Here is a 72,089-nt window from a genome sequence, read left to right as displayed (position 1 = left end):
GAGAGGGAGAGGGAGAGGGAGAGAGAGAGAGAGAGAGAGAGAGGAGGGAGAGGGAGAGGGAGAGGGAGAGGGAGAGGGAGAGAGAGAGAGGCTAAGAAAGACAGAAGGGTCAGAGATCTGATTAGCAGAGAGCTGAGTCTCGACTTGAACTGTCTCATCAACGTCTTCTACCTGTGATCTAATCTTCAGTACAGGAGCCAGCAAGCCAGCCAACCAGCTTCATGCCATGCACACAGACAAGCCTCCACCTCTGTAGGAGTGTGTTTTATGTTCATTATTAATTCATATAATATCACCTTTTAATATTTCAATATGATTCTGTTAGTATAGCTCTCCAAAATAATAATATGATGTTATCCAGATTTGAGTGATATCTGTCACTGTCACCATAGTTCATTGCTATTTCTGCAGCCTTGTTCATGAACTTCACTGCTATAACTTGCGACTGATATAGCTAAATATCAGACAGGGAGGCCTGGTCTAACCAGTGTGTGTGTGTGTGTGTGTGTGTGTGTGTGTGCATGTCTGTGTGCATGTGTGTGTGCATGTGTGTGCGCGTGCGTGCGTGTGACCCGTGCGTGCGACCTGTGCGTGCGTGCGTGCGTGCGTGCGTACGTGCGTGCGTGCGTGTGCAAGGCTGCAAGCTATCCCGAAGGGGTTAGTGGTTTATAATAAGTAAGGCATGATGGAACTTTAAAAACAACTAAAAATACAAAAGGTACAAAGGGGCAAAAGTTCATTTTCAAATGTCTGAGTGGGGGGACAAAAATCATAATTCATTGCTTATTATCATGAATGAAGGGAACAGAGATGGTGCAGAGGTAAACACTAAACACCCTGCTGTATGTGTCCGGAAACACATGTATAGTTACCCCTTTACTGATGGCTACAAGTCAAATGTCAAATCTCATCAGAGCTTTTCTCTCTTGTGTTTCCATCCTGGTGTTTCCTCCCCGATTTCCTAATGTAGTCTGTCTGAATGAAAAAGATGAACACTGACTGAGGGGAGCAGTCTACCTTTTAGGGACAAACTAATCAAAACTATGGCTAAAATTTAGACGCTGCCCATGACACTTTACAGTTTACACCCACAAGTTCAACCCAATTAGTAGAAAAGCTCAAATAATATATAAAATAGAAAAGTAGCTATTCAAGACAATCTTTTTCACAAAATTGTGTCTACATTAGTTGTTGCAGCAGGTTCCAGGGCCAGAGCAACAGCCTATTGCCATAACGTTTAGTATAATGTTATACATTAATAACTGTAATTGCCATTACCCTTCCAGTATCTTTGACCAGAGTTACCGTATTGCAATTGTGACCCAAATAATGTGGCCCAAATAATACATTCATCCAACTTTCTATGCAGATATTTGATGAAAAAAAATAACTTAATAGCTTAAAGGGCATTGGATTTTGAAAAGGAATTATAAACTTCTAAAAAGGTTTTATGAAAAGCCGCCCCCTCATTTTGACCACTTCACCTTATGTTTTTTTACATCCAGAATATATGATGGAAAAACTAAAAGCTCCTAGATTTTGAAAACGGATTATAAAAGTAGCGATTATAAAAGTAGCAAAAGTATAAAAATCTTTGTGAAAAGCACCCATTCTAAATTTGAACAACACAGACCCTGACGTTGTGGCCTATACCGATCGTTCCCACTGAGTGGGAAATCGACCAAGTTGTTTTGCTCACAGACAGACGGACACACTCCCACATGAAAAGTATTTAACAAGCAGTGATTAATGATTATAAAACCCTGTCACGCATTGCTGCAGGCAGGGTAAATATAACTTTTAAAGTTAACTCTTCATAAATATTTAAATAACTATATATATATATATATATATATATATATATATCTTTCTAAATCCCTCACTCCCTGTGTCCTCCCTCGCTTTTCCGATTCCCTCTTTTCTCTTCTCTCACGCTTCAACATAAATATTGACATATCTACCTTTGACTTTGCTTTTCTCTGGTCCCTTTCTCCCTCTCTCTCTCTCTCTCCTTTCGCCTCTCCTCATCCATAAATATTGACATATGTCTACTTATCTCAATTTTCCACTTCCTCTCTCCCTCGGGTCTTCCCTCCAGGAATCAGCCGTTTCAAAACTATGGATGGTGAGCTTTGACCTCTGTTGTAAGCAACTACTCAGTCGCTTGGTTTGGAGCTCTACAGGTTGTTTTAACCACTTCAAACTCTAAATATTTGATTGACCGGGGTGCCCTAGGCTAGGGGCTTGCCAAATCTCTTCGCCGAAAATAGCCAATCTACAAGCTTGCAGCACGTTGAGATGAAATCACTTGTTCATCAATGCTTAAACCTTTTAGGATTCAGTGTTTTTAGATCATGTTAAACGCTCAGATTTAAAACCTGCATTAAGAAGCGTCTCATATGTGTCCATAGGTGTCAGAGTAGAGATTTTAATTGATTGCCATTTTTATAAAGATTTGAAACGGGGAGAGAGAGATGGGAGTTACACGCAGCAACGGCCGTCGGGATCGGGACTCAAACCCACAACGCGCTGCCAGGCTACATTGAGCCTTCATTGACAATTGTATTGACAAAATGCCTATGCATAAACATAACAGTCTTTGCCGGCAGAAACCTCATTGCAATCAGAGCGCACGTACTGTAGCTCGGCTATGGAATTTTCACTAGGTGTCCCTATTTTGCCCAAAATAGGGACACCTAGTGACAACCATGCAATAGAGCTTGCATGGTTCCATTGTGTATATTTTCTGGTGAGCTTCTCTACTCCGCCACCATCCGTGGAGGTCATAACACTGATGGTGTTCTGACGTCCTCAGCTATGTTCTGGCTCCGCCGTCTCCCTCCTCACTCCAAAACACTCTCCAGGACACTAGGCTGCAACGTGCGCTCTGCTCCACTGAGATAATCTTGTTCTTCTCAGACTAATTTAATTTCAAGGACCCCATGACTCTGAGAGTATACAAATGGATTTACGTCCATTTGGTATACTCTCAGAGTTACAGACCTGAGTGTAAGGGTCCATTTGGAAGGAACACTGAGGGTCCCTGGACCACTAAGCAAACAACAAATCAGCGACGAGGTAAAGAGGAGAGCTGGCAGCCATCCCAGGCCACCACCTCTCTTCCTCTTCACCAGACTCGGGGGGGGGGGTGATATGGGTCCATCACCATGCACCCGGTCCCGTCTCTGGAAAATGCTTCCATTCATTTCATCACACACACCTGCTGTTATCTGTGCCATTTCTGTTGTTGCAGTTGACGTCATTGAGCACTTGGAGGCCAGCGTACAGACTGACAGAAGGCAAGCACACGCACACACACAGATTCACAGAATGGATGGATGCAGAGAGAGAGAGAGAGAGAGAGAGGAAGAGAGAGAGAGTGAAAACAGATAGTCTAAAAGAAAGTGGTGAAAAAAAACATTGGGGAAAAACAATGGATGTTGCAGGGAAGTAATGCTTTTATTCCTCTGCCAAATACCACACAACCCGCACATTTCTTTTCAAAGGCCATATATCCATGACATCGGTATTATAAACATCAACTATGTTGAAACACTGTTATCCCGCTGCCGCTGGCTTTGATTACATAGGGATTGGATTGGATTTATTTAAGGATAGTTTTTCTTTTCTTTTCATTCAAATGTATTTGAGAGTCTGTTGCTGTTAGTGGCATGCATGGGAGAGACTTCCCAGCATGCCTCAGTATGCGTTATTATCGCAATGGACCACAATGGAAACAAATCCCCAGGACTTTTTGTTATGCTTTTAGTCAGTTTAGTCTGACTGTACCTCGTGCCGTTTACATTTCTGACTAATAAAGTAATCAATCAATCAATCAATCATCTACTTAAATATTTTTTGCGGTAGGAATGCATTTGGGAAAATGTGTAATGTTGTTGCCTTACGCTATGTCATTTTATGACTGTGTATTTTGCACATAAGCACAAAGCATGATGCATTGTGAGCTTGTAGATTTTTGGGTCGAATACCCTCACCCAACTAAGCGTCGCTCCATGTTGATTCGGTGTTTTGAGTGTGGGTGAGCTAATACAAGTGTTCCTATAAAGAAAATATATATAATTCTGAGACCCACCAGTCATTACAGTTTTGGCCAAGATGTTAATGCAGCAATGACAATGTGCCACAAATACAAGAAGCACACATTTGACGTGGATTCAAATCGGAGAGTTCCTGGTTCGAGCAAGACGCTCAACCCCCAACTGCTGCCGATGAGCAGGTTGGCGCCATGCATGGTTTCCTCCACCATCGGTGTGTGTATGTGAATAGGTGAATGTAATGCACATTGTAAAGCGCTTTGGATAAAGGCGCTATAGAAATGCTCCATTACCCAAAAGGTTTATTTTACACACTAAAAATGTTTGTGTGCAAATCCTGCTGTGTGATATTCATCCATATTCTTGATAAACTGTTGACAAACTGTACAGTTGCAGTACATGTATCCATCCATGCATTCATTGTTGATATAGATTAACTGGTGATGGATGTATATCCATTCATACAGTAGCGCCTATATTCAACTCATGCACATACAGTATATATTTCTTGATACTGTATTCTCATTCATTTCAGACCATACTCTTACCTGTATTTCAGTCTTCTGTTGCTGCTACTGTATGACACCTGCATTTACCACCTGGAGAAAAAAAGTTTATTTTACAATATTAGATTTATAGTTCAAACTGCCCGGTGCAGAACTTTTACATGTGATTAATCTACATCCCAAGTTCACACATTTAAGGCAACTTGTATGCTTTGCCGTTGACAGTACAGTGGTGAGAGAAAATAATGAATGAATGATGAGAAGACCCACAGGCCCAAAGCTGGAGTTGAACCTGGCGCATCAGGACAAAACCCCAAATAGAATTTAATTTAGGCATAGCAATCTGGATATTATTAAACTGATTAAGCACTATGCGGTGTACTTCATCATACAATGAATGAATATTTAGCTATTATTGAAAAAATACATAAAAAAACTGACTTGGACATTGAACATTTTGAAACGGTTTGAAAATCTGCAAAGGAAATACGCCACCGACCCAGTGACAAAAGGCAGAGAACATTTCCATAACCCATTAAGACCAGCTACAAATGTCTTCTAAATCATGACAGTTTTCTGAAAAACCTATGTTTCTATAAACAATTTCATGTCAAGGACCCAAAAAAAAAAAATTAATTGGCCTCCGACCCCATCAGAAAATATGTTGCTCCAGGGATCCCCCAGAACTTGCAAAGATATGAGTTAAAAAACGTTTGCTGTGAAAGAATATAAATTCAAAAATGTGCAGTTTTGCACACATTTTCACGATTAAAAAGAAATAGCAGATCTACAAGCTTGTAGCGTGGCACTCGGTGCTATTTTTCAACAGCTAAAGTTTAAATTTAAAATAATGGTTAAAGTGGTCAAACGCTATGAGGTGACACAGATACGTTCCAGGTCTGGTTTAAAGGAGTCCTACTGCTGCAGGAGAACAAGACTAGACAGGTCTAGTAGTCCCTCCATCCAGAACCTGCTAACAGGTTATCTGTGAACTCATCTCTGTTTTGGATGAGTCATTCTGTTCAAAGTTAATCAAATAATAAGTTTCGATGTGAATGACTTCATCTTGCCAATGGCAACAATTATGAAGTAACAAAATACTTTCCTACTCGACTCGATTTCTCCATCGGTGCAATTACAGAGATAGTCGAATTGACAGCCTTAAAATGCAGAGCGAGAGTGAGTGCGAACTAATGCCCTCTGGCGTCTGGCATCTTTTTTTTTTATCAAATGTTTTTTATTTTAAGACAAAAATCACAATAATACATGTTAACAACATGAATGACTTAAAGAAAACAAAACACATATAAAACAACACATATGGCGTTTGACGTGCAGAAATGGCGTCTGGCATTTTAAATACAAAATGACTATTCTATTAAGTCGTGAGTGTTGTGGGCGACTTTAAGGGTTTAATCATATTGATTTAAGTAGGGAAAACAGTAGGAATATATATTATAGCACATTTCTGAAAACAATTTGGAAATCGGACTGAATTAGTGCATTCCAGAACCCTGTCTCTATTTTGTATATTATAAAAGTCCAGTTCATTGATGTCATTTGAAAGATCACACTGGTGTCAGTAGGCTATGTGTCATTTTCATTTCACAGATTTGGCCATGTTATACATAAATATAGACCATTTCCCCCATCAATGCTTCATTTTTAGATTTAGCTTTTGTTTAGAATTTCTCATTTCTCCAGGGAATATTGTTGGTGCGCTGTTTTGCAGAATCCCGTTCTTTCTTTTTATTTTGCACAAATGGAAATGGGGGCATAATGTACTGCTGCGATGACAGCAGAAAGTCATGAGGGAATCCTGAAATGAATCCCTCCCAAGACTCCTTGTTCATGCATGGTTGCTGCTGAGTTCAACATCCTTCAGGAATCTGAAAGAGGAATGAGATTCGGATGCTGCCGTTTAATTTGACATGAGACTACAAGTAATGTGGAGTTTCATAAAGTCTAGTCTGTACTGTACTTTGACTGAACTCGCCCAGTATAATACTGTATACTGTACCTGCCCATCGCTGGCAGTGGGATAATGGAGATGCATACATTTCCATACATATTGAGTTTGTCAGGGAAGTAGAAATGAGGCTGTTTGCAGAACACTGATGGAGTCACATCCAGTCAGATTCAGAGCGAGATGAGTAAACAAATTGTATAAACATGGGATGAAGGGAATGGAATGACACAGAGGTAGGGAGAGAAAGACAATGAGTGAGAGAGAGAGAGAGAGAGAGAGAGAGAGAGAGAAGGAAGAGACACAGACAGAGAGAAACCAGATGCAGGCCAGTTGCCAACTTCACCGGCAGGAATGTAAATCTCATTCAAACGCATAATTTTACATCGGCAATGCACACATTTACATATAGTATGGTAGTTTTTCATAGGCTAAATCTGGGGTCAGCAACCCATAGCTGAACACGGCTCACTGGGTGAATAAACCCAATTGGCTTTTAGGTCACACAACAGCCTTACATCTCTAGTCTGGTATGTTGGTTATACGTTCCAGTCTAAACAGAAGGGTTGATGCTGCCCTGCCTGTTCCTCCATTATTACATTTAGCAGACCAGACCAGAGCGACTTCAAGAACACATGACATTGCATCAAATACATAAAATAGGCATCAGGAATCATAAGAAATATTGGAACCTAGCATCTGTCTAGCAGTAGAATATCTGTACATTGAAGCTATGAATATACAGTATAGAGCGTCGCAGTCCCGCCCCCTCGAGAGACCCGGAAAATAAATCCTTGTTCATTTTCCTCATAGACTTTTCACGTTTACGCCATGGACAACTCTTGTCGTGACAAATCATGACAATAAACATGTTTTGGGATAAACAAAGAATTAGAAAGTAGAAAAAAACGGCAGGTTACAACACTTTTTTTGTTGTTTTTCTTCTTTGTAATTATTTGTTTGGTCCAAAATATTGTGTTTGTGATTTGTCACGACTCGAGTTGGCTTCGTACGACGCTTAAAAGGTCTTTTTCATTTCCTGGGCCTGGCGTCGTCATGAAAGGGGGCGGGACTGCGACGCTCTATAGAGCACCGAAGTCCTGACGTCACTGTCAGTAGAGGGCGCCAGTCCACAGGTTCGTGTACTTTTTATTTGCATTGAAATCCCCATAGGGGGATTTTAGATCTCGTCATATAAGAACTGTGTTTGAAAAATAATAAACCGATCATCCCGGCCTTTTCACTCATATGGATATGAAGCATCAACTGAAGGTGGAAATGTACAAATAGCATACCCAAAGAGTAACAAAATAAGCGTTAGAAACGAGTCAAACAACCCAGAGACTACATTTCCGGGTAGGCGGGGTGGCTGCAGTTGCCCGTCGCACAACAGAAACTGACATGTTAATTAAGTTTATTTATTTATTTTTATTGCCATTTAATGTTTTGTGGTTACTACGTGTCGAGTCACTGCCAGCTGAGCTTACGTCAACGAGGAATCTCAGGAACGCAATGTGTTGACAGCTGGGCATGACGTATATTAGCAGCGACATTACTTTCATTGTAGTTTCAAGGCTTTTACGGAAACATTAATTCCATTTTCTCCAGAAACTGGCTGTATCAAATATTATAGGACATAATTAAACGGCTGCGTTTTACAATTCTAACAGTGGAACGGCCACGTTTTACAATTATATAAATTAAACGGCCACGTTTTACAATTATATCAATTAAATGGCTGCGTTTTATAATTCTATCAATTGAACGGCTGCGTTTTACAATTCTATCAAACGGCTGCGTTTTACAATTCTATCAGTCGAACAGCCTAGTTTTACAATTCTATCAATTAAATGGCTGCGTTTTATAATTATATCAGTCGAATGGCCGCGTTTGACAATTCTATCAGTGGAACGTGCGCGTTTTACAATTCTATCAGTCAAACAGCCTAGTTTTACAATTATATCAATTAAACGGCTGCGTTTTACAATTCTATCAATTAAACGGCTGCGTTTTACAACTCAACACTCAACACTCAACCCCACCTCTGTCTGACAAGAACACATTTCCTTTATTCCTATAGAATGAATAATAGCAGCGTTCACCTGCTATGTTTGTTAAGTACAACTGGGACAAAGTGTGCGTGTGTGCATGCTATATATGATAACAGCACCCCAAGTGCCATCCATATATCAAATGCCATACATTGTGTGTACATGTGTGCTTGCGTGTAGGTGTGTGTGGGGGTGTGTGTTTGTGTGTGTTTCACTACCAGTGGCTCCAACAACATTCACTATCGTGATTTATCTGCTCCATTTTACTGGACCTAGGATCACTTTGTCATTGTTAAAGTCACTGTGTGTGTGTGTGTGTGTGTGTGTGTGTGTGTGTGTGTGTGTGTGTGTGTGTGTGTGTGTGTGTGTGTGTGTGTGTGTGTGTGTGTGTGTGTGTGTGCGCGTGTGTGTGTGTGTGTGTGTGTGTGTGTGTGTATCCTTGATCAAGGGCACAGTAAAGCAGAACTCCATGTGGGACTTGATGTGGGTTCATATGTGACCATCAGTTACCCTGGGCTTTGATCAATACCATGCCATATCTGCACACACACACGGGCACGGCCGCACGCCCACACACACACACACACACACACACACACAGTCGTGCATAGTAATACAAGCACAAACTTAAGCCCAGGCAAGCACAACATACATCAAGATAATCATCCTGTGTGTAGACAAGAAGCACAGAGGATGAGTTCAGAATGAAATGTGATCAACATTGCATCTTCTCCACTACAGTCCATAGTCTCTCATGTATAAAACATACTGCAGACCATCGCTGCAATGATCTCTCCAGTTGAGCGCAGAACTCTCTTCACATAAACCAGTTATTATACCAAAAAGCCTGATTCTTACTTCACCGCGTGGCGATGTGCAGTGGTGCAAAGTAACTACAGTAAGTATAGGTTTTCTTAAGTACTGTACTCAAGTACAATTTTGAGGTACTTTTACTTTACGGGAGTATTTCAATAGTATTACTCCACTACAATTATTTGAAGGCTTTAGTTACAAATGTAGTCCAGGCGTTTTTCAAGCACCTGGGCTGGAACCATACTACACTAGCATTTCACTGATTTAGGTGATTTAGCTTTACGAGTAGTGACAAACAAGCTCGCTTTGATTCTTCACAGTAAACCAATGGTTCTATTCATTCCTTCTACTTTTCCTTTTATTCCTTCCCTTCCGTTCAGAAATGTCATTGCTTTTCTGCTCCAGGTGTTGCAAATGGCAGAGGTTTTGTAACCAGCTGCATACTGTGACTATCTATTTATCTAAAGCCTTCGTTTGCTTTATCAGCACATTGGACAGAGGCAGGAAAGAGGGCCGGAGAGATGACAGGACTGGGTTTGAACCCAGGATGTTGAAACAGGGTCTGCTGCTGCGTCCACTGTGTCTTTACGTACACACTGGCAAGGCCACTGGAGCAGTCAGCGCCTGTTTGCTTTTATCTTTTAAAGTTATCTAAAGGCACAGGGAATGGCGTGACATTTTAGCAGCACTGAGGAATATACTGCTGCATGTTAATGATCCCACCTCCCAATCCAGTAGCACCAGGCATTAATGAGACTTTGATTGGAGTCATGTATGCGTGCAGTTGTTTATACGGTGATGTTTTAAGTTTGTATATGTATGACCGCAGCATAGCATGTAGCTATACAGTATGTACCCATTTGCATTCATGAGCAGAGATGAAACTATTACTGTATTATTAAACTATTATTTTATTAAATATTGTATGGATTTTATGGAAACACAAACACGCCTTGCTCGTGCGCTCGCTCGCAATATATCGCATGCATTATTGTATGGATTTTATGGAAACACATCGCGCACGCTCTCACACCATTGTACCAGCATGCTCAGGTTTGCTGACCTGCTCTGAACATCTGTAGACTTGTTCATTGGTACGTCTTTATTTGAAAGTCTATCTTGGACCTCCTTTCTACTATCTTTGTAATGACAAAACATCCAATGATTGACCCAACCTTCTGGAATGGGCCCTCGGGGGCCCTTATTGCTCTGGGCCCCAGGTGCTTCAGGGTCGGGCTCTGGAACAGTGCATATCCATCCATTGGCCCAATTTTCTAGAGGAACCCTCTCTCTCTGACTTTTGGGTGCCTGTAATACCCTTGTATGGGCCCGGACCTGACAGGCCTTGTTCAGGGATCCAGCTCTGATGATCATCTCAACGTCTTAATTCAAGCAACATGTGTTATCACGGGACATTGAGATATATTACTAATTATAAAGCTCTCACATATCACACCATTGTACCAGCATGCTCAGGTTTGCTGACCTGCTCTGAACATACAGTCTACCGTCTACGCCACAGTGTTTATCCCTACTGGCTGTCCCCAACACTCTACAACACCTCTACGGAGTTCCCTACAAAACAGGCTCAGTTGCTTGTCTCAAAAACGTGCTCACCTTTTACTTTTAACCACTTTCAATCTAGCCTCGGAAACCCAGACGTTTTTATTTCCAGGGAGAAAGAAAATAAGTCTGGGACCGAGTCCACTTCAATTCGGCATAGAGTAGCACAAACGTCGATCACTGCTGATTTCTGATCGTCTGCACCTTTGTTAAATTAACACACACACACACACACACACACACACACACACACACACACACACACACACACACACACACACACACACACACACACACACACACACACACACACACACACACACACACACACACACACACACACACACACACACACACACACACACACACACACACACACACACACACCCTTTGTTTATACAATAGTTGATATTTTCCAAATGTATTATGCTGTCTTGGCAATGTCTTGGCACATGCAAGAATGATTTTATAGTGGAATTGGAAAAAAAGGCTGGATCTAATAAGGGCATCTCGGACGTCATCTTATTTACACTATGATGTCATATATTGTTGTAACGTCATATGCTTCCAGTGTAAAACGTAAGATTTTAAATGTAAATATTTGTTCAAATGTTCAATATATTGTTTGCGAGAATAGCCCCAGACACAAAGGCACACAGACTGACCCTCTTAGGCTCGTCTCCAAGGAGCCAAGGCATGAAAATAAAGAGTAATTTAATACTGTTGTTTAATGTTTAATACAAGAGAATTCCCTTGTCAACTACGGCACTTATTTGTCCATAGGGACAAAGCACCACTGCAAATGTTGTTGATGATGACACATTTCAACTGATCAATAACAATTATTGATCCTTTAAATATTCAATATACTGATGGAAGACTGTCTATTGTAGCAATTAAACCTGGCCTCATTGCATTGCTGGTGGAATGGTATGCTCAATAGCTGTCTGACGCACACAATGACAAGCTATCTATCCAATTAGCACCACTTGTTCCAATGTCAACCAGGCATGTGTGTGCGTTTCTGTGAAAACACAGAACCCACCCTGACAAGCTAGGACAATGTTTCAGCAACTGATGGGAGGGTGTATGTGTGTGCATATGCGTGTGTGTGTATGCGCATGTGTGTATGCGTGCGTGTATGTATGCATGCGTGCGTGTGTGTGGCAGGAATGTAGACAAAAGCAAAGGCCAACAATCGCTGACGTCACAAACCCTCCTACACTCACAAAGGTGCGCACACACACAAGCACACTGATAGAGCACTGTCCAGGTTTATCATCTCTGTGATTTGTACTCATGTACATAAACATGCACACATCAACACACTATCCCTAACAACACAAACATTCCTGAACATTCCAGAGAGAATGCAGGAGGATGTTTATCGTGTAAATCTGGACAGACAGCCAGGGACAGAAACAGAGAGATACAGAAACAAAGAGAGCGAGATCAAAGGAAAACAGAAGCCAAAGTGTAGGCTTAAAGTGGAGGATGTTGCTGGGTGAACTATAGGACTTTGTCCGCTCTTCAAAAATATGTCTACAGGACATCCTGAATACACGTCCTACAGTATAGTCCTAGTGTAAGTAAGCATAATGTAAATCACACGTGCGCACGCACAAAGCATGTGTCTGAATGGTTTGGACCAGATGTGGTAGTGTTTGGGTTTTTATATTTAATCTATTTGGTCGATTAAGTTACATCGTACATTATTGATTCCCAACCATTAGGAGCAGTGGGCACAGCCGCTGTCATAGCCTTGCTCATGACATGGGCACTAGCAGGAGTATAGTGTCTTAGTGTGTCCCATTTCTTAGTGCAATAATACAAGAGCCAAGTAAATAAAACATCACACCCGTGTGAACTGAGTGGTGCAACTCCCCTCTCCCCCTAACCCCCCCCCCCCCCCCCCCTCTCTCTCTCTCTCTCTCTCTCTCTCTCTCTCTCTCATTAGCAGGCAACAGTGCAGCACTATCTCTCTCTCTGTTTCTGGCACAACAGCGCCACTTTTGCCCCTACTGGTACTCATAGTCACATACCGGTAGGTTAACATCACAGACATTGCTGTTCCTTGGAGCACTCAAAAATAGTCTTAAATAGACATTCTTCTTTGCACTTTGTTTCCCTTTTACCTGGCTGTTTTGTATCTCTGTTCTTGTATTTATGTGTTATGCCCTGTTCGTTGTGTAATGTAATCTACTCTATTGTCTGCCTGGTTTTACATGTTTTTCTGTGTGGGGGGACTGCAGCTGTAAATCATTGCTAAATCTGGTGTATATTACATTATATTGATTTGAATTGTTCATCAATATACAGTCCCCTTTAAATTTAAACATAAATAAAGTGAGTAAGTGGTTGTCAGACTTTATAATTTCAAGGAATGTTTGGCATGCATAACATTTGTACACACATGTGTACACTTACAAAATCTGTAAGGTTCCATTTGGTTCCCAACTATCATTCATTTAGCTGAAGACCCGCACTCTGAGAACGACTGTGTGCAATGCATGCCTTTTGGTGTGGACTGTGGAGGACCCTCAAGTGAATGGCAGGGATCGACCCAGTTGGGATTCAAACCCAGGACCTTCTCTCTCAACTCACCGTGAGGAAAAAAGTGATAGCCAGCCTGCCAATAATCCACCCTGCTTGGTGGAGAACAAAAATGGTTTGAAACAGTATAGTTCCCCAGGAGGACACCATACTCATTTACAAGGACATCGTACACGGGGCGTCGGGGCAGGGTCATCATTACGGCAACGCATTAGAAGGTAATCATATCAAATGATATCTGAAAACTAGCAGGCATGAATAAATCAGTATTTGACCACTCTGTAAATCCCCCCGATGGGTTTCATGTTGCTTTTGCCTGAGTCTGCCCGTGCCAACAATGTACTGAGAGGAGGGGAGGGGAGAGGAGGGGAGGATGCGAGGATGAATAAATCTAGGGGGGGGGGGCAGGGACTCGGGAGTAACAAAACATGACTATATACTAGTGCCAAAATGAATTTACTACATCAAGTGGGGTAAATCATAGATTTAAATTTCATAACAACAGCACTAGAGAAGAGAGGAGAAAGGGAAAAGAAGGGAGATATATAAGGGGAGAGGAAGGAGAGAGATGAGAAAGGTAGTACTTTGTTATATCTTGTGTAAAGGTACATAAGAGTAAAACGTATTTTTGTTTGCTTCAGACAATGCAGCAGCACAGATAACAGCAAACACAGCAAACAAAGGGATAGAATAAAGAGCAGAAGAGAGGAGCGAAAGGAGGACCACAGGAGACCTCCCAGGATGTAGGAAAACAAGAATAAATGCTGGCTCCGTCTAAAACGCTAGTCCTCATCATATCATATTTCAACCGTGCATTTTCCATATTTCCCAAAAACCAAAAAACGTAATTTCCTGAATCGATACTTCATTCCCCAGGAGAGCCTCCCTCTGAGAGGAAATAAACCATGCTGTGACGCCAGGTCCAATCTTGATATGATCCCCTGCAGGAAGATGGATGTATGGAAATAACCCATAACTGCGGACGATAGATCTACTGGCTGTCTTGAGTCCCTTCAGACAAGTATCTTTAATCCCCCCCCACACACACAGTTCTCTACAGGGGGAAATAAAACATCTCTATAACAGTCAGAGATCACATCATGTTGTCTTGTTGAGACTCTGGCACACTGCTTTTTCTCAGGATTCCCTTTCCAAATTAAAGCTGCAGTTGCCAGAGATTATATTGTAATCGCAAAAACGAATGGTGATTTGTATACTGTAAAAACCCATTTATTTTTTACGCCATGGCTACAGTATAGAGGAGGCTAGCCTAGCCGTCTATAACAGGGTCTGTCTTTCTCTCTGTCTGAAAGCTTGCCATAAGAGAAAGCTCGCTAAATGGCAAACTTTGTCTCTCAAAAGTACAGAGCTAGAGTTAGCTATTGATGATAATAATAATAACATTATTTATGTAGCACCTATGGTGAAAAAATGCTGCACAGCAAATCAAAAGCATGCAACGTGTAAGATCTAGTGATGATAACTTGCAATGGATGTAGGAGCTAAGCTAGTGATGACATGCTATGATGGATATAGGATAACATGCAGAACACATTTTCTTATATCACATAAGAAAAAGTGTTCTGAATCGTGACATGCATTTGAAAGGCTGTTGTACAGGTTCCCCACTGCCAACAACTGGATATAAAAAGGTGTTCAGACACGTGACATGCAATTCAAAGGCTCTGAGGGTTTCCGTTTGCCAACAACTGCTTTTACGTGATTATTTGGGTTATAGAGGGACGTCTGTTCCCTGCCTCTTCCAACAACAAGATTCATCGTGACACAATGTTTATACTGAATTAAATATCCAAGTAAACCTGCTTATTTACAGCGCATGTATCATCCTGCCATGTAAACTTCCTTTGACTATCAATAGCAACCAAATAATGACAGTGTTTGTCCAGCTGTTGCTGTGAAACCACTGATGTGCTGGTCTACTCATATAGCTGGCTATCAAAACTGCCATTTATTAATTGGATATAAAATCTTAAGACTTGTTTACACCGGCAGAAGCACCACTGTGCTTGCAGTTCCCACATGCCAGAAATGACAAAAAAAAAATCTAATATTTTTTTTTCACCCAGTGTCAATTATCCAATCTGTAATCCTGGGCACTACACTTCCTCTGCCAACCTGGGGGGGGGGGGGGGGGGGGGAGGGGCAGCGGACAGACCTGATGCTTCCTTCTATGCATGAGTAGTCCAAGCTGCTTCTTTTCACCTAACAGTAGAGAGTTTCCCCGGCCAGACGTAGCACGTGGAAGGAACACGTTATTCGACCAGTTCCTTTCCCCTCCATCAGGCGCCCCGGCTTGCCAGGGGGAGGTCGTTTAGAGACCAGGATTACTGCATGTTTTTTGTGAGGGTACCTACCCTAGGGGACACGGGGAGAACATGCAAACTCCACCTTTCGCCAACCCCAACTCGGGTATGGACACCGATATATACTAGGCCTACTTCAAAAGAGCAATGTTGGTGTAATTAGGAGATTTGACATTATATTTTATATACACATTAAGTAAAAGATAAAATCATGATGCAATGTTTCCTGTATTTTTACAGCCATCTACACAATTGAAGAGATTGCCTACTTTCCACACCAGAGTCCCAGAGATTTGTGTGTGATAATATAATAGGCCTATTATTATTGTTGCTAACTAAACATTAACAAGCACACACGCACGCACGCACGCATGCATGCATGCATGCATGCATGCATGCATGCATGCATGCATGCACGCCGCACCGGGCTGTCTGTGGGGAGAAAGAGATTCGAGGTAGGCTACACATCCCGGTTCACACATGAGTGGGCAGCAGTCCAGGCCGGGGGACGAGGGACCGTGTCAGACCAACAGCCCCGCTATAGGGTCTCCTTTCCCAGGAGGGTAAAGGCAGGGGTCCGACACGGAGAAACAACCCGTTTTAACTGCTTCTATGACCTGCTGGTTATATCAACTTTTATTCCAGTCCATAAATATGCTATGTTCTTGCCAAATCATCGTTATTATTACAGCCTTTATATATATATATATTATTTTTTTTCACGCAAGTGGAATGTGGAAAGCAGGCAAGTCAGGCATCTCTCCTGAATCAGGATTAAAAGAGACGTTCATTATAATAAAGTACAATACACTCTGAAAGATCAAGATGCAGGATGACTCTCTCACGGCTCTGTCCGTGAGCATGCACGTGCACGCCTGCGCGAATATGTGTGTGTGTGTGTGTGTGTGCGACTGTGCGTGCGAGTCACTCCCTCATCCGTAGCTCACCCTCTGTCCCACCATCTCTCTCTAGCCTCTAATACAGTATGTCATGAAGAGCCGGCCCCCTCGGGGCACCCCGATGACTCAAGTCACGTTCCACATCATCAGCAGAGGCACTGGAGACCTCTAATCACAAATGAAGCATGTCATCATCCCCCTCTTTCCTGTCCCGTTCCACAGATAACGCTCTGCACGCCTCATCCAAGACATTGTGAAACTACTGTACGCTGGCTAACTCTTCTCTCTGCAGAGACACACGCGGATCTGTCCCTGAACTTTTTGAAAGTTTCCAAATGGAATTTGTTTCCCCGAAATAAGCCAAAGTGGTCAATGGTGAAACTTTGAGTAAAGACACATACTGTATTGGACACAATCCTTTGTCTTCTCTCTCTGCTCTCCGTTGCAGCATGAACGCAATATATCTGCTTTGTCCAAATAAATGCTATATATGTAGCTTGCAGAGTTCAGTCAGATATACTCGAGGGGCTCAAAATGTTACATGCACACTTGTATTCTCATTCTATAATTAATACATATTTGTTCAGTCTATTCGTTAGTTATCTGACTGAATTGTCAGTGTCAGTGTCCATCATTAGATAGATGAATGGACAGACCTTTACAGATCCCAAGGGAAATTCAATAGTCACAGCAGCACCAAAGAATAAATGGGTTAGGTGGGTACAGAGTAGTAGGGGTAATGCGGTAACACTAATTAAAATAACTAAAACAGATATGGAACAATATAAAAAAACATAAAAGCAGTCCAAAAACAAATTTCGTTTTCTCATTTAAAAGAGCCATGGTAGCCTACTAAGGTATAGAGCCATACAATATCACAACACAAAAATCACAAAAATACAAAATAATGCGACATATACAAATTAAATCCGCAATAAAACAGAGAAAAAAACTGCTATTCTTAACATCCCACCTGGCCCATCTGCGGCATGAGCTGGTCAAGTTTGCATATTAATGTATGAACCTTTAACTCTGCAGCCTTGGTTCAAGAGCTCAACATCTGTGTTGAGTTTTATACCAGAAGCTGTGATTCAAATGTCACAGAGATTATGTTACTGAGTGGTCATTTCATTAATAAGGACAACTTCACGCAGAGAGTATAGGGAAATACAAATTATTACATTACATCATATGCTGTAGTTAGTGCCTGGAACGAAAACCCTCCTTCACACATGACCGCTGCTCTGCACAAAACCATCTCATAAAACACCCTGAAGGACGTATTCTCGTTTTGCCAAAGATATCACAGCGGGTTTTATTTTACACTATCATTTATTGTTGGAAATGATTGAATATGAACTAGAAAGAACCACATTCAAATTAAAGTGAGAAATTCAAAGATATGGCTTGCCAGTTCTGAAGTGTCCTGAATCCTGATCAATCTTGTCTGACAGGCATACGTGATCACTCACTCTCACACACACACACACGCACGCACACACACGCACACGCACATACAACGCTGAAGCTGTTCAGGATTGAAGGACATTTGGGCTCATGGGAAATCAAACCATGATCTGCTTATGAAGGTATTCTGTAAGTCAGAAGAATACATTAAAGACAAAGTGCCATGACACCCCCCCCCCCTACCCCCCTGATCATCAGGTATGATGATTATACTAGGAAGATTACAAAAATAAAAAAAGTGTACAGAAAGTGAAAATGATGTTTTGGCCACACCCACCAGTTTTACCTGTTTTTCACCTTAGCACCACCTGAACTTACAAACATACAAAACTGAAAGTGCAAAACTATGGCACCCAGGCTCTTTTCTATATCAATTACACACCCCCAAAAGCCTTGAATTCATGGGGATTCTTTTTGTCGTCGCATTGCTAAAACCTGAAAGGCTTCATGGGATGTGTATAACTGATGAAAATAAGTCGTTTTTTTTGGGTAAACTACACCTTTAAGAAGCTTTTCAGCAGTATGGTGAGACTGTAGTGCGTGGGCTTATCAAAAGCAGACGGTCCAAGAATGTATCACCTCGCAGCAAAATGATGAGCATATAGCACAAGGGAATAATATCCCTGCAGCGAAAGGAAACAAACCAAACAGCTCTTGATTCGATACTAAGGAGCTGTGACTCCAAGAAATTATGGATACGCCCACTCGTTATATTATGAAAATGTCAAGAGGAGAGGAGAGGAGAGGAGAGGAGAGGAGAGGAGAGGAGAGGAGAGGAGAGGAGAGGAGAGGAGAGCCATTATTAAAGGTATACAATCCACCCACACGTTATCTCCATCTAGGCATGCACAGCCCCAGCTGACTCAGATATATTTAAGCCCCTCCCTTAATAACCTGTTAACCTTAAAATACACTATGTAACACTGAAAAACACACAGGCGCCCACGCGCACACACGCATGCGCACACACGCACGCGCGCGCACACGCACACGCACACGCACAATTGACACGTCATTCATCTACATTGCATGGTGACTAAGTCAACTAACTAAGTGACTAAGTCAAGTAACATTTACATTTACTTAAGTACGATTTTGAGATATTTGTACTTTACTTGAGTAATTCCAATTACAGTACTTTTACTTCTACTCCACTACATCTCAGACAGATATTGTTCTCTCCTACACTACAATTATTTGAAAACTTTAGTTACTTTATAGATTTTGATTATTATTACAAAACATGCATTAACCACTTCAGCCCTATATACATTTTGGTCATTTTAGCGGATCTACAAGCTCACAATGTGTCACATTATGAGCTAGTACTTTTACATTTGGTACTCTTACTCAAGTACATTTTTAATTCTGGACTTTGACTTGTAAGTATTTCTATTGCAGTATGGATTATTTAACGTACTGTAAGTAAAACATTTCAGTACTTTTCCCCCCACTGATGACAACATCCTGCCTCCCTGTCAGCATCTCCAGTCTCTGTGGGCATTGGAGAATGAACGCTGGACATGCACAGTAGACAGGAAATACCCACAAAGACCCTGAAAGCAGACAGTCCCAGGTGAGATGGCCTGCGCACACACACACACACACACACACACACACACTCACAAATTCCTGACAGTGCCAGCGGCGTCAACTCCGGGGGTGCTCAGGCGCAGAAGCACCCACGGGCAAAATAATAAGCGGCGCCAATATCAATATGCAGAAGCAGAATATGCACTTGGGCCAGATAGGTGTTGGGCCGCCGCCCATGGGCATTCAAATGCTAATAAGGTGGCTTTTGTTCTGCTGCCAGGTAGAGCGTATAAATGTTGCATACAGTACAGTACAGGATTTATTTCCATTTGACTACGATGATGAAGCACCCTCCAGCCAAGAAGAGATTTGTCCAGTCCATGCTACAATTCGGCGCCGCCGCTGCGGCCTCAAAGACCCGGCTGCTCCCACCAGAGCCCGCTCGAGAAACACTTTCCTCATAAGCGACCGCCACAAAGTGACTGCTTTACTGTTTATCATTGATCATGCTGAAATGTTGAAACAAGATGCTGAAACAATTTAATGTGTTCGTTGTGAACAGAAACACTGTGTTCATTAGCAAACTGTAAATAAAGTACCAACCGAAGAAAAAAAAACTCGTTTTTTTCCACCGCTGGGGGGGGGGGGGGGGAAGGGGGAGGAACCTGACGCCTCTGCAGTGTACCACAAATAATTCTCCCTTATGAACATTTAGACTAAAGCATGCACGCACACACACACACACACACACACACACACACACACACACACACACACACACACACACACACACACACACACACACACACACACACACACACACACACACACACACACACACACACACACACACACACACACACACACACACACACACACACACACACACACACACACACGTTGAAAGGACTGTGTATCAGCAGCCATACCAACAAATTCAATGTGTCTTATGTTATTTGCTCAATAATGAAACCGTTCTGTGGAAGAGAGTGATAACATTAGATAACTAAAACAGTAAAAAGAAATAATGTACTGCTCTGTGTGATTCCCACAGAAGCATACATTATTATTACTATAGGCAGCAGCCAATTGTCTAGTTACGTATATAAGTTATAACCAATATAAATTAATAGATAGTCTATGGCTTTTGTTTTGAAAGGATTCATCTGCAAACTCCTGCGGGGTAATATTCTCGAGTGCAGGCCTTCTATAACATGGAAACTAGCTATGCTCACAAACTCTGAAACTTTTGGCCTATTATTATATCCAGATTGAAATCAGATTGCCTTCATGAACAGTAAAAACTAGATGGAAACAGATTTTAGTAAATGAGATTTGATTCACATTCCTTATAGCCTCATTCAGACTGCATAAAATCAATATGACTCCAATCTGTGTAGGACATCCTCATCATAATTTTTCGAGATCATGCATGGATTTCACAATGCCACGCCAAACTCGGCTCGACGGTCGTCCTAAAAATAAATTTGACTAAGCTGGGATGACCAGATCTTATGCATGTCAATGATGTCATTGCAGGCTGACCAGGCCATACCTTTCCTAGTTTGAAAGTCCTTTTGGAAAGAAGATACTGTATATACATAAGACATAAGGTGCCAGTTCAAACAAGGTTTAGTGTGTATTGCCAGTACAACTGGTTCACAATGTGGGGACCGGGAACGCCCAAGTGTTACATTGGTCACCAGCTAAATTATTGATACTTAGAAGCCAAATGTACCCTTTACCGGTCAGTGATTCTGAATGTAGAATGTCTGATTGTGAGTGTAGAAATGGAACCCAGGTCCACTCCACTGGGGTCTGTACACTCTCAGAGTTAAATTAACACTGAGGAATTTTACAGTGCAACATTTACTGGGGTCCAAATGCATAGCAAACTGGAGATCTTTGAAATTAAAAGTATTATATAAATGTTGAGTTTCCAACTCAGATTCAAAACGCCACCTGGTGGCTGTTACAAGACTGTAAAATATGCATCCTCTAGTACACAAGATTTTTTTTTAATTGTTAACCATTTGGATTACTTAATTTACAATAAGTCTACCCCATAACACCATTAGAGAATGTAGAATAAGTATTATTTTGATCAACTTTTGCCTGGCTGTTATCTTTCCTAATGGTACCAACATCAATAATACAGCATGGAATTGTGGACATATTCTTTAGTTTTGGCTCTGAGAAGCTAAATGTCATCAAATGGTGGTCGGTGGCTCAAATGCAGAATAAATAATGTTCCTTGATATGAAAAGGGTTGAAAACCACTGCTCTAGTATACAATATACTAGTTAAAATTATATAAAAAAGTATATAAAGCTGATATGCAATATGCATATCACTTGTTGTGGTGCTGGGTTAAAATACGATTAGGAAGATGAGTTGAATCAACCTGCGCATTCACAAGCTCCAATACATTTTATTGTAGCGGTTTCCAGTGGTGGAAAGTAACTTAGTACATTTACTTAATGTACTTAAGCACAATTTTGTACTTTACTTGAGTATTTTCAATTTCAAATACTTTTTCTCTACAAAACATACATTAACAACTTCAGTCCTATACATTTTGGCCATTTAAAAATAGCCGATCTACAAGCACACAATGTGCCGCGATCGGACACATTGTAAGCTTGTAGATCTGCTATTTTCAAAAGATTTTTCTAAATTTGAAAACATTTTATTTTGAATTGACACATATTCTGCATAATGACTGAATGACAATTTTGGTACTTTAAGTAGGCTACATTTTGATGACAATACTTTTGTACTTTTAAGTACATTTTGAATTCTGGACTTTTACTTGAAACGGAGTATTTCTAAATGACAGCATTGATACTTGCTTAAAAACATTTTGCAATAACTAGAAAGATGGAACATTCTGGAAACAAATATTATTATTATTAGTAGTAGTTAGTATTATGTTATCATTAATTTTTTTTTTTTTTTTTTTAATATATTTTTTATCCCACGATTTTGTAACCCATTTTTCACCCCTGTGTCAATCATCTAATGTGATCCTGGGCTCTACACACCCTCCACCAACCTAGTCCCCATATATGGGGGACAAGGGGAGAGCAACGGACTTGAACTCATGCTTCCTTCATGCCTGAGTGTCCAAGTTGCTCCTTTACACCTGACAGGGGGGAGTTTCCCTGGTTGGACGTAGCGCATGGAAGGAACACGTTATTCCAACCAGTTCCCTTCCCCTCCATCAGGCGCCCCGGCTGGCCAGGGGGAGGCAGTTTAGTGACCAGGATTACTGCATGTTTTTTGTGAGGGTACCTACCCTAGGGGACACGGGGAGAACATGCAAACTCCACACAGAAAGGCCCTTTCGCCAACCCCGCCTTCGGGTATGGGCACTGATGACGCAGAGGAGGAAACACGCCGCCAGCACCCACAGCCACAGCGTCCCGAGCGGGAATTGAACCCAGGACCTTCTAGCTGTGAGGCGACAGCACTACCAACTGTGCCACCGTGCCCCCTATCATTAATCTTTTGACAATTATTTTGCGGCCCACCTGCAATCTCCCTCACGGCCCACAGCTTGGGAATCGCTGTGTTTATTGACTACGTTTCGAGCCCAGGTTCTTTGTCGTCGGGTCAAACCACTTGACCTGACCAAGAGACCAGGCTCCAAACGTGGTCCATAAAACATATTGGAGTGTGTGTGAGTGTGTGTGTGAGTGTGTGCAGGTTGTATTACGCTTGTTCCTCAATATTAAACATATATATCCATTCCCGTTTCAATTGAGTCAAAGTGGAAAAGTCCAGTAAATATTTGATTGGATAAGAGTTCATGTGAATAACAGACTATCACTCTCTCCGTCTCCTGTAGCTCTCTCAAAGCTTTTATTTGCCTGCTCAAATGATACTCTTGTGCATGTACACACACACACAAAAAAAACGCACGCACACACGGCACGCACAGTACACAAACACATGCATGCAGGCAGACACACGGATTCCTGACCATGAACCACAATGCGTACGTACTATGTAACCCAAAACATGCCGGTCCCAGCTTTAATGGACATAATGCGTGCGCACACGGACGCACGCACGCTCGCACACAGCTTTTGTTCCCAGTCTAATACTTTTAGGTGTTGTGACGATGGGCAGCAGCTGGGGTTCAGGAGGTGGAAACTAATTTCCTCAGACTGCCTGTTATTGTGGTCAAGGAAAAACTACGCCCACGACCTATTTAACTTTTAACCTACAACAACACACAGGTCACTTCATGATGGAAAGGCCATGGGCATGTGTTCAGGGTTGCTGGCAAACATGGAGCTATACGGTATGTGACTCTCAGACACGCACGTTGGTTTCGATCCACTATTGACCACATGAACCCTATAGCGCCCCTGTTCTGGGCAATTAATTATCCCCCCAAAAATGCCTTATTTTCTACCAATTAAACACCTCATGAAGCCTTGAATTCATGGAGATTTCTTTGTCGCATTCCTAAGCCAACAATTGAATGACCGGGTGAGCCTCAATGGAGTCTCCTACCAGAGACTCCATGCATGAATTCAAGACTTCATGGGGTGTTTGTCCTTTTTGGGGTGAACTACTCTTATAACAATAATGTACGCATGCAGAAGTAGCCCACTGAAAATGATAAGGGGTTTTACATTATGACTACATACAGTATGCACGCATTATGATCACCATATTCTCTTATGGGCCACTGACAAAGCTCTGCTTGAGCTCACATGGGGACTGAAAGCCTTACTCAAGGATCAAGTGGAGAGAGCGCATCACATTTATTCCCACCATCCAGATTTCCCCCGCTGGGATTTGAACCTTGAGTCTTTGTCCGAAAATCCGGCTGTGGTGGGTTGGCCAATCAACCCTATGGGGCAAACATTCGGCAGAAATAGCCAATCTGCAAGTTCACAACGCGCGTCGCGTTGTCAGCTTGTAGATCGGCTATTCTCAGAGAGCATACCGCGCAGACATGGGCGGAGCTTGGGGGGGTTAAACTTAACTTCTGGCTTCTGACTGTAGTTTGTAATCATCTCTCTTATCATAATATGATGACTCGCTGTACGGCTGTAGTGCATGTGTGTATGTGTGTGAGCTGCTGTACTACCTAAATAACTCATTTTTAGGGGTTAGGGCATTGTAAAAACGCAGAGCGTGCGCACGGGTGTCGTTCGCCAAGCAGTCGCACCCCCAGGCGTCAAGTTCATGCTCCGCCTATGCGCGCAGAGTGAAAAAAGGAGGATCCCTTGTATACAGCCCTGGTGGACTGTGGACACACATGTTCAACTAAATATAGGGTTTAAGTGGTTAGTGCCACCGTGCCACGCACCACCACATGCTCCTTGTGAGTTGCGAGTCTGAATACCGACTCCCATCATATATTGCACGTCTCTCTTCTCTCTGACCTCAGTTTCCTGTGTCTCTTCTCTACACTCTACTAATAAAGTAGATATGGCCATACAATCTATTAAAACACAGAAATCAGGCTGCCAACATTCTAGCAACCACTGTGCCAGGGAAAGGACCTGTAACATCAGGTAATTTAGAAGGAATGCAAAACTGGGATATAAAAAAAAGACCATAAATCCTGGAAGATGGAGATAGGTTTTGTTCTGAGCTAAGGAAAAGTCATCCACATGCATTTGCAACACACACACACACGCACACACATCCTCGCACACACAGTCTCACACACAAATAGAAACACACGTGTGCACAAAATCCTTTTCCTACCATCTGCTGGTCCATCCAGACCAGACTATTGTGTTTCTCTTCCCAGAATTGTGCTCTGTAGCAAACCCATTAAAAAGGTTCCTACTGTAGATGACACACACACACACACGCACAAACGCACGCACGCACGCACGCACACACGCGACTGATTTGAACAACTCTTATAAACCTCCTTTGATCTTACCAGGTGAAATGTTGCTGCCATACACAGGCATGTAAACATACACTTACAGTATACACACTCAGGCTTTCTGGACAATGTAACCACAGCAATAAAGAACCCATTAGTGAGTGAGTGAGAGTATGTGTGTATGTGCGTGCGTGCGTGCGTGCGTCCGTGGTCAGCTCACGTCATCGAATCAGTGCGCGTGCGTTGTACCGGTAAGTATATGCCTGCCTGCGTCTGTGTGTGATGTCATCAAGGTTGCGTGTCTGTCTGGTCTGCATCTATAAGTGTGTGTGATTGATTACTGTTCATCTGCATGTTGGTCCTGCCATCTGTGGGCACGCGCACACACACACTCCCGCGCGCGTATGTGTGCAATGGATTTTTGCAAGGATTTGCACTTGCAAGTAGTTGCATTGGTGCCGTTTGGCCCAATAATGAAGTTAAAAGAAATGGCATTTAGAAATGTGCCTTCCTAAAATTGTGTGTGTGTGTGTGTGTGTGTGTGTGTGTGTGTGTGTGTGTGTGTGTGTGTGTGTGTGTGTGTGTGTGTGTGTGTGTGTGTGTGTGTGTGTGTTTAAGCCTTTCATGTGTTCAACCTTCAGTATGAGAATACCCCTTAGCAGGGCAGTTTTCATTTAAAAACCAATTCATCTCAACCAGTCATTTCGTTTATTTCAAGACCAAACGCCAACATGGATACTCAAATTAAATGATCAGCCTCGTTTCAAGACACTACAGCTGCAATGGAGAGATAAATTGCCCCATTAGAAAGAGAAAGGAAATGAAAATGCTTTAAAAAAAAAATACAATACATTATTCATATACAGTATACTGTAGGCATTCTCAACTGGCTATGCTTTCACATAATTCACAATGATTTAAGGTAAGCACTCATGACTCATAAGTGAACAAGTGGGGACTGGGGGTCAATAAACATTAGCTGCTGTGGCCATTCAAACCTGGACCTGTCCAGTGTGCATGCCTGAGAGGTTCTTATTTTTACTTTCAATAAAGAGCTTAATTAAAGGGTAAAATCTTTAGCCACATTAATTAACCCCAGCAGTAGCGTCCCTATTCTGGGCAATGGGCAAATCATAATAGGCAAACATTAAGGCAAAGATAGGCAAAAAATAGCTATATCTACAACTAGTCACCACTCACCACACGGCACAATGCATTTTGATCTTGTAGATCTGCAATTTTCTGCTCCTTGACGTACAACTTAAAGGTATATTCAGTGATTTCACTCAAAAAACCTTAGGTTTCGTTTTTGGCTGCGGGACCCAGCCTTTCGTCCAATCAGGATAGAGAGTCAAAAACGAAACCTAAGGTTTTTTGACCCCCAGGGGTTAACTGGGGACAGGGAGGAACTCCTTATATGGTCAGCACACTCTATAGTAGGGAGGATTGTCACAACAAAACAAAAAAATAAGTGATATTTGAATTAAGTGAAATCACTGAATATACCTTTAAAAAGTATATAGGGTTGGAAGTGTGCGTTCATCCCTGGCTGAGAGTCATACTAAATTAAGACTATAAAAAAGGGACCCAACCAGGCCCCTGACCCTAACACAGAGAACCAAATCAAATCAAGAAAATGCAGAAGTAGAGCGTTCTTCCACGTGCTTCAAACGCCAGTGATCAACTTCCATTGAAATGAATAGCTGAGGGCGGGGCTGTCCACTCTGTATAGTTTATATATAACTCTTATGGACCCAACTCAGCATCAAGGGTTGGATTGGGGGTACGTCCCTGCAACATAATCTAGAGTCATGTCCAGGGGTTGTACTGAATATACTTACATACAATATACTACAGTACATCAAGCCGCCTCACACTACAGAAAGAGGAGATGGGTCCTATGGGTCCACTTATACTGTATAGCTTAATTAGGAAAGATTGGTTCCCAAGGCTACTTATGTATAATGTAGTTCAATCTCAATTGAAAGCGCCTTCGTTATTGTTTTATGACCATATTTGGAATGATACTTGATACTGCTGTCCGCACTGTGCTTGCAGTTGCAGATGGATACCGCACAGTGAGCAGAATGCTTTAAAGAGTGCAGTAAAAGACTAAAGCGAGTCACTGAAGAAGAATGTGAACCATTTTATTGCATGAAAAAGGCTCATAAGATTCACAAGATAAATACTCTATATGTTGCTGACCAAGCATATGTTTACTTTTACATTTCACGCCATCACTTTTGTTCACTACTACACCATGAGGAAAAGGTAAGATCCAAATCACTGCTTTTTGAAATTATTCCTTTCTGGCTAATGTTAACTTATTCCAACGTTGTGATGTTGACCAATTTATTTATTTATTTTTTATCTACTGCACATCCACTTTAGATAACTTCTGCACCTGATAAATCCTTGGATCACTGATGATATTAATTTGTGATTTTGTAGGAGGGCTTCAGATCCAATACCAACGGCAGAAGGTATTAATGGAGTCTTGCAATAAGTTAGTTAAGCATGTGAGAGAAAGCCAAGGAAATGGTGCATGTACTGTACTAACTTTTATCCAAAGCGCTTTACATAGATTGTGCATTACATTCACAGACCGAAGGCCGAGGAAGGCACCAACCTGCTCATCGGGAACAATTAGGGGTTCAGAGTCTTGATTAAGGAGTCACTTCAACATTAACTCTGGGGGAGCCCATGATTGAACTGGGAACCTTGCGGTTTCTATCTGGCTGCTCTACCGGCCACTCTACCCCTGAGCCACTCTCTGGGGTAGAGTAGAGCAGGGGTTCTCCCTTTTTGGCTGGGGACCCCCGAACATGCTTTGGCCATATCTTGCGACCCCCGCCCCGCCCCCATCACCAATACAAATTCACCACCACAATAACCTTAATAATAGAGAAAATACATCATAAATGAATACTGGAACCAGATATAATCTACTAATACTAATACTAAACTATGTAGATGCTGAATTTCCATTTTCCAGCCATTCAGTTGCAAAAAAAAGAAAAAAGTTATCTTTTATTTTATATATTATATATAATTTGGGGACCCCCCAAAATAATTTCGGGACCCCTCGAGGGGTCGCGACTCCCAGGTTGAGAACCCCTGGAGTAGAGTAGACTGTAGACCTAAGTACATTTCTGATGCCAATAAATCTATAGTCCAAATGTATTTTTTGTGTTTCTTTATTTATTTTAACAAAACACTGTTGACAGTAACAAACCTGGGCTTATTTTAATGTGTGTCCTCAGACAGGAAGGAACCTGCATGGTTGTTCCTGAGGGGAGGCTGAAGACAAAGGGGTGACCACAGCCCGGGCCCCTTGACTCTGAAATGACCTGTCTCAGTCAGGCTCATCAATAGCTCAGAAAAGCTGAACTTGGAATTGTTTGCCCCTAAATGTTTGGTGCTTTATAAAAATAAAGTTCCCCATTAGTATTATTCCCCATAGTAACGTAGTATTACTATTACTACATTGAATACATGAATAAACAGACAAGGATGGCACTTAGAGGAAAGACCAAGAGGTCACAGAACCAGTAGGGTTCATCTTCATACTCCAGGAAGTATATTTAAGTACTGTACTTAAGTAGACTACAATTTTGAGGTATTTGTACTTTACTTGAGTGTTTCGAATTCACAGTACTTTTACTTCTGCTCCACTACATGTCAGAGGCAAATATTGTACTTTTAATCCACTACATTTATTTGAAAACTTTAGTTACTTTGTGGATTTTGATTATTATTACAAAACATGCATTAACCACTTCAGCCCTATACACTGGACAGACCATTCAACATTCCTAATGACTGACATTACAGTACCAGTAATTGGAGCCCCACTGCTAGCAGGCCTAAAAATATCGTTTTGTGATTTTCAATGGTGAAAATCTACTGTACGTGAGCTCCATGCTTGATTATTAACTTATTATGCATTAACCATGGCCCTGGGCGACAGCTAAATGAAGGCTGGAATAACCAACGGGGATGCTGCCAGTCATAGCAATTTCCTATGTAAGGTCATGAAATATTAAAGAAATAATGAGTATATGTTTGTAGTATATGTGTTCCCTGGTGTTTAATTTATGATGACAAAGGGCTTGGCCAAGAATGGGGTTTTATAACTGTGTGGCATAGTGCTTCATTTCCTGAAAGCCCAGAGCAGTGATAAGCTGTCACAGAGGAAATGACCTCCGTCATTTGTTCCTTGAGAGAGACTGCTATAGATTCCCTTCGGTACAGTCAATTCCTATGGCAGCAGGGCAATTCACTCGAAACCCATGATAAAAGGTTTGAATGTTGAGAAAATGAATTCAATGTTTCAATGTTGAATAAATATTTCCTAAAATGACACGAGCATTTATTTATACTTACATTTACTGTATAGCCTAGAGACACCAATAATGTTATTTATATTTTATTTTCATTGTCATAGCACGTTTAATTATTAGGCAGTCAGAGGCAGTAGGAAAGCTAAGAGAGCGGGTTATGAGAGAATAGGCCTCTGGGCACGGACTTGTGGAAGAAGAATAATAAAATAAAGCACTGACTTGCAGCCAAAACCACAATCACTTTTTTCACCTGCCAGCTGCCACAGGATATACTGTACAGCATGCACAGGCTCCACACGACGCCACCAATACTGGTATATTAACTGTACTTTCACATCTTGCCTCAATAGGATTTACGGCACACAACACACAATTAACGGCAACAGCATATTTAACATAAGTAAGATTATACTGTACATTCCTGCATTTCAAGCGGGTTTTAACAAAAATACACTGCTTTCTGAACCACAAATAAGAGATTAAGTGAAGCCACCTACTGTATAATATCAACAAAAAGAAAATCTAAAAACACAATTGACAGCAAGCTATGGTATCACATGCGCGTGATTATAAATCCCACCAATGTTCTAGGATAGACCCGCCTTACCATGCGTCTGATTGGCTCCCGGGCAGTCATAGATTTACTGACGTTAGGGTTAAGATTAGGTTTAGGTATAGTTTTACTGAGGTTAGGTTTAGGTTAGGCTCAGGCATCGTTGCAAAAACGAGAACTGTCAATCACAGGCCAATCACAGCGGGGCTTTCCTAGAACTACGGTGGGATCCATAATAACGTGCCACGCACAGTAGGCCTATAGCAAACACAAGTATATAGTAAATATGTACAGTATTTGGTACTATGCTGCTTCATATAAAAATCATACACAATCCCACATACTGCAGTTGGACTACTCCGTCACTTACTTGCCAGTGTCATTATGCCTCGGGTTTGGTTCTTGGCGATGTCACCGTCGTCCGTTTCTCCAATTGGCGAAAAAGCAGGAAATGATGGTCCCCATGGTAACGTGACTTTCCATCAATCAGGGCAGGCCAAATATTATCAGTGACCTGTGGTCATGCCTGCAAGGAATGACAAATACAATAAAATATTTAGCAACTATGGAAAAGGCCTTGGGTTTCTCTCTCACACACACACACACACACACACACACACACACACACTCCCTCCGTGTGTACATTTACAGTATGAAAAGGCCAAGATCAAACAAGGCGTCTAGAGTCTAGACTCTACAACAGTGGTTTTCAGTGGAACAGTGGAAACCTTTTGTGAGTTAATTGTTAAACATCTGTTAATGATTTACAAGAAGTCTACACAATTATGTAGAATAATTGTTATTTTGATCAACCTTTCCTGTTGTCTCTCCTATGGTACCAACATCTAAAAAACAAAAATCGCATGGATGCACGACACGTGGCACGAGTGGGACGTATCCTCGACCTCAATGATGTATCCCAACTTCCAAGGTCATCGGGGTTTTGGGTCTCCCAACATCATAACCCTCACTCAGGTGACCCAGCCGGGGTGATCAAGTCCCGACTTATTACGTCCCAGTAGCTACCCTCTGACTTCCGGCGACGATGTGAACGAGAGCGGACGTGTGGAAGGGTGGCTCACAGAGTACTCTGACCGGGCTACCGAATTGGAGCGACTCTGAGCGGCTCAAGACGGAGAATGAAACCCTGGTTGACCGCATGGAAAATTACGAGTAGCTACCCTAACCAGGGCCACACAATCTGTTCCTCCTGAACTACTCTGCCGGGACTGGGTATGTGGGAGGATCGCATCAATGTGGCACTTGGAAGGACTAGGCTCTGTGGGTTGACTCCTGTCCTGCTCTCACCAGGTCCAGCACCTGTGCGTTGCACGAGACTCCCAGCACCTCACGGAAGACACATCAATACAGCATGTACTGTAATTGTAATTTGTGGACAAAATCTTTTGGGTCCGAGAGGCTAAATCTCATCAAATGGTGGTCTGTGGCTGAAATGCCAAATAAATAATGGGCCTTTATGTGAAAAGGTTGAAAACCACTGCTCTACAACACGCAATTTCATTTGATCGAACAGCATCCCCCTGCAGAGGCAATTAAATATTCTAGTGTAAATATCAATCGACCTCTGATGGAGGAGTGGCATTTGGATTCCAGCTAAAGTTGATAATAATCAATTAGATACACCCATTAGACAGCCAGGAAAGAGAAAATAAATAAATACAGGCTACAGTACATGCAGCACATGACAGTTTCAAACTCAATACATCATGATTGTGGTCAGGATGTGACCGCCAGATACTCTAAACCGGCAGTTTATTTATTCAGAGAGAGAGAGAGAGAGAGAGAGAGAGAGAGAGACGATTGAGATGCACCAGTGGGAGTTCATTCAGTGTAATTATGGTGATAATACCATCGATTAGCAGACTCTGAATTATTTTCCCACACATGAGCAGCTGGTATTCGCATGGACACAAATCCCATGCCAACTGGATTCACATCATGATTCCATATCTCTCCAATACTCTCATTATGGTTGCCATCATAATGTCTGTGTGCAGACACACAGACTTACACACGCGCACACACATGACTATAGGTGAATTACATGGTCAAATTAACTGAAGTATTATTTATTTATCCTTTATTTGACCAGATTCCGATGGAAATTCTTGTTTTAAATTACTACTTGGGAATAAGTAGTAGATACAATACAAATAAAGTAATACACACTAGGCTATGTTTTATGCAAGTGACATTAAAAATGGAGAAAAACAACAATTTACGGACACAACTGAATTTGAGAGACATGAAGTTCCCAACATTTTTAATCTTTGACAAAGCTGACAACTCCCCCATGTGTCCTCAAACACATGTACACAAACAGCATAAGGGAAGTCCGCACATTAGTTTTTTCAGATAGCCACACAAAATTGCTGACAAAAGCATGTAGATATAGCATTTTCAAAACTTATTTTTAAACAATGTTAGTGTTCTCCATACAAAATGTTGTGTTTATGTTGGACTACCGGTAGCATCGCTCCAAACAGATAAGGCCCAAAGGAGGACCCCCCGCCACCCCCACCCCTGTGGTCCTTGGCACACCCACAAGGGGGGCCTGCAGGACCCCATGTTGGGAAACAGTCTGAGCAATATTGTAAATACTAATTTTGAATAAAAAATGTCTCACAGTAGCATGTAGCCGCCTACACTCAAGGCTTCATTGCAGTGAAGTCATTTCCGAGAGAGTGTGTGTGTGTGTGTGTGTGTGTGTGTGTGTGGTGGTCCTGTGCTCATTAGCAGCTCATTTGTTTTGTTAGCTCATAGTGCTTAACTGATGATTGGGGCAGAAACTGATCTGTGCTCCTGCTGTTTCAAAAGATCTTTTACTGGAAGTGTTATTTAGGCAGAACTTGTAATAATTAACTGCTGCTGGTGTTCTGGATGCTAGGCTACATACACATAATATACTACTTTTTTTTCTTCTTTTTTGTGCAGTCAGGAGCACGTATTTTAATGTTAACGAGAAAGAAAGCAACAACGTGTGGTTAAAGACTCAGAGGGGCCTCGGGGCCAATTATATTTGAGTCAGGTACGTGGGCAAGTACTCAGTATAGGTCTTTTTTTATTGGCCTAAAATATTGTCTCTATACATACATTCATGAATCCACTTGCTGACCGGCTGTCGGTATTGGGCAATATTTTAGGGGTTTGTTGTGACCCTACCATTAACGACCATAGACGGCAAATGTGATGAGATCAGCACAAAATGTGTTGAGGTCAGCACATTTGGGCTACGGCTATGGCTGTTTAGCCCAAGGAGTGTATTTTGTGCAAAACTAATGCTTCGAATTTATTCAGAACCATGAAAACCCCCCTAGCTAAAGCATATGGGAAGTTTGACATTTTTGCCTGCCATAGTGGTAGGGTCACAAGAAACCCCTATAAAAAATATTGCCCAATACCAACAGCCGGTCAGCAAGTGGATTCATGAATGTATGTATAGGCTATAGACAATATTTTAGGTCAATAAAAAAAGACTATATACCAAATGTCCCACTTTAAACAAAAGAAGCCTGTCGTCTGCCAGACTAATACAATACTAGCCCTACAAGCAGAACCCAATGGTACTGAAGTTTCTGACATTTTTTAGACCCAGACCATGGGGTCCTGTTCCAGCTCTACCCTGCCACGCGGAAATAAAACATAAACACCGTGGATAACGCCTGTCTGCGCTCTTTGACGACTTTTTTTCGTGTGAGGGCTTCTGAATCTGTGAAGTATAAGTACCCATACATACCGCTGCGAATATCTCCTGTGGCACGGAAGCCGTTAAGTATTGTTTGACCGATTTGGTCGCTTTGATTCTTCTTTTCCTTCCTTGTTTATTGACACCTCATTGTACCGCCTATCTGGCTAGCTAGTGGCGCTATAGCTATGACAGAGCAGATCAGAGGCAGGGACGTAGCCGGCACAAGCCAACCGCACATCGGGAGGCGGTACAATTGGATGTCAATAAACAAGAAGAATCAAAAGCGACCAAATCGGTCAAACAAAGATTAAAAATACTTAACGGCTTCCGCGCCACAGGAGATATTCGCAGCGGTATGTATAGGTACTTATAGTTCACAGATTCAGAAGCCCTCAAAGGAAAACAGGCCGTCAAACGGCGCAGATATGATATGTTACCGAGCATATGTATGTCCGCATTCCAAAATTCCCATACGAAAATATAGATATGTACAGGGACCCTACACAAAGCGACATCCACATTTCAGAAAAGCTTTATGGAGGGTTCCGAGAGGGGCTAATACAATACAATAGAGAGAGAGAGAGAGAGAGAGAGAGAGAGAGAGAGAGAGAGAGAGAGCATGAATAGAAAAAATAAGAAAAATAAATTAAAATAAGCTAATATTTTTTTTTTAAACACAAGCGTTGGCACTCTATAGTCTCCACTCTCCAGCAGAGACGCATACCGTCCCATTACACAATATAGGCCTATAGCCAAAGCAAACAGCAAGGAAGAAATAAATACAAAGGAAGGAAGAAATAAATACAATGGTGGCACTTACTTTATTTTTTGACAAAGTCAATGGCCGACCTATCCCTCTGGTCAAAGATGTCATAAAGCCCTTGTCAATTTCATAATAAGTCTCGCATTTGTTCAATGAAAATAAGAGCCCATGCAGGAGGAAGCCTGGAAGCCAAGCATTCTGACACAGCCTGTAGCCGTTGTGCTTAATTGTCAATAAAAGGACCATTCCTTTATATTTTAGCTCCGTTTTCAGTTTGAAAATCGTATTAAAAGAAGAAACAAAAGCAATAGCATCCATGTCGTGACCGCCGCAATTGTGGGAAAAGAAAATACAAAAAAGCGCGCGCACCTTCACCAGCTGCTGAACTTGACCAATTAACACACGAGAAGAACCAATGGATCCCAGAAATGAGTGGGTGGATATCACTGTATTGGACCTTAAATTAGATATTATGTATTTGGCCCCTCATTCATTTTTTTCATTCATCATGTAAATATAAAACCAAATGTAAATAAATAGATATAATAAAAATATATAAATGTTCTGGTTACCTAGCCGGCTTGCGTGATCCTTCCCTCACTCCTGCTGTATTCAGGAACAGTTTTTAGGAGGAAACTGCATGGGGAAAGGTGCACTTTTTAAATAACTGTTCTGACTACTAGACTAGTTTAATTAATGTATCAGTCATGTGTAAGTTGTAACCCTGAGCCAATAATGAATACAAATAAATAAATGTTCACCTTACTACATGCCACGTTGAACGGAGTCCCCCAGGGCTCTATGCTAGTAGGTTTTGTTTTCACTCTACATTAAATATCTTGGTTGAAAATAGCCACGCACCGACAAGTTTACAAGCTTTCGCCACAATTTATGCATGTGACATCATCATCATACCCGGAAGTTATGTGGGAACGCTTACTGAGTGACAGCCCATACATACTGTACAAACAGATAACTCCTATTTGATTGCATTAAACGACTTTAAACAACATTAAATTAACTTTGCCTCTAGATTCGCTACTCTGCCATTCACTTTATGCATGCGCATAGCCGCATACCCTCTATAGTATAGAGTCTATACCGATGCATGGGGTTTAAGTGACTCAGACAAAAAAGCTATAGCATGTGGGCAGGTTAAAGATGGTACTATGATTATTGCGACCGTAAGTCGCAGATATGAAAACCTGCAAAACCCGTCATTCGGTTTGTCACGCCACCATATATGGCCGTCAGCCCGTCACGCCTTGTGACACGTCACGCCACCAAATATGTCTCTCAGTCCGTCACGCCTTGTGACATATGGCCGTCTCCATATAAGATCACAACACAGACCTCATCAAACCCTGGATAGCCATACATGGAGAAGACTGGATCATCACAGAAGACTGCTGGGTGAGTGCTGGCGCTTTTGGCATGGGGGGGGTCAGATCAATATATGGAATGAATTCTGTACTGGCTATATATGGAGAATATGGGTTTGATTAGGTCAGAACAACAAATGGAATGTCAGAACAGGTCAGCTCCATAGATGGAGATAAGGGTGGCAGCGGGGGCAGTGTCTTGAGTGTGCAGGGTTTGATGAGGTCTGGCCATATACAGTATGTAGCGTGTGGCATATATGGAGCGCAACCTCGCCCTTTAGGGCGTCTTACTGGTACTAGGAGAAAGATTATTTTTATACAAGTGTACAGGAAGTGTTTAAATTGATTTTATGGGACCACACCCACCAGTTCATTGGTTTTCACCTTAGCACCACCCAACTGAACTTAAGCCTCACCCACAGCTGTTATTGTATGATAATGGTGGTGGGGTTAGGGTTATGAATGATATCACTAAAGTGTTGTATTTTCAATTGGGCCTTTTGACTCATATAGGCTTTCAGCTTTCAGGAAGAAACAAAAAATACACAGGGAAGACATATTTGAATAACCACAGCTGAGGGGGTCTATTAAAGTATGTTAACTCCATACTGTATGTGGTCAATGTGTTGACACACATTAATCTAATCTTGCACGTGGCTGATTTCATAAAAGTCATACATAACGCCTGAATGTAGCCAGTGCCAAATCTAATCAAATACATGGCCTATGCATAATCATCTACACACCCACTAATGCATCATGTTGACTCAGCTTTTCCCATGTTACAGGAAATCAGAGCATTTTGTGCTATGCATAATATATTGTACGCATAGCACAAAATGCTCTGAAATTATGAGAATCATCAGTGCTTTAGGCTAAAATCTCTTATTTGCAAACAAACGTTTGCGAGTAGTTGCATGAAACCATTATCCCCAATGGCAGTTGCAAGGAATTCCATTGGTAAAACTGATTTGTTGCAATGAGTTGCATTTGTGCGATTTAGGCCTTAAACACACAAACGCACACACACACAGACAGACCAAAGTTATCAGTACCTGATGCATGCAACTCAACAGCACAGTTCATAGTAATAGAGAATCTGATATGTTATGGTTAAATACATATCCATGCACTTATAATAGGCCTGGATGGCAGTTGGTCAACAAAAACAATGTCATTAAGAGATCATCTAACCATGCAAATACCGGTCTTTGGAAGAGTGGCCTTTGAATAAAGAAATTAAATAAGAAAAATGCCTGGCTGAAACTAACAGCTCATCTGTCATAGTGTAATCTTTTAATAATGCTCCTGTGGAAAAATTGGTCCTATAAAATAAATCCAAACACAGACCGTGTGGAGTCTGTTCCAACTGTCATGGTTCATTCCAAGCCAATTAGCTTGGCCTGGCCTTTAATCAAATGTTTTGAGCCCGGTCACTTCCAATTTGATACAGAATTCATTCAACAATACATAATCAGCCAATCCAGATGTTTTGAAAGGGCAATGGAACTACCGGTATATTAAAAAAATCCCATAGAGCATGTGAGGACCACTTTGTAACCAATTGAACCCCAGCATCCATATTCTGTGGGCGAACATCAGCCAAAAATAGCAGATCTACAAGCTCACAATGTCACAACGCAACACGTTCTGAGCTTGTAGATCAATTGTTTTTGCCAAAGAGATTCTGTGTAACCTGAGGGGAGGGGGGTGCTACAGGGCTTAAAAGCATAACAGGTCTCACATGTCTCTCCATCGCTTTAATAAACACGTCCGTTGTCCGTCAAGAGTTAAATAAACCATGTGAAAAGGACATTTTTTGTGTGCTGCATGGCTATTCCTTCATTGTACCCGAGCCTTGCACCTATAAGACCAGTCATCTAATTTGGAGCGTTGCAGGCTTTCTTGCTTTTGCTTTTTCTCTTTCTGTTAGTGTCAAACCACCTGTCAGCTCAATCAGAACAGTTCATCTTTGTCACAGGAGGCTGCCAGGAACCCTGACGCATGGTTTGTCATTCTGGAATAGAACACGGAGGTTGACAGGAAAATACAGGATGGCCTTCACTTTCCAGGACATTATGTGGATGAGATGGTGAATAGATCTACTCCAACGCAAAAAGTCACCGGTCAAAACAGTCATTACCGCTTTAGTGGCAGTAGTGACATTTCCGGGGGGGGGAGAGAGAAAGGGAGAAGGTTATGGGGGAATGTGATATAGTTTTTACTAGGGAAGATGATTTTATATTTGGGGAATGGTTTTTATGGCTGTGTTATCAGTTTGTGAGGTGAGGTTGTGAATGTGCTCTCTAAGGTCTGGGGAATAATTATAAAATATAAAAAGCCATCGACTTTCCAGGATAATTTGATGACCGCTGTGATATTCATTTTCCAGGTGTTTCCATGGTTGGAAATTCACTCAACAAAGATTTGGATGGAACATTGACAAATGTTTCACAAAGTCATAAATCCAGTGTCTTATTTCTTCATTCAATGATGTACTTTACAAATAAAGAAAAGCCAGTGTGAATACCGGTAATACAATAGTATGTTCATTTTATGTCACTTACAGATATGTATACTGTATGCTGAAAGGAGAAAAAAAAGTTATTGTGGTTCTTAATTTCAACTTCAAGAAGTATCCACCTTTTATAAAAAAAAATGTACCTGTCTGGTAGTGGTAAGTCAGACCAAGCCAGAAGTGTGGTGTATTCTAGACATATACAATGCCAAAACTGAAGAGGAGGGAATGAATATAGCAGTGGTCGTACTTAAGTAAAAGTATCAAATACTGCAATGTAGAAATACTCTGTTACAGTAGTACATTTCGGAAATTCAAAATGTACTTGTAGTATTGGTATCCAAATGTACTCAAAGCACCAAAAGTAAAATTACTTCACAAGTTTTCAAATGTATGCACATCCTTTGAAAATAGAAGATATACAAGCTCACAAATTCACAATGCCAAAGTGGTTAGTGTTTGTTTTGTAATAATAATCAAAATCTACAAAGTAACTAAGAGTAGAAGTAAAAGTACTGGAAATCAGGTAAACCGTGTGTGTGTGTGTGTGTGTGTGTGTGTGAGAGAGCTTGCACTGTACAGGCTATTCTCTTGACAAATGGCGTAGAGGTAAATCATTGCACTGTGTGTGTGTGTGTGTGTGTGTGTGTGTGTGTGTGTGTGTGTGTGTGTGTGTGTGTGTGTGTGTGTGGCATGTGCAACATATTTAGCTCAATGCCATATTAACGACATATTATAAATACAATCAATACAAAAATATATCCATCCATGGTAATTAAAAAATAAAAAACTATAAAAAATGAAACAAATTCACAGTAGCGACAGCTTGTGTTTTTCTGCTCTCTCCATCCCATTCCCTCACCTTGTCTCTTCTCTCCTCTATATCTGCATGTATCTCTCAGTATTCTGGCCAAGTCATATCCTGTCAAGTCATATGCTGACACTGTTTATCCAGACTGTTATCGGAACCAATTTCCAGGATAATTTGATGACCTCTGTGATATAAAAAGGTTCAGGTTCAGGCCAGGTTCTGGCCAAAACTTTCTGAAATGTTTCAAAGAAGAAAGCTCACAACAACAGTGTGAGCTTGCTCTGTACAGTCTATTCTGTTGACAAGTGGCGTAAGGGAAAGAATTGCACTCCGTGTGAACTGAGCGGTGCAGTGTGTGTGTGGGTGTGGGTGTGTGTGCGCGCGCGCATGTGTAAATAGCTTGGAGTGGCCCTGCATCTGCAGAGGTCAATAGATCGTACTCGCAGGGTCAATAGGACCTACTCTAAACAGACAGGGACAGACAGGCAGACAAGCAGACAAACAAACAGACAGACATGTTCCCTTTAAGCCATTTTGGGTGGGAACCCATTTTGGTGTTAGCATTACGTTGTGCTTTAGCTATTGAAAAATAGCAGATCTACAAGCTCTACGCTCTGTAGGTCTGCTATTTTTGAAAAATCGAAGAACGACTGACATTTTTAGAATCTGATCTCAGGTCAGAATGGAAAACTGTCAGGATGTAGAAGACATTTTTAGAATCTGATCTCAGGTCAGAATGGGTACCGCTCAAAAAGGAGCGGAGAAAGCATAGAGAAGTGGTGTTTGTTCTGTGTCACACGGTCACAGCTCAGAGTGCAGTGGAGCTGTGGACGAATCGGACCGCCTGTCGTCTCCTCCTCTACCCCTCGGCACCTCCTCCTCCTTGTGGTTTCGGTCTTCCTCGCTGTCGTTTCTGGCCACGCCCCTTCCTCTCTTCTTCTTCTCCTTGGTCTGTGGTGTTCGCTGCTGGGCGTGGCCAGGCACTTCCTGGTCCATGACCGCCAGGAAGTCGTAGAACGGAGCAACGGGCCTCCAGCGCTCGTCGCCCATCATTCCTGGAGGTTATGGCAGACGGGTAATAATGAATTGCATTTTTATAGCGCTTTTCCAAGTGCAGCTCAAAGCGCTTTACAATGCTTCATTCATTCATTCATACATTGGGAGGTGAAGCGGCAAACAATTCACACCAGTATCCTCACTTCCCACATTCACACACCGACAGACTCATTGGATGCAATGTAGGTTTCAGTGTCTTGCCCAAGGACACTTCGACATGTAACATGATATATGAAATTCGATCTATGGTTAAGTCGGCTCAAACTACCACCTGTCCTGATTGTATTAAGATTTGACTGCAACAGTGAAACCGTTTTAAAAGTTGTTTGGTGTATACGGCTGGCATAAACAGTCTAAGCTTGCCTTTCAAAAAAATAAAGCCAGTTAAGTAGATTGTTGGCAAATACTTAATCTAGCCTAAGCGGTGAACAGAACACATCTGTGGAGGTTTAACAGCGATAATGAATGGAATGTTGTTGGTAATAGTGACAGATTGCTTATGGAGTGTCTGGCACATATCAGACAACGACAGGCGACGAGTATGAACCAGATCGGTGCTGGCGTGTTCAGGTCTTCAACTATACTGGTGGTCAAACTGGTCAGAGTCAAAGGTTAAGCCTTAAATTAACTGAATGATCACCATCATCATCATCATCATCACCATCAAGTAGCAGCTGCAACACTTAGAGACCCTTTTATTATGAGAATTATAATGCAGACCCTAAATTATAAACCTCTCACGCATTCCTTTCACACATAGTAATGCCTTCAGGTGAGGTCATCATAGTTCAAGTGGATCCAGAACTGCACTACAGAGTAAAGTTTGCGGTGGAACTTTTAACTTTGTGAGTGTACAAAATTACAAATGTAACTAAATGGACGATATGGGTCAATTTGGTTACGTTTGTACACTCTCAGAGTAGGCATAGGAAACAAATGAGAATTGTGTGAGAATATTGAGATTCACATTTTAGCAGGAATCATGCAGCACTAGCAGACACTGCTGCATGCTGCCATGACTGGATTAATGAATGGAAATGACCACAGCTATAGGCTCACGTGTCACTGTAAAATCCCTTTCATATTAGTTGTAAAAATTTAATTTAGCTTGTTCATGTTTTTCCACATGAGGCCATTTACAAGCTTTAGCTTCCAGCTTAAAATAGCAGACAGACTGCCCCATACTTTCCACCTAATCTCCACTCACTAACTGACCAAGGTTTTTACTGTATTTTGTATTTTCTGCTGTTGTATTGTACTGTGTATATATGTATTTATTTATGCATATTCTATTTTGTGTTTCTTTTCTCTCTCGTGCATGGTCTCTGTTAAAGGACCAAAACATTAAGTGAATAAAAATAAATAATACACCCTAAGAACTCTGACAATTTATATACTTTTTACAATGATTTGCGTGCGGTTTCAAAACAAAGCCTTTAAAGTAAACTGATTCTTTGTAACAGTGCTTTTGCGTCGGAAGAGAACATCATTCAAAAATGAGAGTATATCTGGGGTTGGCTTTCACCCGCTAACAAAGACTTGAGGAGAGGAGAGGACAACTTGCCATGTTGTTTACAAGTGGCAGAATGCAACTCAGCATATCTTTAAAAACCCAATACGTAATGTAACATGAATTGCAATGTGTCAAAATATGACAGAACCTAAAATCTGTCTGTTGGTAATTTATTACACACTGAATGCTGGTATGAGTACAGTACAGTTCAGATACACTTTTACTTGTGAAATGAGTGCATTCCAACTTCAAGTCTTGCCTTCTGCGTCTAGGTAATCTAATTCCCCAACTTCACATTCTCTGCAGTAAGGGGACCCCCGCTGACATTTTCAAAGCACATTGGCTTATCCCAGAAAGCATACTGGATACCGCTTGCTGTTTTAACTAATAGATGTTAGGACAGCAAATCCTGCTGTATTTCCTCGTAGACAGTTCTTTGGATGACCAGACTCTCTCCCTGTCTCTCCATCTCTCAGGCCTATACAAATCTGACAAGGTGACCACAGTGAGATAGGCTAAAGCCCTGCAGATGAAGTGAGGTCATGCTGTATCTGTTGATGTGCGAGCAGTTATTCACTTGGCCTGCTGCTAACATATGTCAATGGTGCATTTGTCTTGCAGCGGGGTTCGAGTTTCAGCATGTGCTCATGCCACAGAAAGAGACACAATGAGAGAGAGAGAGAGAGAGAGAGAGAAGGATAGAAAGAATGAACGAGCGAGAGAACGAGACAGTAAAATAAAGAGATAAAGCCAGGGTGATTTACTGTATGCTGTATAGAGTGTAGGCCAGGGTTTTAGGCAATTAGCTGACTCAGACAGCGCAAATGAAAACAATGTGAGCTTGCAGGGCACAAATATTTTAACAAACTAAGGAGAACAGGTGTCTCAGAACCATAGAAGATGTTGTTCACAGCACACAGACTGGCTGGTGGCTACATGGACAATATTTATTCATTCAGAGAATGAATTCATTCCGAACAGAAATGTATACCCAACTGTTTACATGGAACCTGAATAAAAGTATTCCTCATTCCTCATTCGTTTGCATGACCAAAGCATTGTGCTTTGCTCTAACAGCAGCACTAAGGGCAGACATGTGTAAAATAATGCATGTATTCCAGATTCTCATTAGCGTTCCGAATAAAGTTTTTACATGGTAAATATATCAAATGGTATATCCCTCCAAACCCGAAAGAAAATAAATTCGGGTCAGACTAGAATGGAATATTCTATTCCAATTGAGGCGTTTACATTTTTCTTAATACGCCCCACGTTCAACGCTTATTTTGAAGATCCAAAACACCGCGACCAGATGTTGTGTCAACTTAATGGTGTGTGTGTGTGTGTGTGTGTGTTGTCTCAACCGGTTGTTGATGTCTGCCTGGAGCATGAGAAGTACAGACCGGCACCATTACAGCGACCGCCAGGCTCCGTGCAATAAGCATTGTTTTGGCCAGAAATGCCACCTGGGATGGGGATTTAGAGATAAAAGCGACTGAAAGCGTGCGTGCGTGCGCACATGTGTGCACGTGCAATCAAGATGGCGCAGTCCAGTCTTATGGCTAACAACAGATAACCACCCGAAGCTAATGTGAGTATAGCCTTTCGACTAGATCGGATCAAACACATTTATACAACTGAATTAACGCAACATGCCTTTATTGGCACTTGCCGAGAGTAAACAATGAATGTAGGCTACGTTTTTTGGTAGGCTAAGTTTTAAGAGATCTGGCGGTTGCCTTTAAGTTTAAGGGAATGACGTAACCTGTTGTACTTCCTATTTCATCTTTGCTATGAAAGCGCAAAACTCAAAACTCAACTCAACTGAGAATCCATAAACACAGCCAGTGTTCCTGAGATGTGAAAAGATAAATAGGGCAATTCAATGCAGGGCTTAATTTAACACTGGATAAATAACATTGCTTTTTGATTGAATACTTTATTAGTCAGAAATGTCATTTTTAGGCTAAAAGGATAACACAAAAAAGCCTGGGGACTTAATTCCATTGTGGTCCTAAGTATTAAATTCATCAATGACAGTTGTACAGTAGACAGTTGTACTTTACCTCCCCCTAGAGGGTAGAACATGAACTGCAACGTGAACTTCGCTTCTCCACTCCATTCTAGACCTTCCTTTTAAAATTGCATTCATTTCCAGAACTTGATTGAATGTTTTCCATTATCTTTATCTTATAGCATATATGCCCCCACCTCCATCACCCCCGGTCTTACCTGCAGGTGGTTCAACCCCGTCCACTATCCTCTGTAGCCACTGGATGATGGAGTGTGCCACTATGGGGGAGTTAGGGGGGTAGTGGTAGAGCTCCCGGCCAGTAGACAGATGGGACAGGACCAGAGCAGGGAGGGCGGGCAGAGAGCCCAGGTAGGACTCTAGGACAGAGGCTCCAGCTGGAGTATGGCCTCTACGGAAGAAATAGAAGGGAAAATAAATAGAAGTAGGGATGTTAAGTTAATGGCTGTTAAGAGATTATTCAATTAAACATAACAGTTAACAATGAATTGATGAAATTCTGCGGTTCCATCATTGGGCGGTTTTCTGTGAAAATTAATGCTGTCTGTGCTTGCGCGCGTGGCCGAGGAACGCACATGTGGGCCGGTTACCAAGAAGTCCCCCCCACCTTGGTAGCCACAGAAATGTCTCAGGCTTTTGCATGTGATGTGACAGACAAGACAGTGCACTTTCCATTTCAATTTATTCCTCATAAAAGATGCCATTGCCTGGCCCTGTATCTCAAATGGTCAAATAAATATTTGATTGAGGAATATAATATGCCTTTTGCCTAATATGGTCTTTCTGTATATCAGAAAAATGTAGATTTTTATGTTAGACATTGAGGGAAATTAAGATTCTCAGATAAACATGGCTTATCAACTACCCGATTCATCAATCGATAAGGTTATCAATAATTCATTAATCGATAATTCCCATTCCTAAGTAAAAGGATAAATATTTAGTTGTTAGCATTTGCAAATTTGCATTTTCAGTCAGTCAGTCAATCAATCAGTATTCCACAAACAGAACAGACTATAGCAGGCGATGGACACTGACACTGAATTGTTGGATCAACTGATTTATTTTTTCCCCTTCTCGGTTATCCCAGTTCCCCCCATGAATATAAGTAGCCTTGCCGAGCCTTGAGGCCCATAGGGCAGGAGCCCATCTCCTGTTTCTGTAGCGTGAGGCAGCTTGATGTACAAGTACACCCCCTGGACATGACGCTAGTACAGTATGTCGCAGGGACTTACCCCCAATCCAACCCTTGATGCTGAGTGTCAAGTAGGGAGGCACTGGGTCCCATTTTTACAGTCTTTGGTATGGGACAGTCTCAGGGCGGACACTCTAACCACAAGGCCACTGAGCTGGTCCCCATGAATATACTTCACTGTATTAACTCCTACTGGTTAGTCTTGGGGAGGGTGTAGACCAGGGGTCATCTTGGCTTGTGGTGGAATTATTTTGTCAAAATGTAATATTTGTCATGGACAAACACAATGAGTATTACCAACAGGTCTGCAACTCTGAGAGTGTCCAAATGGAACCATTTGGTTCCATTTGTACACTCTCAGAGTTAAGAGGGTCCTCGCAAATAAAATACAGTGGAAAAATGGTCACTGGCATCAGATGTTCTCCGTGTGAGCAATGCACAGGTCATTGCAATATCATATAAACATTGATGGCAGTCAGGCAGTTGTTCTTTACACTATTGGCTTTGCTGTTTTGCCGCCTATCTGGACATTGTGGGAACGAACAGACCGTCACAAGATTGATGTCCAGTCAAGATTTGCACTTTGACCAGTCCGACAGTAAAACATCAATTCCTAAACCACTTAAACCCGACATACTTCATTTACCGGGGTCCCCCAGGGGTCTATACTTGGTCCCTTCCTTTTCTCCCCCTTTTGATCGATTGATTGAATACTTTATTAGTCAGAAATGAAAACAGCACGAGGTACAGTCAGACATTTAGGACACAATTGTGTCCATTGTGGTCCTCTAAACCAAATGGAAGCGATTTGTTTAAATAAGTCTAGCCCTCCTATGCCCAGCTTTGTGTGTTTGTGTGAATAATAGCGATGATTTGATTGGCTGATCACTCCATAGCGATGATTTGATTAGCTGAGAAAAGTACATATTGAGGATAAAAAGTGAGGACAGAAAAGTGATGACGCAAATTGTGATTGGCCAGAATGAGATGATGTGTGATCTTTTACAAATGTGACTTGAGCCACATTCAGAGGTGGTTTCAAATCTGATTTCAGGAGATCCGTCTCAGTCTGAACGCAGTAACCGGATCTAAATCAGATTCCATGTGACTTGTTTGTGTTTAGACTTTTTTAAATTAAACAAATTGGATTCCAATCTGGATATGGCACAGATCTGATTCAGGCTGGATTTGGCTGCCAGTCTGAACAGATCCGATCTGGTCACTTGCAAATGCAGTTTGAACGGTCAGACCAAAAGATCAGATTTGAGAAATAAATCCGGATTTGACCGGATGTGACTGTAGTCTAAATGAGGCCTTAGTTCCATTTGTACACTCTCAGAGTTGTGTCCTTGAAATTAAATTCTTCGACAGTATACGCACATGTGAATCCAGCAGGGCAGGTATCTCTCCTCCGTCTCCTCTCTCTCCGCTACTCCTCTCATCTCCTCCAGCGCCACCTCGTTCTCCCTCCTCCCTCGCTCGTCCTCCTCCTCCCCCACAAACAGCAGCAGGAGGGGTCTGCCCAGCGAGAGGTACGAGGGCAGGCTGCCCACCGTCAGCTCTGGCTGGAGATAGATATCTTTATTGTCATTCAGCAGATACATAAAATGCGAAATTTCGTTTCACTGGCGTCCAATCTAATAAAAAGGAAATGCTAAAATACTATATTACTAAATACTAAAATCAGGTACAGGTTATAGTTCCGACACTATTATTGGTCCGACAGTCATTAGACCGACAACCTACATCAAGCCCTAACCTAACCATAATCGCAAGCATGGGAGCAGCCCATGTTCGAGCGCTAGTCCGACCGTTGTTCCCGCATGTCGGACTAATGCTCCGCCGGAATTGCCATCGGATCCCCCTAAAATACACTTAAAAACACCATCAGTTCATAGGAGACATATATTGATATTGCACAACAACAGGAGTCCATAGCAGCATATAGGGATGAAGTTTGTTTAAAAGTCTAATGGCTTGGCGGAAAAAGCTCTGGCTGTTTTACTCCCGATGCTGTGATACCTTCAACCAGAAGGCATCAGAGGTTGGAGGAGAGGGAGGCTGCGAGAGGTGAGAGAGATAGATGTAGAATGGAATGAGAGGATAATGAAAGAGAGGGGGGCAGGGTAAATAAGTCAGAGTAAGAGCAGGATAAGTGAGAGAGGTTGCAGAGAACGATAGGGTGCAGAAAGAGTGAAGAATGATACATTCGAAGGTGTTGTTTTCCGCGCCGCTAACCCAGCTGCGAACGTTTACTTTAGCATGCGCGCACACACACGTGCACCACCCTCTGTGACGAAAGACTCGTTTGACCTTGGAGAAACCTTGTGCCGAGTGCACTGTCAGTCGCCATATGGAGCTCGTTAGCTGGGACATACCACTGAGTGCTTCCATATGCGAGCCAACAACAAAACAGCCTGCTGGGACTTGCATAAACATTCTTTATGTGGCCGTTATCCCAACTGTCTGTTTACATATGGACAGAATCCTAACAGCTCATGAAATCAAGGCATGATATCACGAGACTTCTGCTTTCTGCTGCCACGATGGGGAGTCTTGGGGACAATTATTTTTGCATCAGCACCACTTTCAAGTTTAAACCAAAACAAAACATACAGTAGCCATTCATTCAAATGATCAGACACCATGGCAGATATACTTGAAAGTACTAGTAGGTACTAGAGTAACTCAGGCTTGCAGGTCCACTATATTATTTAACCACATGAACCCTAGCGTCCCTATTCTGGGGTGAACATTTGACAAAAATAGCCAATAGTCAAGTAAAGTAGTTAAACACATTGTGTATACTAGGGCATTAAGCAACAAGTCGACTAGTAAATCCACTAGTCGACCTTGTTGGTACTAGTTGACTAGTCGATAAGAGAAAAAAAACAGTTTTTAAATGTAGAAATATTTATTTCCAAAAAAAAAAAAAGTAGTTAAACAACTAGTCGACTAGTCAGGCAACTAGTCAACTAGCAAAAATGACTAGAAGTGAATGCCCTAGCGTACACCAGCGGTTCCCAACAACTGGTACTAGTACCACTGGTGGTACTTGAGCCCCCCTCTGGTAGTACACTACACACAGAGGAGTCGCCTAAAAAAGGAGAAAAAGGTCAAAAGTGGAATGAAATATTTATATTACTACAGGTAGTTCTTCTGATTAGTTGAAATAGGCTATCCAGTCGTGCTGAAATGAGCATGACAGACAGCACACCTAGCTGTTAATAGAAGATTTGAGAACAGATTAATCACATTAGAAATAGCAGCAGCATTATTGGCTTAGGAATGGAACAAAAAGGGCAGGTATACGCTCCTGTATTTTAACATCAGTTATTATGGTGGTACTTGGAGAGCCAAATATTTTCTGCGGTGGTACTTCAGTATAAAAAGGTTGGGAACCAATGTCGTACACACACATATTGCACACATAAAGATGGACACATACAGTACATACTGTACACACTGACACTTTTCATAATAAGACGGCACACACATAATCTCACAAACTTCCTGCATACTTTGCAAAATCCTACACATTTCACCACATATAATCTGCATATTTTTCACATATTTCGCAACTTCCTTCATTTGTCCGCATATTTTGCAACTTTCCACAACTTCCTGCAATTTCACTGCAGAAAAATCACATAAAAACCAGTATATTTCATCGAAAAACTCAAGGATTTTAGCCTGCGTAATCAGGAATTTTAGCTCGCATAATCAAGGATTTTTGCCCGCGTTATTACTGCTCAATGAGTTGTAGCAGCAACCAAAGAATTGTACTCGTTGTGTCTCTTATATGACATGTAACAAACAAACTATTGCATCTTGAATCCAAACAAAAAGAGCATATTCACAAACACACATGTGCCCTGCACACACACACACACGTACCAGGCTGTGGAGCAGGGCGGAGTGTATGTGTGTGGCCAGCTCTTCAGAAGACGACGGGATGGGGATGGAGGAGGGGGATGTGTGTATCCTAGAAGATCCAAATACCAGCACCGCAGGAAGGTCTACGCCATGGTCCATGGCACTGCGCACACACACACACACACACACACACCATGGGTGTATCGCGAACAGAAAATCGCATATCAATACCTTTACAATATAAAAAAGGATCGTGCTGCCACACGTAAGCTTGTAGATCGCTATATTCTGGTGTGCGAGTGCGACTATAGCGATAACTATGTATGTCGTTCATCATTTTCTTCTTGCCCTGTAAATGACTTCAATCTATGTAATGGATTTAAAGAGTCAGTACCATCTCATTTCACATTATGTTATACGGTATATACTGTAGGTCTGTCTGGCTGTGGCGTCTTTGCGGGCTGCAAAACGAAACACTCAATTCGTCGTGCAGTGAATCAAACGGATTCTGGTCATGTTAAGCGAGTGCAAACAGCCGTTTGTTAAGCTACATATTACTATTCTTACCATCGTTCCGCAAGTCCATCTGATAGCAAAGCTGTCAGCACTTCTCCCCTTAATGACTTAGCTGCTTCGATGAAGACTGGTACATCTAGACAGACAGACAGAAGTGGCAATCAAGTTACCGTAAAAGCCTAGTTCGGACCAAAGACTTGTGACGAGACGAAAACTTTTTAAACCCGATTTATACTTGCGGAGGTCGTACAATGGTGTGCACGTGCCGATAGTTCACAACTCGTAGATGGGCTACAGTGAAGAACTTGTGGATCAGCCACCATAATAATATTTAAATCAGGTGACGGTGCATTTAGTCACTATAGCAGTTCAACTCTCTGGAACACCTGAGATCTGCTAAAACCGTGTAATTGTCTTCTAAAAGCAGGCTGTTCCCAGTGCCGACAACTTTGATTAGCCCAATGAAATGGTCTGACATAACAAATTAGTCACGCATGCACACACACACACACACACACACACACACACACACACACACACACACACACACACACACACACACACACACACACACACACACACCCCTGTACAGTACCTGTGTCTGTGTGTGTCCTGAACAGCCCCAGTGCCCTGTCAGGCCTGTAGTCAGCCAGGTACGGTAGTAGGGGCACTTCCTGGAGAAATGATGTCACTTCCTCTTGGGAGGCCAACAGGACAGGGGAGGCCAAACGATTCCTGAGGAGTGAGACCACACACTTGTATAACAGTATGAACTGTAGTTATACAAACAAACACACACACACACACACGTTTCCAGTTGTATTGAGGAGACAGGAAAGACCAGCGTAAACATGTGTGAGTTGTTTGAACAGCTCATTTTCATCTGCATTTTGTCTGTATCCATTTATTTATGCATTCATTTTCAGTTTAAGCCTGACCGATATCTCGGTTTGGAAGATATATCTAAAATTAGTTTACTTGTTTTTTTTACATTTTCGACATTGGTATCGGAGTTTACTTGTTTGCTTCGGCAATGGATATACTACGTTCAATTTAATTATCTGCTTAGAAGTAAAATTTTATAAGTAAGTAAACTACAAATACAAGATTGCCGTTTATTTTTTCGTTAACAAAACATCGGTAATCTCAGTGGGACCTTAAAATCTGGTACTAGTCTAGCTCATGCATAAACTACATTGTACCTCTTTACGTTAGAGGAGGTCCGATCGATCGGCTAATATTCACTCCAAAATGACTCGATCTGTGATCAGCAATTTACCCGATCTGGAGAAACAGATCTTTCATACCATTTACGTGGTATAAAAGTCAATCAGATATATAGTATAATAACGGGGCACAGTGGCACAGTTGGTAGTGCTGTCGCCTCACAGCTAGAAGGTCCTGGGTTCGATTCCCGCTCGGGGAGCTGTGGGTGCTGGCGGCGTGTTTCCTCCTCCGCGTCATCAGTGCCCATACCTGAAGGCGGGGTTGGCGAAAGGGCCTTTCTGTGTGGAGTTTGCATGTTCTCCCCGTGTCCCCTAGGGTAGGTACCCTCACAAAAAACATGCAGTAATCCTGGTCTCTAAACTGCCTCCCCCTGGCCAGCCGGGGCGCCTGATGGAGGGGAAAGGAACTGGTTGGAATAACGTGTTCCTTCCACGCGCTACGTCCAACCAGGGAAACTCCCCCCTGTCAGGTGTAAAGGAGCAACTTGGACACTCAAGCATGAAGGAAGCATGAGTTAAGTCTGTTGCTCTCCCCAGGTTGGCGGAGGGTGTGTAGAGCCCAGGATCACATTAGATGATTGACACAGGGGTGAAAAATGGGTTACAAAATCGTTGGAAATATATAAAAAAAAAAAAAGATATATAGTATAATATCGTTTTGCATCTTTGCAGGTTTTGTAGGTTTTCCCCAAACATTCTCCCCTTCCTCCCCAGTCCCCACACACAGGAACAGTTTTGACGTGAGTTTTGACCCGGAAATATTCAAATTTCCCCCTTATGCACACGATCGGTATCGGTATCAGCCGATCGTGAGAAAAACAATCAGTGATCGAGATCGGTCGGTCCCAAAAAACCGGATCGGAGCACCTCTACTTTACGTGGTCGTTATAGAACAGAACTCACAGCATTATGAAACGATGCAGCGCCTCGCTGCCCAGCATTCCGCTGTAGCGCTGAGCCGCCGCGTCCTGGGGGCGGAGCAGCAGCACGCTGGGGAAGGCCGTGATTGGCTGGAACGGGGCAGGGGGGCGGGAGGAGCCGCCGGGCTGCGCGGCGCAGAGGTCCGTCCATTCGCCGCAGTCGACCACGCCCAGCTGCACGTCTGGAACCTCTGAGTCTGGTTAACGAGAACCATCAATTTAGCCAGTGGTTTTCAACCCTTTTCATATCAATCGAGATTTGCAGAGTACTCCAAACTAAAGAATACGTCCACATTTCCACGCTGATTTGATGTCGGTACCGTAGGAGAGATAACAGGCAAATGTTGATCAAAATAACAAATGCCAAATAAATAATGGACCCTGAGAGTTGAAAACCACTGCCTAATGTATTTGTATGAATGAACAATAGTCCCGTTTTCAACTGGTTCTTAGTGCGTTCTAAGGCTCAGCAGCCACCCTATGAGAAAAGGTGTTGAATAATGAGTTGAAATACACTCTCATGTCTTGAAAATTAGTAACAAAATGAAACCTGCAGAGATAACGATTCTACGTGGCGTCAATCTTTACCTGCCAGTCTCTCTGCCACCTCAACGAAGGAGCTGAGAAAAGCCATGGAAACGGCATCCCCTGGTGGCGAGAGGAAGCCATTACGTCAGAGCGTTACAACAAAGCCCTATTACACATAAATATTTCATTTTAAATCATAATTAATACATTTTACATTTTTCATTTAAATATAATTTGTGGACACCTAAGATTTCAATAACTACAAAATTTAATAAACACGACACACAAACATATTGTGATCCAGGTATTACTGTCCATTGCATGGATATATCCGATATATTGGATATATCAGATATTTCGGATGCACCGATATATCGGCCACATATCGGCATCTGCAAATAAAATTTACATTACCGATAGCAGTAGCCGATATTTATCTGTTGCTGATAAGCATACATTTAGCATTGGCTAGGTTAGGCGTGTTGGTCATCTGCACTTCTACAGCCTACCAAGCTGTAGATTCTGAACATTTATTTATGTATTGAAGATGTATTTGTTTTCCTGGCACAAGAAGTAAAAACAACAAAAACAAATAAATACATATCGGTATCCGTATCGGCTAGTAATTTGTTATTTTAAACATCAGTATTGGCCAAGATTTCCATATCAGTGCATCCCTTATTATATTCCCTACTGTCCATGTCAAGCTCTATCACCAACAACAGTGAGTTGTGCTGCTGACCTACATTTGAGGTAAAAGAGTGCCACCGTGAGGCCACTTTGAGCTACTGCATCGTGGAAGGTGTGTGAGGTCAGCTGGACAACAGAGTCCATGTCCAGAGAATGTCCTCTGTCTCTGTAGACAGACTCGCTCACTTCATCGTCCAACATGTCTAGCAACAGAAAGACAGACATAAAGACAAACAGAGAGAGATATGTCAGTTTACTCAATATGAACATTCATAAGAGATGTTTTATTTTACTCGCTAGCACAGCTGGGGAAAATGAATATCGTTGTAAACTGGAAATCAGGAAATTCTGGTTGAATGAACCCTCTTCTTATTGTACTCCTGAGAAGATCATGTATAATGTAAGGAGAAAACCTGAAACATTCAACAAAATGTGGGTCTCAGTTCTCGACGCTCTGCCTTCATTGAGTCCTCAATAAACAAATTGCCGTTCCTGCGTAACTTGTTGTCAAGTTGGTTATTGTGCCATTCTGGGGTGGGCGGAGGGCTAGGGGGAAGGATTGTTATCCTTTTTTGTCTTTTTGCTTTTATTTTGTCTCTATATTATTTCCTGTATTTATGCCTAAAAATATACTTTGTACACTGTCGACAAATACATCTTTACAAAAAAAAGATAGAGACAAAGACAGACAAATACAGTCTCTTCATACGCTGCCGTTTCTGTAATCGGCAACAGTTTTTGTCAACACAGAAATTATGTAATACTAAATTGAACATAATCTTTCCAAACAATAATCATTTTTCAGTACATATGAGGTTTTCCTCTCCCTCGAGTCTTACCCATCGTTGACCATTTTTCCTCTTCCTCTCCTTCCTCCTCTTCCTCCTCCTCTTCGTGTAGCTCTGCCTCCTCGCCCTCTTGGTCTGTGAAGAATTCCATGACCTCCTCAAGGTTTGTCAATGTCAAATATTTCACCTCTGACCCCTGGGGGAATAGGAACACACAGTCTGCGGATAATAATGACGCAGAGTAGTACTTAAAGCATTAAACATTAAACATGCAGACAGTTACTGTACGTCTATGGAAAATGAGAAACTTTACCTGCCCAGGGAGCCTGTAAGCAGCATTATATTCCTGGGGAGTTTTCACTGCAGGACTCTCCCTGGAAACACGCACGCACACAAGTTATAGCTTCATAGCACAGGCCCCTAATTTTAGGTGTGTGTGTGTGTGTGTGTGTGTGTGTGTGTGTGTGTGTGTGTGTGTGTGTGTGTCTATCCGTACTCCCTCACCTGTGTACCAACACAAGCTGAGCGAGGCCCCGGAGCCTCCAGGCCAGAGTGGTGGCCGTGTCCAGGTCCAGGTGCTCGGTGCTGGGCCGCGAGAACAGGAAGAGCAGGGGGGTGTGGAGGTGAGGGGCCTGGGACACATGGACCTGAGAGGATGGGTCCTCGTACACCTCCGACTGCGGTGAGGACAGGGGTGTGATGGGTTGGGTGGATGGGTGGGTGATGACAGGAGAGTGACAGGTTGGGTGGAGGGGTGATGACATGGGTTGGGTGGAGGGCAGGGCACATAGAAACATTGTCATTAGACTTCAGATGCTCTTTTTCCCAGGGTCGAGACGGAGGCAATTCAAGTGTGAATCGTTTAAACCAGTGCTTCCCAAAACATTTTAGCCCGTGACCCAAAAGAGAAATCTGATGTTTGTAGATTGGTTATTTCCACTACTCGTCAAACATTTGTTCATCATCCTCGACCTCACAGTACAATCCTGACTGTGCGAGTCACAGGTCAATTTTTACACTCTCAGAAGTAAATTAATTAACACTCCGATTTTACTGTGCAGTGCCACTCTTGAATCCTTCAATTAGTGAGCTGAATTGATTTTGTAATATCTTTATACAGGAGTATGTCGCACAAACGATACAAGGTGCAGCGGTCACTCCGCCGTGAAGTTTACTACCACTAGCGGAGCCTCCATGAGCTGGAGGAAGGAGTAGAGGCCGAGGGTGGACAGAGGCTTCCTCATGGGGGTCAAAGGGCAACGGTCAGAGGTCACGGTGGGGATCGCGAGGCCTCCTCTGTGAACCCTGCAGTGGAGGAACCACACCCCGGACGAACCCACTCTGAGAGAGAGAGGGGGGAGGGACAGAAAGAGGGCAATACATGAGAGGGAGAGGAAGGAGGAGGCATGGGGAGAGAGAGCAAATTTCGGGAGGGATGGAGGAGAAAAAGGAGAGGAAGAGAGAAGGTAAAGTCGACTAGAATCAAATACAAATAGTAACAAATAGTAACAAAATACTAGGCATGTAAGGATATATCATATATAGATACAGTATAAACTGGTGGCAATTTAAATCGACTTTATAAATCGCAATAACATATGTTAACAAAGAAGACAATACTGGATTTGTGTAAGAAAAGAAACAAAAATTGTCTGGAAAATAAATTCCAATCGTATCGTGAGTCGAGTGAATCGTTACATGCCTACTGAATAGAAATACACAGTGGTGGATAAAGTACTCAAAAGTATCAATACTGCAATTTAGAAATACTAAATTTATGCTACAAGTAAAAGTCCGGAATTCAAAATGCAATTGGGTGAAAGTACAAAAGTATAGAATGAACCAGAATCTACCCTAGGCGGTCCAGGATGGGCCCTCCAGTGGTCAGCACAAACTGGTATTTGGCTCCGTAGACAAACACGGTCTCCATCAACGACCTGTGTTCTGATAACAACCATCCATCACTGGGCATTAATACACTCAAACCAAACCAAAATCAATAATAATAATCACTGAATCATTTGAAAAACGTCCATACATTTTCAAAACTTTTTCAAACATAGCAAAAATAACAGATCTACACGCTTTTGGAAAGATTATTATTAAAAAATGATTAAACACGTCAGTGATTTCTTTTAAGTATATTTAAGTTGCGTCATATCTGTCCTGTGCAATTTGTGATTACGAAGCCTAAATGGCAAACGGAAATACAAATTGCAACGTTCCAACGTTACAATTTAACACAATTAAATCATTCATCACAATTATTTGTGTGACGATTAATCCTCCATCGTTGCTCTGTCCTTGCGTTATGTACCTGGCGTCCCCAGCATGCGGATGTATCCCAGGACCATGTCTGTCCTCCCTCTGGCCGGCCTCTCCAAGGCCTGCAGGTCGGCGTCCGACTGCACGTACCTCAACTCGTCGAACAGGACGGCACTGAGACAGAGACAGATGTGTGACGCATACATAGATGTGTGACGTGGTTTATTTGTTTGTTAGTTTATTTTCACGTACAAAGATATTTCGGAAATGATACACAAGGTCAATAAAGAAATGTGGAGGAGAAAGCCTAAAAATCCCTACAGGGGCTTGTAAGTGGCTTCTCCAGGCATATTTATACATTCATAGTTGTTTTTGTTTGTTTAAAGAAAAAACAATCATATTGAACATGCAGATCTTAAACATTAGAATACAGATAAAATACAGGGACAGTAAAAGGATGGAAATGTACTGTATAACAAGAAAGAAGCAAAAATAAAACACAATAGACAGAAGTCAGACAATAAAACCGCTATAGGAGAACATTGAGTACACCAGGTTAATTTAGCAGACCGTATGGGAAGTACTTGGTGGTTAGGAGAAGTGATTTTAGAACCTTCTTGAATTGATGAAAAGACAATTGCCATAGATGTAAAGGTAGGGAGTTCCATATTTTAGACCCTCTGAAGCCAATTCATATGGTATTACCTACATAGATGCACTGCGACGTGACACCGGCGCTAACAACATTGCAGAGATCAAGACCCTGATGCTAGACTGGAGGGTGTGGACTAGGACGGCAGTGATTCAGGTGTCCCGAGTTTGTACCGTACTGGGTCAGGCTTTCGCATGATCAACAAAATCTTTACGGGGAAGATATTGCGCTTACCCCACAGATTCTGTTTTATTAATTAAAATAAGTCCCAGGTTGCAGCTGTATAATAACTATTATAACAACATAGAACCATGAACATAATATGCCATCTGAAGGATGCTTTATCCAGTATGCCTTACACACAGTATAATACACAGTATACTGTGTATTGAGTATGGGCCTCAATGCCAGTGCCATGCTCGAAGTCTAACCTCACTGAGCAAAACACAGCGAATGGAATCCTTTCCCCTAGCTAGCACCATGTGGAACAGCTTCAGGGACCTTCATGGGGCCCTTGAACCCATGCAATTGCAGGCTACACACACACTTCTGACTGTTTGTAACATCACAGTCTTATCCTCTGTATCGTAAAGGCCTATTCATATCCACTTTTAGGTGACAAGGTGACCACCAAAATGGTGGTTAGTCAAAACAGAGAGATGTGTTGGGGTGAGCCGCTTACCACCGCGGCAGCATGACATCATGTTGTAGTGGTGGTCACCTTATCACCATTATGAATAGGCCTTAATTTGATCCTTTCCCCTGAAAGTAGTACGCAGAACTACGGATCTAACCCCTAATCATGCCAGTGTTAAGTGTCACACAGCAGGCCTACCGTACAAACACAACAGAAACAAACATAGGAATAAAATATTGCTGTGCGTTCAGTTTCCTTTTGGAAGTCAGTGGTTCATAAGGTGAGTGGCAAATCGAGTGGCAAAGTGAGTTTAACGTTGTTTAATGTTTAACGCAATCAGATAGGACGTTTCTTTTTGGATGTATGGGCTAAGGCCAGAAAGTGTTTTTTTTAGCCACTCAGCAGGCGTTCCTGCATAACTTCCGGGTATGATGATGATGTCACGTGCTTAGTCTCTATTATTTGGGGGCCCACTTGTAATATATCTGGTCACAGCCCAGCCGTGAGCCCCGGGAGGCCCACAGGTTGAGAATGAAAGTGTAAATGTGTAAATCTGAATCCAGTTAACCCATTCTGACCTGAGATCAGATTCTAAAAATGTCTTCTAAATCCTGACAGTTTTCTGAAAAAGCTATGTTTCTATGTCAGTCGTTCTTCGATTTAAAAAAAATAGCAGACCTACAAACTTGAGCTTGTAGATCTGCTATTTTTCAATAGCTAAAGCATAACATAATGCTAACACCAAAAGGGGTTCCCGCCCAAAATGGGTTTTAACTTACAACAGGATGTGAGAGACTATAGCGTCGACATCGAACACAGTGTCCAGGTCAAAGCTCTTCAGTACTTCACCACCCCTGAGAGACAGACAGACAGAAGAACACAGACCCAGTGGTGGAAGAAGGTACCTGTAACTAATTACATTTACTTAAGTACTGTACTCAAGTACAATTTTGATCTATATGTACTTCAGTACAAATACTTCAGTATTTCCAATTTCCAATAGTTTTACTTCTACTCCACTACATCTCAGAGACAGATATTGTACTTTTAGTTATTTTGTGGATTTGTATTATTATTACAAAACATGCATTAACCACTTCAGCCCTACAGTATATCAATTTTGGCCTTTTGAAAATAGCCGACTTCAAATTAGAGGTGCTGCGGCTGCCTCCAAATTATATGATTGAATTTATTGAGTAGGCCTGCCTCCAAATGATATGATTGAATTTATTGAGTAGGCATACATGCTGAACTACAGGTAAAACAGGAGACCTCTGCAAGTCTGCATACCTCATACATGCCTCTAGTGAGAAAGGCTTGGACCTTGGAAGCTAGCGCTACAGAGGCCGTTGGTCTGATGGTATTTGCAGGTTGGATCGTCACCATTTACAGTACATCTACTGTATGCAACTTACCTGAATAAATAGGCTTTCTTCATCAACTTCTCTCCTGTGCAGAATTTGTCCACTTGCTCTTTACTGCAATTCACCTGCAGAGACAAAGCGATCATTATACTAAAACATCATCCATCCATCATCAAACCATTAATTATTTTACTGTGGTAGAAACAAACTTTATATGCTTTATAACCAGTCTGGAAATTGCCCCCAGACCATGAAAAAAGTGGCAGTTGCTTATAGGTAAATTGTAATTATAACAGAGCCTGCTCTGATTGATTGATTGATTGATTGATTTTTTTGCCGATTGGGTACATTTCAAACGAAAGCACAAGTCAATACAAAAACTGTTACTTTGTGGACGAACCTTGTAAAACGAAACTTGTTCACAACAGGGTCCACCTTTTTAATTTGATCAGAACATTAAAGACGTACAAAAATGCCTCCCCCTGGCCAGCCGGGGCGCCTGATGGAGGGGAAAGGAACTGGTTGGAATAACGTGTTCCTTCCACGCGCTACATCCAACCAGGGAAACTCCCCCCTGTCAAGTGTAAAGGAGCAACTTGGACAACTCAGGCATGAAGGAAGCATGAGTTCAAGTCCGTTGCTCTCCCCATGTCCCCCATATATGGGGACTAGGTTGGCAGAGGGTGTGTAGAGCCCAGGATCACATTAGATAATTGACACAGGGGTGAAAAATGGGTTACAAAAATCGTGGGACAAACAAAATATTAAAAAAAAAGACGTACAAAAAACCCAAACAGGAAATCATCATATAAAAAAAAGTAAAAAAGGGAAAAACATGTACAGTATGAGGGAAAAGGGTGAGGGGGGGAAGTCTCAATTTACAAGGGCCAGTTTCAAATTGCTGCCGTCCATAAGTGCTCTTTGAGAGCGGTTTTGAAGGAGTCAAGGGATTCACAATGTCTTAATTCTTAATGGCTGTTGGTAGGACGTTCCACATTTTAGTGGCATAGGAACAAAATTAATGTAATCCCTTGTTCGGGGTTTGGGCTTTAGTTGCTCTATAAAACTCAGTTCTGAGGCCAGGCTTCAGTAGGACTTCAACTAAGTAACCTTGGCAACAGATATCCCATAATCGAGTAGAGCCTCAGCAGACTTCTCCAGCTGGACCAGGAACAGGGAGATGTCAGGAGACACTGGACAAAGAGACGGAGAGCATGACAGTTAAGACCTATTTTCAATAATAAAATAATAAGGAATAAATGTGGAATATTTTAGAAAAATATTAAAGGTATATTCAGTGATTTCACTTAATTCAAATATCACTTATATTTTGTTTTGTTGTGATAATCCTCTCTACTATAGAGTGTGCTGACCATATAAGGAGTTCCTCCCTGTCCCCAGTTAACCCCTGGGGGTCAAAAAACCGTAGGTTTCGTTTTTGGCTCTCTATCCTGATTGGATGAAAGGCTTAGGTCCCAGCCAAAAACAAAACCTAACGTTTTTTGAGTGAAATCACTGAATATACCTTTAACTACACACCTACGCTGTCCCTGGCACAAATTTCAGATGGGATGGGGGTCTGTGGCAAATTATATTGATTTGAGGGCATATTTGATTTGATTTGGCGTTAGGAACCCGTTGCATGCCCTTGCTGACGTCGACCCCAGGCAGGGTTCGAATCCACAACCTTCCGCTTGACAGGCATATGCTCTAATCACTGCACCAAAGCGGCACTAATCTCACGTCACCAGGCTTTCCACCTCAGAGGAAAGCCTGGTCTGTGTTACTAAATTGCTGTGTGATCCAGTCGGGAGCGGATGATATCGTTACGTCATGTTGTAGTCTTTGTTTTGTAGTCATCAGGCCGGAACCCTCTAAACCAGAACATCCTTTCCCTCAAACCGGAGGAATAATGCCTTCCAAATAAAAGTAGTGCGAGTCACGCTTTTATTGGGAAGGTATTCCGGCCTGATGACTACAAAACAATGACTACAACAAGACATAACGATATCATCCGCTCCCGACCTGATCATAAACCCGAAAAGGAATGCTGCCCAGGCTAGGGCGGCCCCAAAATGCACAAATAATGATCAAACAAATAATCAAAATGAACAAACAAAAACACCCAGGCTACATACAGTACAACCTAAAAAAAACTAAGCTATATGTGACTGCACTGTACTGTACCTTGATGCCCAAAGTAGACAAAGAGTGTCTTCCCAGAATGAGCTTTCTCACTAAAGCTGGCTGCAGTGTATTCCATTAGGCCTGATGTGTTTCCTGAGACTCTGCATTGTGCCAGCACTGGACCCAGAATGAGCATCACCAACACACATATCCATGACATGGTGACCTGAAGAAGGTCCATTTATTGTCTTCACACGCACACGCACACGCACACGCACACACACACACACACACACACACACACACACACACACGCTGAAGAAAAGGTCTTTGTTGTTTTGGACTCTATATGATGTAGGAAAAAAGAAAATATATATTTTTTAGTCAATAGTCAGTCATCACGAGTTCACGACGTACATTACCTAGCCCTGAAACATGAACATGTACGAGCGTCATGTGAAGTTGAACCATGGCTACACATTACCATACGACTACCATACGACATACATGGTGACCAGGCTTTTCTTTTCGCAGATAAGTAAGCCTGGGACCGAGGCTATACATTACCTGGAATCGTGAAGGCAAGTTCCAACTTCCAACCTCAATATTTGCAGAGGTTTTACAATGGTGTTGTTGTCCTGGTTTGTGGACTGGATCATGTACACTGTGATGTTATAACACTGAAATAATAAAATGAGTGCACCTCTAATTTGAACATGATCTTTTTTTGCGCAAATCATAACATTTCTTAACAAATCAATGACATTTCATCAAATGGTAATCAAAAGAAAGATGGTTAGTTTAGTAGTTTTAGTGTCTCCCTTCCTGACACAAAAGCCACGTGCTCCAACAGGCCAATCAGGCGGATACGTCTTCCATGCTGACCAATCGGGTCAGTTGATCTGTTGGGTCTGGACGGGGCGATGGCCAATGGGCTGGCGTATCGGTTACGTGGGCGTGGTTTTGCATCTCACCCAAAGTAACTTTGGTTCTGTTTCAATTAAATTCAGAAAACATACGTTGTCGTTTACATTGCCAAAGCAAGTGTCAAAACATATTAAAACAAAAAAACAGTTGAAAATGGAGAAATATATACAGTATATATATATACAGTTGGAGGTGGAGCATTTTTTTCACTTTGGGACAAATAGCAGCATTTTTTCCTCAAGACTATTTAAATAGTATACAAAAAAACCCTCAGATTTAAGACGTGTTAAAAGGTAGCAGCTCTGTTTACATTCGTAGCTTACGCCAGGGCTCCACTGGGCGCGTTGCGTCACGCGTGCGTCACGCGTGAAAAACGAACCGGTTCAATTTTATGGTGACGGAGACGCGACGCAACGCGGGCAGTGGAGCCACCCTCCATTGATTAAAAGGGCACATTCCCGACACTGACGGAGACGCGACGCAGACGCGCCGCAGACGCGCCCAGTGGAGCCCTGGCGTTAGTCGTAGCAGTTCTTTGTTTACTGTGCCGCCATCTAGCGGATTAAAGCTGAATTGACGCCCGAGAGGACTGTTACGTCTGTTCAATAACGTCATCTTTACGCGTCTGTGTCATCATCCTTCCTCACAACCAACATGTGAACAAAAATGGGAGCATTTGTGTCTTTACTAGTAGTAGTTTCCATCTGTTAGACGTTATATCGCGATCTAGTTCGACCGACGGTGTATTTGTAATCCCACTACCCACCTCCCCTGAGGGAAGATAACGTCACTACATATTATTATTAATATTATTCTTGTATACACACACACAACTGTTACTTTACCGTTATGGATCCTAATGTAATCGATATTTACGGAGATGAAGAGATCATTGAAGTGATCGACCTGGACGAAACTGAGCCAGGGCCTGGTATGTAGTACTAGTACTACTAGTAGTAGTTGTAGTTTAGTAATAGTTGTTGGTATAGTGGTGGTGGTGTTTGTTGTCTACTCAAATCCTATTTCTGTTGTTGAATTATGACTATAAAGTTCCCACTCAATTTTACTTATTATAGTCACTGCCTGCCTATAGCCATGGATCAAGATTATGATAGATGTATGATGTATTTGATAAAATACATCTATGATAGTTTTGATCCAAGGCTAACCACTGCCCATACACTGTAAATTCCTGTGTTAAAAGGCTAAATTCATGCCCAAGGCAAACACTACTCAAAGTTTGAACCTGGATTAAATAACATCAAACAAGCCAACTAACATTTCATCACAAAACTACACTACTATACTAAAGCCTAATGCTGTCCTGTCATGTATGGCCGTGATGTCACTAGCTGAAAATCAACCTGTGTCCTCCTTGTCTCTCCATCCGTGTGTCCAACAGATGATTTAGCTGACGACTTGGAGGACGTGGACATTGAAGACGCTGGGAACAATGATGACAACAACAGCGAATACTGGGAGACAGAAGATGAGATGGAGGAAGATGTTGAAGATCACAGCGAGTTGACCTTCTCTAAGCACACAGGTAACACTCGCTCCAATATCTGTACTGTAGGCACTCCCAGCAAATATTTTAAAAAGTAGATTTGATACAAGACACAAGTGTAGTCGATTGATCAGATCTGATTTGGGGCATCAGGGCAGCACACAGGGGTAAAGTTACTGCCCTTCACCATGTCCATGGAGACTCACTGGCCCCTTTTCCACCAAAAGAACTTTGGTTCTAGAACTGGTTCAGTTCTCGATTTTTGGAACCTTGGTGCTTTCACGGAACCAGTGGCCATTTTTGAATACAAATTGAACTGGTCATTTTCAGATTTTAATCTATGGAGCTGGTTAAACATTTTCAAATACCGTAATAAATACTTTCCTTACTTACACGCTACTGCAGTGCTTCAGTTTGGAGTCTTCTCATTGCTCCATTGTGGTTATTATTGTACATGTACACATTCCCTACAGGCTCTGTGTTTTGTGTGAGCTTGGACCCGCTCACCAACACCATGGCCATCACAGGCGGTGAGGATGACAAGGCCTACGTCTGGACAGTGAGCAATGGAGAAGTTCTGTTTGAGTGCACCGGTGAGTGTCCAAAGTAGTTAAGTAGATGTAGATGAATAACGTTGTGTCGACACAGCTCACTTCATTCAGTACCGCGAACATGTAGATACTCCGTGTGAGCTGTGGAGGGAGAAGGTACCATCAAACTGCATTGTTGGTCACCCTTAGACTGTGTTGTAATGAGTGTTGTCATTGCGGCAGCACAACACACACAACCACAGCCAAAATTGGCCAATGCAGTTTTGAACAGTTGCCAAGTCCGAGAATAGTTGTATCCAATTGGTCATATGGAAATAATTTCTGCTCAATTTATTAAAAAAAAGTGTACTCTACTGTACATGTCACATGGTGGAAAAAGCAGACTTGCATCACATTGTGGATCTTCTTTTTTTGGGTTGGGATATTTTTCGCACGACAAAATATAAACCAGGATTTAGAATAATGAGGGGAAGGTGTCGTGAGCTGTACTGCTGCGTTCACACGGGCAGATGCAAAGATACAATCCACCATTCATTTTCAATGGATGCCAGCGACATGAAGATAGACCAACGTTTGTAGCTGCTGCAATAGCTACAACAACAGCTACAAATACACTGTGTAGCTTTACATATTTGTATCTTTTGCATTTGTCCGTGTGAACGCAGCATTAGGTATCGATTTACTGTATTATTTGGATGTGTATCCACAGGACACAAAGACTCAGTGACGTGTGCCTCGTTTAGCCATGACTCCTCTATGGTGGCGTCAGGTGACATGAGTGGTGAGATCAAAGTGTGGAAGGTGGAGACCAAAGTACAGATTTGGTCTTTCGAGGTCGGCGACCTGGAGGTAAGAACTTTATCAACAGTATGTGGGTAATGTGTATATCTGTGTATATCACCTCTACTATATGTGACCAGTTTTGACTGAGAGCCTGCCATCGTGCAAACTCCAGCTTTTCACAGAGGAGGAAAACCTTTTTTTCCCCAAAATGAGTTAATAGCACAGCACAGGCAGACTCTTCACATACTAGAGCATGTCTGAAATAAGTGTCAGAGCTGAAATGAATGTACATAAACTAAATATGAAATAAATGCTTAAACATGTAGCTAGGCGTAATGTTAGAGACCACAGAAGTGAACTTTTCTAGCCTGTTTTCTCAAATCGCTGTTTTCTATAAGCCATATCTCCAAACCTGGTGGGTCAAACTGAACAACCAATATGTCAATTTGAAGCTATGATTCCCTACTTTCATATGACAAAAAATGAAAATTCAAAAAAATCCAATGGCAGTCCCTCAGTCAAATTTAGTCACATAATATTTTTGACTGCTGGGTAAATTATTATTTCATAGTGGTCTCAAGTTATACGTACTTAGATGAATTGAAACAATAATCAACAAATTAATGGATCATGAAGTCTGTCTGGTGGCTCAACGGTACCATATAACTCCTTGTGAGTTGTAGGGGTTCAAATTCAAATCGTACTCCCGACATGTCTCTCTGCCCGTGCTCCTTTACACCTGACATGGTGTCCTGGCTCTCTACACCGACATCTACATCTACTCCTATCTAGATACAGAAATCTAATCTTTAATGGTGTTTCCCATCATGTGCGTTGGACCAGTGGTTGGAGTGGCATCCCTGTGCACCTGTGCTGCTAGCGGGAACCACAGACGGGAACGTGTGGATGTGGAAGATCCCGTCTGGTGACTGCAAAACCTTCCAGGGTCCTGGGTGCCAGGCCTCCAGCGGCAAGGTCCTGCCAGACGGTGAGGAACCACAATGACAATCGCAGTGCAGTTTAACCATTCAAACCATTTGAAAATGTAATATTTAGTTGAGAGATTTGGTGTAGAGGGAAACAGTGGTCCAAGTACAGAATCAACTCGGGTCCAGTTTACTAAGCCTTGAGGGTTTAAATGATGACTTCACCACTTTCCAACCTATCTTCATATTTGGTACTCACTAATGTTCATGATAAAATATCACATCCTCATATAATAGGAGAGCTGTGGGCAGTTCAGAAACCCCTCATCCAGTGACAGCATCGTTGGGGAATCCAAGCTAATAGAAACTGCAGGCTTTCTATTCCTGAAAGGTTACTATGCTATAATGGAAGCCATCGTTCTCACGATAATACAAATCTAAATATTCAAAAAGAAAATTCTTGATCAATTATATCAAGATGCATAGCAGCTGCTGTGTACTGTGCATTATATATACATAAGGACATTATTCAAGGTGCAGTATTCAGTTAAAATGGTTTTAACATGACCAACACGCTTGTCACCAGGTAAAAAAGCTGTAGTGGGCTATGAGGACGGGTCAATACGACTGTGGGACCTCAAACAGGGCAACGCTATCCACGTCATCAAGGGTGAGTTAAAAAGCATTGTTTGACACCGCATGGCGGCTATTTAACCCATTCTGACCGGGCACCCATTTTGGTGTCAGCATCATGTTATGCTTTAGCTATTTAAAAATAGCAGATCTACAAGCTCATATCGCGCCACCGAGTGGCGCGATACGAGCTTGTAGGTCTGCTATTTTTGAAAAAATCGAAGAACGACTGACATTTTTAGAATCTGATCTCAGGTCAGAATGGGTTAATCAGACCAGTGTGTGTCCAGTGGAAACCTCGTGTGAATCTGATCTCAGGTCAGAATGGGTTAAGGGGAGTAATGATACGGTAAGTGCACGGTGCTGAAACGTCTGTAATGTCTTTAGATTGTGTCTCATCAGGTACAGTGATGATAATCGGCATTCCAAACAGTTTTGTTTGTAAATGCATCAAAGATGCCATTATCATCCATCTGTAATGGAAGCCTTGGCACGGAAGTCATTCAGAAGTCATCAGGTGTTCAACTAGGGTTTCAACCATTGTCTCGATCCCATCACGTGATCGGAAATGTTCAAATAATCGGAATCTGATTGGGAGCAAAAAATACAGTACGTGATTAGGGCATCCCTAGTATCAATATTATATTCATTGCGAACGCAGTGAGCCACTTACTATGACAGCAAGGGCTGAATGTCTGTGTGTGTGTGTGTGTCTGTGTGTGTGTCTGTCTGTCTGTCCCGCTGTTACACCACCCGCCCGCCACCAGAGGGCGCAGCTGTAGCACACACACACACACACAGGGCGCAGCTGTAGCACACACACACACACACACAACCACACACACACAAGCTGCGTTCGCTTCCCGCGTTTGCGCGTCTTACTTGTATCCTGATATTAGACTGTCTGTAATTTTGGATATTGTGCTATGGTGATATCTGGCATAAGTGACGTGTTCTATAAAAAATATAAATCGGCAGATACTCAAAATCAAATGATTAGAATTGGATCGGGAGCAAAAACAAAACATCATAGGGAGTCGGGACATCCCTAGGCTGGTTTCGCCACTTAACCACAACACACACCAGTTGGCGGGCCCCTCATCCAGGCTTCCAACACAATAGACTGCTGATAAGCAGGCTGAGCTCACAAGTGATGTACAAGAAAATATCCTACTAGTACGCTACAGTACATAACAAACTATTCTGTGACACTGTGTTAAATATTAAAGATGATAAATGTTTCTACTCTGCTAAGCACTTCTCATCGTTACTATAAATGACTAGCTGGAAAATAATTTACTACTTCACACATGATTTAATGTCATATTAGGATTCTTGTAGGTTTATTTATTATTTGTATTATTGTTTTTGATATTTTTGGGGCTTTTCTGCCTTCATTGGATTGTACAGTGTCTGGAAATGGACTGAGACAGGGAATGATATGCATCAATGATCGCCGGATTCGGGAATCGAACTTGCTTGCAATCAGGCTGCATTAGAGCCTATTATGTGTTATGCGCCTCAACCACTAGGCCAGTGGTTTTCATCCAGTGGTCCGGGGACCACCAGTGGTCCTTGAGGGGGTTCCAGCTAAATGACGAAGAGTTGCTAATCAAATGGACCCTTATAGATCTTTAACTTTTGAGAGTGTAACATGAAACCAAATTAACCCATGCGGGTCCATTTGGTTTTATTTTACGCTCTCAAGAGTTACATTATTGTTAAACATCTTTATTACTTAATTTACAAGAAGTCTACACAATTAGAGAATGTAAAATAGCCCCCCAAGATGATTGATTTTCTTTTTTGTTCACCAAACTGTCTATACCAAATCTCTCAGTCTCTCATTTGAGACACCATGGCACAAATACATACATCTCCTGAAACAGGTCAGGATGGCCACAAGGCGGTGCTGACTTGCATGGCATGCAACAAGGATGGCTCTCTGGTGATGACGGGCTCAGTGGATGGCTCAGCAAAGCTCATCAACACCATCACAGGAAAGGTAAAGCAGCGGTTCGCCATGAAAAACAATGGAGAGGAAATGGGCTTAGCACAGGTGCTGGAGAGATCCTTGAAAGTGCATAGCCAACATCTACAAAATCACTGTTAGTAAGATACGTGCATGGTTGTTTTGCTGGTAATGCTTTCATGTACTTGTATTTTGAAAACCCTGCACAACCTAAGGGTTGTGGTGGATAATAAGTGTTTTTTTCTCTGCGTTGTTGTTGGCACGATTATCTAAAGTCGCATAATATAACATATTTTATTCTCCACATTTTGCAGTGTTTAAAATTAAACGGTGTATGCATGCACTTATCTGGATTTTTGCGTTTTCTTTTTTTTTTTTTAAGGTCCTTGGAACTTTCTCAGTGGACGGAGGAAAAGCCAAGTCCTCAAAAGACGAGGAGCAAACCAATTCTGTGGAATCAGTGGGATTCTGCAGCGTGTGAGTACTACAGAGAAACCTTTGTAATTACCAACAATCACCTCTTAGAGGGATTCTGCAGCGTGTGAGTACTACAGAGAAACCTTTGTAATTACCAACAATCACCTCTTAGAGGGATTCTGCAGCGTGTGAGTACTACAGAGAAACCTTTGTAATGACCAACAATCACCTCTTAGAGGTGATTCTGCAGCGTGTGAGTACTACAGAGAAACCTTTGTAATTACCAACAATCACCTCTTAGAGGGGATTCTGCAGCGTGTGAGTACTACAGAGAAACCTTTGTAATTACCAACAATCACCTCTTAGAGGTGATTGTTGGTAATTACAAAACATAAACTGGCGCTGATCCATTTAAGGATTTAAAAACAAATAAAAATCTGTCTTCACCGTACGTCTCCTCTGTTGCAGCTTCCCCCTGGTGGCTGTGGCCTTCTTGGATGGGACCCTGGCTGTGTACGACCTCTCCACGCAGACCCTGAGACACAAGTGCCAACACAAAGTAAGACACATTTCATTTGATTTTCAGCACCTACAGCTGCAATCCAGGACTTATTTGAACTAATAAATGTTATTTTAACCAATCTGTAATGGTGGAGTATGTTAACAGTTTGACTGTTTTTTACGATTAACCCGCATTTTAATCAACCCCCCTTCACTGCCGAGATTGTTGTATTACCTTTAGAGCATACGCTGAATTATTTGGGCTTTTAATCCGCGAAAATCCATCAAAAAAAGCTCCCGTGGTTTGTTATGATCTGTGTGTAGCATCCACCATCTTGGTGCACGCGGAAGACGCACACAAGATTGGTTTCAATGAGGCGTTGCACCCAATGCATTTCCATTGGCCTCAATTTCCCAGAAGCCCTAGCAGCCCACAGCATGTGACGATTTCCGGTTTCGTCATCACAGCGTAGGCATCCAGTCTCATACTCCGCGACGAAGACGGATTTTCTTTTGATTCATTACATTACGGCGGATTAAACACATAAAACAAAAGGCGGGTATGTCCGATACGGCAGCGACATTAACCTGGAGTAATCCATTCAAGGCACGGAAACTGTTAATACAACATAAACTAGCACATCTTGCAGTGGTTGTCGCTGGAGCTGGTCTCCCTACTCATCCATTGTACTCACCCATTGTACTCATCTACAAGCTCAGATTAGCTATTTTAACTATTAAAAAATGTTTTTCAAAATAGTAAAAAAAAAAAAAAAAAGGCAAAGTCTTTTAGAGATAAGGTGTTTAGCATGGACCAAAATAGAGCCCCAGATGCGCTGCCATATGTTTTAGTGGTTGTAATACTTTACTCTTATTATTATAAGTATTATTTTACATTTGTCCGTCACATTCCTTTCTTGTCTTACATCAGTGGTGTATATGTTTGATGTGCATATCTCCATGTGCGTGGGCTATGCTGACTCCTGTGTGTTTGTGTTCATTTTTGTCTGTCTGTCTGTCTGTGTTTGCATTTTTTGTCTGGTCCAGGCTCCCATTGTGCGCATGCAGTGGGAGGACTCCAGCTCCGTAGTGGCCACCTGCAGTCTGGATGGAGTACTGCGCCTTTGGGACGGGCGCTCGGGCAACATGGTGTCCGAGTTTCACGGCCACAACGCTGAGATCCTAGACTTCACCCTCAACAGGTACGCAGCCCAGTTATTTTAAGATTAAAGAGTATTTGAAGTGGTCAAACTAGCAATATAATACATGTTTAGAAGCATCGTCCAATCCATAAAGACGAAATGACACAAAAGATAAGTTTAAAGCCTCAACCTGCGATTTCTTCAACTAGTTTGTAGAACAGCAACACCATAGGTTTAGAATGATGATACCTAAAACATCATCACATTTTCAGTCATGAGATTTTATTTAGCTTTATTCCATGAGCCCTAGCCACTATACTCACTACGGTGGCCGAGTGTCATTTAAATGAATGTCCTCTTACACAGTGGCATATCCCAACATTGGGAGTTGTACCAAAAGTATTTTGTCGGTTGGTTTTCCGCAAGTCAAGTAAAGAATTATGTCTCGCATGGATCTACAGAGAAGCGTCGCTGGCCATCACCGCCTCTGGGGACAACCAGGCCAAAGTCTTCCTCCTCCAGAGTCCTGACCGGTAGAAGCTGCAGACAAGACTTTAAAGAGATGTTGCAAAGATGGACTGAGTCACCCCACCCTCCCCAGGCCACAGATGGACTGAGTCATGCCCCACTCTCCCCAGGCCACAAACATGGCAGCCAATGATCAGTCAGTAGTAGGAGTGTGTTTTGCAGCCTACCATGATTCCCTCACTAGATTTCAAATGATTGTTTTTCCAATAGGGTTTTTGACGTATGCAGTGTATGAGAGTTTCACATTTTGGACAGTGGTAGTTTCTTCAAAACCTAATGACAAATAATACTAGAGTGGGAACTTATGGTGGACGTGTGAGTGAGTCTCTGCCTGTGTGACCATGCTTTTTAGAGGAATATAGTGGGTGACAAACATTCTTTTAGTAAGCATGTGAGTACATTTGTTTGCTGCTGGCACACATTTGTGTGTCATGTATTTAACAGAATTGAAGCTTTTTATTGTAGAATTGGTTGATTTCTCTTCTGGTCTCATCAGTTGTAGATGAAACCTTCCAGCAATGCAACAGACATTGCTATTTATATTTGTATGATTTTTTATTTTCTCCCAATTTGTCCCTACCGCCTCGCCTAACAGTTTCTTTACTGTGTTTCGTGCTTCATCAGCTGTGTCTGATGGAGCTTGGCACGCATGATCACAGTCTATTTTGTCATTTAGATTATTGGTTTTCTTGTGGTAGAAGGATTTATGTATTGCGAATCTAGCCTGTGTAGAGTCTTCCCATTTCCCGTTCTCCAGAACAGGCTTAAGGATTTAATTTTCAATGCAAGATGTACTTCCTTATGTGTGCAACTGTACACTAATCCTTACAAGACTTAAACACTGAAATTCTACAAACTGATTCATTGTTACACCCGGTATGGTTGCCACGTAATAAAAGGAAACCGGTCTGATTTTATTTCTAACGGGAATCGCCAATGTTCTTGTAACTAAACTCTTGTCGACTCATTTTACACAGAATAGGCTGCTGAAGTTTGTTTTTTTCTTCTTTTTTTAGATTTATTTATTGACAATATACACATTGTTGTATCACTTCACAGAATCTATTTTTTTTTAAACAAGACATACTGAAAAACAAAACAAAAAGACAAGCCAGACTAAAATCAAAACTAGAAAAAATAAAGAC

At 42.0% G+C, this 72,089-nt stretch overlaps 2 protein-coding genes across 3 annotated transcripts; one reads left to right on the top strand and one right to left on the bottom strand.

The window, feature by feature from the left end:
* Window positions 1–40,415: 40,415 nt before the first annotated feature.
* On the bottom strand, window positions 40,416–61,795 carry txndc16 (thioredoxin domain containing 16). Of its 2 annotated transcripts, none has more exons than XM_083758315.1 (20): window positions 61,625–61,795; window positions 61,118–61,305; window positions 60,041–60,123; window positions 58,982–59,055; window positions 58,346–58,420; window positions 56,330–56,451; window positions 55,866–55,956; window positions 55,191–55,353; window positions 54,517–54,689; window positions 54,326–54,386; window positions 54,064–54,208; window positions 53,281–53,427; window positions 52,595–52,654; window positions 51,990–52,203; window positions 50,456–50,595; window positions 49,912–49,996; window positions 49,366–49,507; window positions 46,849–47,033; window positions 44,474–44,664; window positions 40,416–40,727 (listed from the first exon to the last, which is right to left on the bottom strand). In XM_083758315.1, exons 2-20 carry the CDS (start codon window positions 61,296–61,298, stop codon window positions 40,474–40,476), a joined length of 2,586 nt encoding a protein of 861 aa, XP_083614441.1. In that variant the 5' UTR covers window positions 61,299–61,305; window positions 61,625–61,795; the 3' UTR covers window positions 40,416–40,473. The 2 variants fall into 2 exon arrangements, with proteins under 2 accessions (XP_083614441.1, XP_083614442.1); XM_083758316.1 differs by having other exon boundaries at window positions 51,990–52,197.
* An 831-nt stretch (window positions 61,796–62,626) lies between these two features.
* On the top strand, window positions 62,627–71,868 carry aamp (angio-associated, migratory cell protein). The gene is made up of 11 exons (XM_083758318.1): window positions 62,627–62,915; window positions 63,387–63,530; window positions 63,965–64,084; window positions 64,752–64,891; window positions 65,669–65,813; window positions 66,338–66,421; window positions 68,274–68,389; window positions 68,739–68,833; window positions 69,242–69,332; window positions 70,322–70,476; window positions 70,878–71,868. Exons 1-11 carry the CDS (start codon window positions 62,834–62,836, stop codon window positions 70,951–70,953), a joined length of 1,248 nt encoding a protein of 415 aa, XP_083614444.1. The 5' UTR covers window positions 62,627–62,833; the 3' UTR covers window positions 70,954–71,868.
* Window positions 71,869–72,089: the final 221 nt, after the last annotated feature.

The sequence above is a fragment of the Protomyctophum parallelum genome (genome assembly GCF_964188405.1).
Source record: "Protomyctophum parallelum genome assembly, chromosome: 23".
NCBI classification, from domain to species: Eukaryota; Metazoa; Chordata; class Actinopteri; order Myctophiformes; family Myctophidae; genus Protomyctophum; species Protomyctophum parallelum.
Note: the sequence above shows the minus strand (reverse complement) of the source record. Positions and strands in the feature narration are given on the sequence as shown.

What these genes read in the sequence shown, in the direction of transcription:
- txndc16 (XM_083758315.1), bottom strand. Translation starts at nt 61,298, where the DNA reads ATGGACCTTCTTCAGGTCACCATGTCATGGATATGTGTGTTGGTGATG. An exon ending in GGTGGCAGAGAGACTGGCAG is followed by an intron (nt 52,204 to 52,594) that starts GTAAAGATTGAC and finishes CTCGTTAACCAG; the next exon opens with ACTCAGAGGTTCCAGACGTG. An exon ending in CGGGGTTGAACCACCTGCAG is followed by an intron (nt 40,728 to 44,473) that starts GTAAGACCGGGG and finishes CATAACCTCCAG; the next exon opens with GAATGATGGGCGACGAGCGC.
- aamp (XM_083758318.1), top strand. Translation starts at nt 62,834, where the DNA reads ATGGATCCTAATGTAATCGATATTTACGGAGATGAAGAGATCATTGAA. An exon ending in CGGCAAGGTCCTGCCAGACG is followed by an intron (nt 65,814 to 66,337) that starts GTGAGGAACCAC and finishes GCTTGTCACCAG; the next exon opens with GTAAAAAAGCTGTAGTGGGC. An exon ending in CTAGACTTCACCCTCAACAG is followed by an intron (nt 70,477 to 70,877) that starts GTACGCAGCCCA and finishes ATGGATCTACAG; the next exon opens with AGAAGCGTCGCTGGCCATCA.